The following is a 70,080-nucleotide window of genomic DNA, read 5'->3' as shown; positions in this document are numbered from 1 at the left end:
CCGGGATTCCCTCTGGCCTTCCTTGAGGCTCTCAGAGGGAGAATCTCATTGACTTTGCAGGTTGAGGACACTGCAGATTGTCATCTCTACTCTCTTCCACACCCTTTTTTCACCACTGCGCCCATTTCAGGACTTTGGTGGGCTCCACGGGGTGTTTCTGGCACCATTGTGACACCCACCTTCAACATTGGGCTCTGATCCAACCCCACTGATCCTCCATGGCAATGCAGTCTTTTTCTTCCCTCTTTTCCCTACTTTAGGCCAACGATTCTTAATGAAGGCCTGCATTCAAATTGTTAATAATTTAGGTTTCTGGGTCTCAGGCCAGACATTAAATCAGAATATCTGGGACCTGCATTTTGTAAACACTCTCTCCCAAGGCAATTAAGAAGCATGCTTACATTTGTGAACCGCTGGTCAAGAGTCGCTCCTGATTCTTCTATGGTTCTTTGGTGTCCAGGCACCAAGTTCCCTTTACTGTTCAGCACCCCCATAGTTCCTGGGGGTCCCTCCCTAATCAAGTTTTTAAATGTCACTACCCCATAGGCTGATTAATTGCTCCCATTTAGGGAAGGGGAACACTGACTTCTTACTAACTAAAGATTTGAAAGAGAACAAAAATGTTCTCAGTCCGGACTGCTTAGGTTCAATTCTTTACTACTAACCTACTATGTAACCTTAGGCAAGTAAGGCCTGTTCCCTCATTTGAAAAGCAGGAATAAGAGTACCTTCAAGGGTCGTTGTTATGAAGATTTTTACTTATACAGCAATGCTATGTACCATGCACTATTCTCACCACCTTGCATACATTAACTCACTGGTTAAGTACTTAAAAACAGTATTTTGACACATAACAAACATTCAGTATGTGTTATTTATCATCAGTATCCTTTTCCTGCTCAACAATCAGGCCTAGACTTTTAGAGCTGAAAGAGACCTGGTTCATTCACCCAATTCTTGAATTCTACAGAGGAGAAGACAGGCCTAGGCTGGCTCACCCAGGAGAACATAGATCTGGAACTCTTCCTATTGCTGTGGTGGGCCTTGTAGGCCGTGCCCCCTTGGGTCTCAGTATCTGGCATCTGCCTATGGGTAGACTTCAGGGCCACATTCAGAAGGAAAGTGCCCCTAGCTCCTCAGTGGGCAGATGTCAGGTTGAAGAGGCCTTGTACCCACACAGGCACATCTCGGGCTTCTACAGAAGGCTGCACGCCTCCCACTATGCAGCTCCTAGAGTCACCTTCTCCACCGCCACCTATCACTGACACCCACCAGAGCAAGTCTCTTCTTTCTAGTCTCTTGAAATCTGGGGCAGGATAGAAAAGCCAATGGCCAGTGGGATGTCAGAAGTGTTCCATTCCCTCTTAATCGGCTTATGTTTCAAGATCTTGGCCTCAGAGCCATGGCTGAGCCACAGCTCCCAACTTGGGCCACAGTGATGCCAAGGTAGATCTTGGAGTGGCCTTATCCCCCCAGATTTCCATCAGCTCTTGCAATTTTTTGAGATTCCTTATATCTTTTAAGAAGAGCTATGTAAGTGCTACTTCATGCTACAACCCATGTACACGCACACACCCCTTGTAACCAGGTTCCACCCCCTTAGTCCTGGCTTCCATGACTTATACTTACAGATTTTTCCTAACAGGGCCTCTGAAGCCATTGGCCAAACTGCTTCTCTTGGCTTAACCAGGAGTTCATCTGGGTCAGATTTTCTCTCAAAACACACATGGTCTCTTTAGCTATCAACCACATCAGATGAGGTTTGGCCCATGGCATAGGGCAGTGCTGCATTCCCAGCCACACCCAACCCCTGTGCCATCTAACCTCCACTCTTGTTTCTCAAAGTACTAAGGTGACCACCCCAGACCCTCCCTTTCTTGGGACCACTGGGGGCTTCATCGCCCCCGGCTCCATCATCAGAGATCTCAGGGCCCATTCTTTTGGATCCCATCTCTCACTATTGGAGTTTTCTTCTGGGGTCACCTTTTCTTCCCAGAGAACACCAAGCCAGACCTCCAATGAGAAGACTCCATTGTAGGGGGTAGGGGTGAGGGTAGTGGGAGAAGTGTTCCTCTTCCAGTGATAGAATACAGGGCCAGGAATATGGGATCATATTTCTCCCCTGCTCGGGACTTCCTGCTCAGCCCTTCTCTGGCTCTACCCCCATCCTGTGTTCCTAAGTGCCAGGCCTGTGTAGTCTCCTTCTTCCAACTGCCCCCCATCCAGGGATTTCATTCAAAGTCCCATCCCTACCTATCCTGGTTATGCAGACACTTAGCTTAAGAGGAGACAGGACACCTAGGTGGCTCAGTCAGTTCAGCATCTGACTTTGGCTCAGGTCATGATCTCAAGGTTCATGAGCTCAAGCCCCACATTGGGCTCTGTTCTGACAGCGCAGAGTCTGCTTCAGATCCTCTGTACCCCTCTATCTCTGCCCCTCCCCCACTCATGCGCGCGCGCACGCTCTCTCTCTCTCGCTCTCTCTCTCTCTCTCGCTCGCTCAAAAATAAACATAAAGAAAAAAGAGGAGTGCTCAACAATACCTCTGGGCAAGAGGCCTCTTAAAAGTCAATGTCAGAATATTCTTTCCTGGAGCCACATAGCAAGGACCGTTAGGGTGGGCAGAGGGTAGGCCTCATTACATTTGGACTATAGCTGATACCTGCTGGTGCGCCTTCACTTTCTCCTCCTTCCTGGAAAAGCTGCTCTGGCTTCTAGGTTGGTGGAGTCCTACACGGGACCCTACCTCATGGGAGCTCTCTGGGCAGGAATTCCCAGGACTGGCTCTTTCTAGCCAAATGGGGAGGGGTAGTGCCCAGAGTCCCACTTTCCCCCAAAACTAATTCCTTACAAGTTGTAAAGAAGGCTTCAACCTCTCCTTCCCCACCTCTTCTTCCATTACCAGCACCAACACCACCATTGAAACTCCTTGAGAAAACTCCAGCAAACTGGCCCAAGTTAGTATGTTGTTAACCCTGATGCTCAGTCTTTTTATTAGATCAAGTTTGTTCTTCCCTATCCCCACTCTCTCATTCATTCACAGACGCCCGGGACACTGGGGGCCCTGGGGAAGCAAAGACTGTAGGAAGGTGGACACTGTCTCCTTAATCATGTTCCTGGCTGCTCTAAGATTAGAAAGTAATTGAAGATGTCTGCCTTAATGTCTTCCTTTCCTCCTTTTTCTGTATGCATAGCTAGTTACTTTCCTGTTATTATCTAAATATACAGAGTAGTCTGTGTCATTTTATTAATCTTCCTGTGTAAGCCGCAGTAAAGACTGCAAGCCCAGTCACCATCCTTCATTACCATTCATTCAGAAAATATCTACTGAGCCCGGATTAGGTGCCCGGCATTGTTTCAACCACCTCCTCAGCCTGGTCTCCTCCTTATATCCCACCCCCCATGAAAAGCTCATCACAATTGCCTGGAAAGTCATATATCCTTTGATTAATTCTGTTTTATTAACCTAAGGAGAAATAAAGCTTTTCTCAACCTCTCAAATTCTAATTATTTTTTTACAGTGGATTAACTGGGACTTATTTTGAAACTGCTCACCTAGTCCTAACAGAATCAGAAATCAGTTTTTAAAGGGTCGATCTTTGCTCATACTTTAAAGACAGATGCTACCAACTGTAAAAGAAAAAGGTCGTCCTGAGTGGCTAATGGGGGAGGGGGGGGGAGAAAAAATGTCCTACGGTAGGTAGGTCGGAGCTAACAGCTCCTGCTTTCTAGCTGATGAAAAGTCAAACCAGGAAATGGGTTTAGAAATACACAGCGAATGGGTAGAAATTAGGATGCAAAGAGATCTTTGTAGAGAGGGGTTTCTTTCAGGGGCTTGGTTGGACTTGCTGATGAGAGCTTTTGCAACTGAAGTTGACTTAGAAATCGTATGTGTGTGGGCTTTACAAACCTACACATAACACCTATGCTTTTTTAACCAGAATAGTCAAAAACACACGTATTTTCACACTGTTTGGTGGAAACTCTGGCGGGCTATGGAAGGGTGCTGGGGTCACTTCTCGTTTTATTTACCCCCCTTGGTAGGAGCTGGGGGCATCTTTCCCACCCCCACCTTGCGCAGCACAGAATGTCACATCCTCCTGGAGAGCAGCGCTCAGGCCCAAGTTCCTTTTCTGGGCTTTCTCAGCAGGAAAGTGCTCTCCCTCCTCCTCTCTTAGGCTCTCCCTCCAGTGGGAGTGGCGGCATGGGGGTGTAGCTTTGTGCTCAGGTTTGGGCTCAGGGACTCGAGCCCTGTGGGAGTAGGGACATCTGACTTCCTGGGCTTGGGTTCCTTGAGAGCCTCATTTGCTTCCTCACACCCTGTCCCCTTCACACCAGGGCTGTTTTATTGTTTTATAACCTTCTTTAGAGTTTCAGTTGCCAAAGATTCCGATGGGGCTATTCTCCAGTTTCTCACTTTACCAAACCCCAAGTCTTGCTGTTTTAAGCAGTTTGGTCACTTGCAAAGGCTCCCCTTTCAGATCTAAGCAAATTATAGAAACCTCTAGGCATGTGGCTACCTTCACCTTTCTCACTGAGTCCATCCACAACAATACAGATCCAAGTGTTAACTCCAACTGCCCCCCACAAGCCCACCCAGCCTCTCCCTCACCACCCTTTTTCTGTTGAAGTTTGAACAAAATCTCAAATAACTTCTGGTATAAACAAGTAAGAGGTAACCTTTGATTTTCCTCTTTATTTACCACATCTAGAGCTAGAAAATGATTGAAATAAAGGAGCTGATGGTACTCACAGTGAATGCAGCCAAAGAATCATAAGACATGCCCACCAACCAGTCTTTTCGAAATAGCCCTATCTCCCAACTTAAAGAGACTTCTCTGAAAAGATGCTATTTGAAAAGCCCAGGGTATTGATATGAATATGACCCCCCTTGCATCCTGAATATTTGGAACTATTTAAGTGTGAGAGAACAGTTTCAGTGAACCTTTATTTAGTGAATAAAAGTTTAAAGCCGAAGGTTATTTATGGTTGTGCAGAGATGAGACCTGAGTGGCTATTTACGAGCACGTGATTCCAATAAACTTTGTTTTATGGCTTGAGAGTTGACAAGCCAAAATATAATTCCCACCATAAATTAGGTTAAGAGCATACAAGTGCAGATGCTTGGTTCTTGGAGCAGCGATAGGGAAGTGAGAGGCTCCAGCTAGCGCCAGGCTCAGAAGGAGACAGTTCGACTCCCAGTTCCCCTGCCCACTGGGAGAAAAAAACAGTAAGTCACTTACTACTTTTTCCAGGACAACTCCAGGGGTGGGGGATTTCTCTGCCTTGTCTTTTCTGCCTGGGGTGAGGAGAAGTCCCATCGAAATTAATGTTCATTTTAGCCTAAACCTAAATTAACAAATAGAATGGGACTCCTGGGCTCTTTCCCTCCCTTCGGGACATAGAAAGTTAGGAACTGAGGGCTCCTACCTCACAAAAGGGACTTACTGTCTCTCTCTTCCTCATAATGGAGCATCTGCTTCAGACGGGAATGAAACTGTGGTAGTCTAGGTGGAGAGAGTGGCGGGGGGGAGGGAGAGAGAGAGAAAGGATAAGGATGGAGATGGCTTTGCCTCTGAGATTTCACAGGGAAGACTGCCATCATAGAAGGGATGAAAACTTAAAGCTGGACACCAGCCCCTGTGAGGATCACCGCTTTGCTTTGTGGGCTCTCCAGAAGCAATACTGACAAAATACTGTCCGGTCCATAGAGCTGCATAACAATCTAAAGCATTGCCATTTACCTTCAAACCCATCGATTTTCCTCCTCCTTCGTTATCATTTGAATCCTCATTTCCCTTGGAAATTGCTCTTTGTTTTGAATTGGAGCAGGAGTGGGAAGGCAAGTCCCAGTCATGCCTGGTCCTTCTTTGGGAAGGAGAAGACAGGTTTGGGGGGCGCTAGTTGGGGCTGAGGAATTTGAAACTAATCTGAAACTGGCAAAAGGGGTTGAATTGCTCCCAGCGCGAGGCAGACAGGGCGCTGGGGCAGGGGACAGATGCAGCGGCTGCCCCCTCCCCAGTGGACTTGCGCCCACCCGGCTGATTGTGCAGAAGGAAAAACACAAAGGCCCATTTTCTCCTCGCTTCCCGTTTTCCCACTGGGGAAACCCTGTTACAGGCAGCCCGAGTCTGGCCAAGCAACCAGTAAGGTTTTGCCCAAGGGTGCATGGAGTGGGGGAGGTGTTGGGGACCATACTCTGCTACTCCCCGGGTCTGCCCTTGAGGACTGCGGTCTCCCGCTCGGCTCCGCGGAGAACTTGGCGCAGTTCCTGGGGGCGGCACCCGAAGCAGGGAGGTCTGGGTATTGGTGGGGTGTCTGGGCCTTGTCATTTTTCTGTGTATCCTCTACGTCTGCTTCATTATCCTGTGGAATTTAAGTGACCCCCGTTTTCATTGCAACAGGTTCGGGACCATGAGAGGCTGCGGCTGTAAGTACCTTCCCGTTTCTTCCGAAATGCGAAGAGGCGGTATTGATAACTGGGGAGGTGTCGGCAGAAGGGCCGCGCCAGAAGAGTGGGCGGGTGGAAGAAGGGCCCTGACTGCCCTGGCCTGGCGGTGCAAGGGAAGCTCTCTCCGGGGTTGGAGGCTCTAAGTTGATTGAGCTCCTGGATGGATTTTCTGGGGCCTAGTTCACAGTCACCTATCCAAGAGAGCACACCGCAGGCTCTCACCCTTGTCTCCTTGGGCCTCTCTGGACCTTCTGGGCCTCCCCGGGCCTCCCCAGCTCGCACAGGTGCAGCTCCGCAGCAGCCTATGCTTCTGTTAGGAGCTTGCAGCTAATTAGCAGCCCGCTCCATTAACAAGTTGCGGCGAGCATCGCTTTCTGCTCGAACCAACCTGCTAAACACCAAAGCAATGCGATTCTCTTCCGCCCCCCCAGCCTAGCTTAACCCGTTCCAGCCTGGCGCAGTCTTCTCTTGTCTTCTTTTGTTTTTAATAAAAAGACGAAGGAAAGAAAGAAAAACGTAACCCTCTACGGCTGCCGGTGTGTGCAGTTGGCCCGCTTCCGGGAAGGAAGGGCTGCGAATTCTGAGCTGTAAGTGGAAATCCCTCCTCGCCCCTCCCCCGGCCACAGCTCCAGACGTTTGGGCTGTGGGCTGGGGACACGGGCTGAGCAAGGAGGGAGAGATACGAAGCTTCTGGTTCACTTCTGTTTCTCTGTAACTGCAATTCGAGAATTTTCGCGCCAGAGCCGCTAGTGTCGCAAGCAAACGTGGTTTTGGTGGTGGTAGTGGTGGTAGAGTTGCGGTGGGGGCAGAGATTCTTGGGGTCCTGGGCTCAGAACTTTGGATCTTTCTGAGTTGCATGTGCCGCGGAGACAGGTACATTTCTGAGGAGGCCTGTGGGGTCTCCAGGAAGACTATCCCATTTAAGTTGATGGTAGTGGCAGGAGAACCGAGGAAAAGATAGTGACCCTTCCCTTACTGCAAAATGGAGATGACTTTATTTTAATGGGAGATGGAATGAAGGAAGGCGGTAGGAGCCAGGCACCCATGCTCTCTGGTGAGACACCCTCTCTTCAGGGTGGAAGAAACTGGTGCTTGGCTCTGGGCCAGGTTTCTTTGCCTTCCAGGATGGGCAGACTAGTTGACTTCCTGGGGGCTGTGTTCACCCCCAGGAGTGGAGATACCGCCCAGTTCATAATTCCTCTCTATTAATCAGGCTGGCTTAAGTGAAACCGACTCTGGGCTCCAGGCTGGAAAATCTGGTGTCCCCAGGACACCCTGGTTTTGCCCCCTTCCTGCTGCTGCCCCTGCTCTGGGTGCTTATCTCTGCCAGGGCTCTTCGCTTGCAAACCCATTCGGCACCCTGTAGCTGAACGCAGCACAAAAAGCCCGAGAGATCAAAAGCATTTGTATGGGCAGTTGAGCGGGAGGTGAATATTTAACGCTTTTGTTCATCAATAACTCGTTGGCTTTGACCTGTCTGAACAAGTGGAGCAATAAGGTGAAATGCAGGTCACAGCGTCTAACAAATATGAAAATGTGTACCCTCACCCGGGTCCCCACCCGGCCCAGCAGGCTCCCCCAGTTTGTCTGGATAAAGCCTAGGCCCAGTGTCCCCAGGCAGGTGGGTATGTGGGAGCACTCGGCATTAGGGGAAGTTGGGGGGAACCACCCCCTTCAACAAGGAAATTTGGCTTGGGGCAGCCTCAGACTCTGGTTAGAATTGGCACCCAGGAAATCCCTACAAAATAGCCACAGCACTGGAACCAAAGGATGGGGGGTGGGGTGGGGAGCATGCAAAGTGCAGAGTAGAAGCAGGCAGCCAATTTTGCCAGGCTGAGAGGCAGAAAGGCGTTTCTCTGCTCTACCCCACCAGATGAAGGCTGAGGCTGAAACTAATTTTTGAATCACAAGGAGGAAATTAAAACAATCAAAAAAATTTTTTTCTAGCACCTCTGGCCTATGCTCACAGATCCAAAAGCCGGACTTGAGCCCGGGGCATCCTTCTGCCCCTGAAATCCATCCCGGCCCTGAGTGAGTCTGTGTTCTTGGTGCCCTAAACCGAGGGGTGAGCCCTAGACAGCGCTGAGGCACTGGGGCGGGCGGGTGCAACTCATGAACTTTTGTACTCTTGTGTGCTGCTGTCGGCAAAGCAAAAATAATGAAACTTTGTGATATGTTTGTAAATGATTTCGAATGACCCCTCGCCCTGCCCTTCACCATTAGCACGCCGACCCCAGCCCAGGGCAGCTTGGTGCCTGCAAGCAGTGCCTGCCGCAGGGTCTGCAGCTCAGGACGGAGAGGCCAGCCCGGCACAGGGCCCAGGAAGGTAAATGCAAGACCTCTTGGGGAACTAGCTTTGTCAGCCAACCTGGCTTGCCCCTGCACTGGGAAGAAGAATGGGCAGAGGATATTCTCCTCTTGCATCTTTTCTCCTGCCACTAAGGGCATTTGCTCCTTTCTGGAAAATACCACTTGATAAGGGGGAGGGGGTGGATCTAGAGAGGAGGGTAATAAAGCCCCCATTTCTGGGATGGATTATTTTTTCTTCTTTTCTTTCTTTCTTAAGAAGAGTGTCCTGTCTCCTTGGCTGCTCGGTAACTCCGGCCCTGGTGCAAGGATGGGGAACTCGTTGCTGCAAATTGTCACCGAGCTCTTCAAGCTACCTGAATCCTCTCTGAAAGTGCGAGTGGCTGCGTCGGGCCGGTGATGGCTCCGAGGAAGAGGCCGGGGCTGGCAGCGGTCTGGGTACCCACTCTAGGTGAAACCCGGAGGTAGTAACGTTGTCTATATATACCCTGTAGAACCGAATTTGTGTGGTATCCACATAGTCACAGATTCGATTCTAGGGGAATATATGGTCGATGCAAAAACTTCATGTTTCTCCGAAATAGCCATAGTCGGAAGCTGAGGCCAGAGGCAGCCGGGTGCGGGTCAGTTTCCTTTCTGTTTTATTACCTTAGACTCCAGGAAGATGGACTGAGCCTGGTGACACGGGGGGAGCCTTTTCCCCGAAGCCCCTCACGTTTAAACAGAGGTTCCCGTGTAAACCCTTAATTGGTTGCATGAATGCAGGGCCAAAGGGCTAGCTTTTGGGGAACTGGGGAGCAAGGTGGAAAGCCAGGTAGCCCCAGCCCCAACTCTGCCCTCAAGGAGCATGAAGTGAGGTCAGAGGGTGCCCAGTGAGGAGGCTCACAGGTCGTTGACTGCCACGTGGGAAAAGGGAGTGCAGGGTCCTTTGGAGCCTATCTGGGTGAGGTGGGGGTACCATCATCACCTTCCAGGCCCACCCCTCAGCTGTATGAGCTGGGTGGAGGGCGGTCTTGCCATACCTGTAAGACCGACTTTGGCTAAAAGCACTCCATCCTGGGCACTCACAGCAAGCTTGGCAGTTACTCATCGCCTGATTTGATTCGGGCCCGCCAGACTGTTGTAACTTTTGGGTGACCCTGAGGAAGACAAAGCCAGGACTCGGCCTTTGTATGGCAGAGTCCCCGTTCCCGCGGGCGGGAGCCCTGCCTGCCTGGGGTGCTCTGCCCAACTCAGAGGCTGCCTCACCCACCGGCCTTTTGGCATTCTGCAGCCTGACAGAGTTGGGGTTTCACTCCCCCTTGAACTGTACCCATTTTGGGGGGCTGTATTTCAGCGGGGGTGAGTGGAGAGGACACTGGAGGTTAACAAAGTCAGTGGCAGACAAAAGCTGGGATTACCTGCCAGGAATGAGGGTGCAGGGAATTGGAGAACTACACTAACATCTGGCGGGGGCCCTCAAATGTGCCATGGCGAGTCACTTGATTACACGTATGTTATTTAGTTAAATTTGTGAAAATTATGAGATGCTCACCAACCCGGTGATAAACTCGCTTCCTCGCTATTGGCTGGCTTGGTCACATGGCCGCCAACTTTATTCAGTTGACAGCAAGTAGGAGGGCCCTATGGAAGGAGAAAAAAAGACAACACGAGAAAAATTAGTATTTTCTACCTTCTGAAATTAATGGCCATGAGTTCGTATATGGTGAACTCCAAGTATGTGGACCCCAAGTTCCCTCCGTGCGAAGAATATTTGCAGGGCAGCTACCTAGGCGAGCAGGGCGCCGACTACTACAGCGGAGGCGTGCAGGGTGCAGACTTCCAGCCCCCGGGGCTCTACCCACGGCCCGACTTCGGTGAGCAGACCTTCGGAGGCGGCGGGCCCGGGCCCGGCTCGGCGCTACCCACGCGGGGTCACGGGCAAGAACCCGGCGGCCCCGGTGGCCACTACGGAGCCCCAGGAGAGCCGTGCCCCGCGCCCCCGGCGCCGCCGCCCGCGCCTCTGCCCAGCGCCAGGGCCTGCAGCCAGCCGGGCGGCCCCAAGCAGCCGCCCCCCGGGACGGCACTCAAGCAGCCCGCGGTGGTCTACCCATGGATGAAGAAGGTGCACGTGAATTCGGGTAAGGCATGGTCCAGCGACCTCTCAGTCCCCACCCCAGCCTGGAGGCCTGGGCCCCCGAGAGGGGGTGCGAGTGGGTGGGGGCTTGTGGGGCTTCAATGGGCGCCGCAATTACTCTCTCCATAAATTTTTATAGCTGAGGGAGCAGGCCGGGACCATGTGGCTGGCTGCTTGGCTGTGGGCGAAAAAGGGGGTGGAGATGGGGGTGGGGTGGGGGAGGACTCCATTTTCAGAGCGGACGGAACCTGGTAGAGGAGGAGAGGGGGGTTTTCCAAAATGCTAGGGAATTCCGGAGCTCTCGGTGGGCCAGGGAGATGGGAGCACGTAAGGGGATCCCCGCCCCGGAGCCTGGGGGAGTGGGTGGGTGGGAGTGAGCGGGTGCGCTGGGTACAGAGGACGAGAGGGCGGGAGGGAGGAAGGGAGCGGGCTGGGGAGTGCGCTGGGAGGGCCGCGGGCCTCGGGCACGCCAGGAAGTGAGCGGCAGTGGCGAGGGCCCCAAGAGGAGCCGGGCGCTGACCTGACCGTGCTGTCTGTTTTGTCTCGCAGTGAACCCCAACTACACTGGCGGGGAGCCCAAGCGGTCTCGGACGGCCTACACCCGGCAGCAAGTCCTAGAACTGGAAAAAGAATTTCATTTTAACAGGTATCTGACCCGGCGCCGTCGGATTGAAATTGCTCACACCCTGTGTCTCTCTGAGCGCCAGATCAAGATCTGGTTCCAGAACCGGAGGATGAAGTGGAAAAAAGACCACAAGCTGCCCAACACCAAAGGCAGGTCCTCGTCCTCGTCCTCCTCTTCCTCCTCCTCCTGCTCCTCCTCAGCTGCCCCAGGCCAGCATTTGCAGCAGCTGGCCAAGGACCACCACACGGACCTGACGACCTTGTAGAAGTGGGGACCCTGGGCCCATTCCTCCCTGCGCTCCCGGCTGAGCCGAAGCTGCGGGGGCAGGCCAGGCTTGCTGTCACCTCCCTGGGCTCTAAGGTACTGTGGGGTGGACCTGGGATACGCAGGCCGCCCTCGGACTAGGTTAGCATCCTGCCCGAGGGCAGCCCCCTCCCTGAAGCGGGATGGGGGTGGGAGGGGGGCGGGATTCTCTCTCTAAGTATATTATCATATGGCAGGAGCTACTGAGAACATAAACCTTGGCGAGTCATTAAACTTATGAAAATCTCTGCTGTTGGATTTTGAATTTGCAAATGAAGGTTGGATGCTTTATCCCAGTGTGAATTTGAACATCCTCCCCCACCCCACCCCTCCAGGGATCTTGGTGGCTTAATAAAGTGGGGGAGTTGAGGCAGCAGGTTGGCCATCCCTGTGCTAGGTGCTTTCAGTGGAAACAGGAAAGCTGGGCCAGGATTTCTGAACTTTCTGGGTTATCTGTATAATTTCCGGTGTGAAAAAAATATTTTGCTCCCGGTGGCCCCATGCCCAAAGAAATGAGTCTAAGAAGGAAGTGGAAATGGGTTGGGTTATTTTATGTTTAGATTATATTTGCTTAAATATTTATTTGTTGGGGGATGGGGGACAGAAATAACTGACATCTTAATGCCAAAAATCTTAAGAAGGTGAAAGGGGCTGAGTTTCAGGGAGAAGAATCAGAGATGTGTGGACTAACTTCTGGCTCTAACCGGCATTTTGAACTCCACCCCTCCCCACTCCCCGGAAATGTGTGTAGGGGGCCCTTAACCCTTTTAGAGGGAAGCAAAGGGTCCACTCAAAGTTGAGTTCTTGAAAATATATTTCCACATGTGCTTTTTTCAGCACTGTGCTTACAACTAGTTCTGGGTGATTAAAGGAAAGGGAAAAGAGAAAGAAACAAATGGTCCAACATTTTCCTTCTGGGGAAAGAAAACAACACCTCTATGTTCTGGGTCATTAGATAGTGACTGAATTTTCTATTCCAACTGGATTCCAAATGCTGGATTCCAAATAACCCATGTAGCAGTATTTTATAGGAATTGGTGTACGGCCTATATGGGAGAGGGGGTGTGTGGTGGGGAGAAAGTGGGAAGGTGGGGAAATCTTGCTGTAAAAAAGAAAGAGAACACTAATTGAATCTAGAAGCCCACAAAAGTTGGTCTTAGGGTTTTTTTCCCTGAAGTTTTTTTATTTTTTAAACAAGTGTAAGGAAGTTTTTCTCAACCCATTGATTAGAAGCAGAGATTGTAAAAGTATAAAAGTTTTAGGCCCTCCTCCTTGCCTTAAGAATAGTGGTTTCATAACAATCACTCTCAAACAACAGAGGAGTGATGTTCTTTAGTCATTTTTCTTATGCCTTGCCTGAGGATTCAAGGCTCATTTTTCTAAAATGCTGACCCTTAAGGCTAAGGGGTGGGGGGGGGGGAAGAGTCAAAGGGAATGGCCAGAGTTCATATACTCAAATGAAACAGACTTTGGAAGTTTAAACCCCAAAGCTGTGGGCTCCAAAAAGAAACCCCTGGTTGTAGCTACCAAAAAGTGACAAAAGAGGGGAGGGAAAAAGGATGAGCTTGAAAGAGAGATTAAGAATTGGAGCTATTTTTTTTTCAGTGCTTCAGAATGCTTTATAAAGTTCAGAGATAATTTTTTAAATATATTTAAGTGGAGGGAGAAAAAAAAAGACTTTTTCTGCACGCATGTTCTTTGGTGTCTCCTGAGAGCTGAGAGCAGGTATTCACTGGAGTCCCTAGGCTGAAATTCCACTTCTCTAAAGTATCTTCCAAGCCTTGGTCTTTTGTATTAGACCCTGGGGACAGCTCTTTGTTCCTCCTTGGGGTGAGCCTGGCTCTCAGACTTGCACATGGCAATACTTGAATATCGCCACGTCGGGATATTAAAGATGGATATTCCTGCATTATTCGCATCATTGTTTCTATGACAAAAAGCAAAGAGTTCATACATAGTCAAGACGTCTTTTTTCTGACGCCCTCACGTTGAGAAGCTGAAAAGGTATTTTACTGAAGTTCGGCTAAATTACAGAATCAGGTTCATCCAGAGGACAAATTTTCTATTCGATTAGCTGTATTTCAGCCGGGAGGACTGACCTCTAAACCCTTAACCTTTTGGACTCTAACTACCCTTCTCTTCTTTTTTTCCCCCTCTAATGGGGAGAGCAGTCTTTGGATGTAGCATTTGAAAAGAGCCGCTATCGTTAGAGGCAAGTTGGAAAGTTGCTAAGATTCTTTCCTAAAGCCCAAATCTGTGAATATATTGAACCTTCTCCTTGGGAGGGGGGAAAAGTATATATTTTCACGACACCCAACTACATATATATTATAAAGATTATTATATAGATTTCCCCATTCCCAGAAGTTCAGGTTATCTACCCCAGCTTCAGACCAAATGCCAAAACTGCTTCACTGACTTCACCCATGTCCCAGAGGAAAGCCAAGAGGCATGTTTTGATGAAGAAAACCCACCTTCTTCTCAAACATAGCTTCACTACTTTGAAAAGTAACTTAATCAGAGAAACAACTTCTTTGTTTATAAGTCTCAGTTCTCCTCAGTTTCCAGGGATTGTCTTTTGAAATGTTAATGGAGCTTGGATGGCCCAGGGGGCAGTCCTCAACCCTGTGGTCCCAATCGGACCCCAGCGTCCATTTGGGCCCACAGGAGTGGGGCAGGGGAGAAGCAGCAGCACCCCCCCCTCCCTTCTCAAAACCACCTAGGGCAGGGAAGGAAATGAGTTTCCATCTGGGAACATACTCTGGAGAAACCTAGATGTGGAAAGGCTCAGTGCCCATTTGCTTTCATTTGTTTCCAGTTTGTTCCCCCAAATATGAGCCAGAAGTGTTTGTTTTGGTGTTGTTTTTTTTTTTTTAAGCTGTGTTGGGGTCGTGACTGGGGAGGAGTGAAGTGTTTACCGAGGACATTGCTCCTCAGACTCCCATCTCACTTTGTCCATTGCAGCCTTTTGTTGGGAGATGACATTGTCTGTCAGCCCCATGGTGTCTGTTCACACAGGATGCTTTTTTAATAGAATTGACCAATGTTCTGCTGCCACTGATTAAAGTATTATTTATACTAATTGTTGCCTGTAGTTTTGATGTAATTCATTGATCTATATTTGAAATAATAAAAGGTGTAGCGAAACTTCCATCCTGTTTGGTGCCTCCAAAGAAGCATTCTTCATTAAGTCTTCTAAAAGCTAACATTCAATATAAACAATTTATTATTTTCTGCATTGTGCCTGACATGTGAAGGTTAAAGTGTGTAAGGGTTAGCAAATCTGTCATTAACCTCTCCCCCACACATACACAGTCCCAATTTGGCCACCATGTTTTGTGAGCATTGGGAAGCCTAACGTTGCATTCAGGCTGCAGGGCGTTATTTTTTGGAAGAAAAAATAAGTAACTTCCCAGGCTAGAAGGAGGCTCCAGGTTGGCCCCGGTTAGCTCCAGACACCTCCAATCTCTCTTTGTCTTGTGGTGGGTGAGAGACCTCCCTGCCCCCCAACTCTGGGAGAGTGCTGGGTTCTGGACCAAGCTGAGACTGGCCAGTGGCTGCTGGGACCAAACCCCTCTGGTCTCCAATCTTGGACTCCTACTTTCCTTGTGCTATTTAGTCCCACTGGGGCCTCCAGCACCTGCCCCTCCTTCCCCCAGAGCCCCCTCTGCCCTCCAGACGACAATAAACACTCCCCACCATAAAAAGTGGCGTGCGCTATTTTTTTTTTTTTCTGCAAAGGCTTTTTCTCGTCTTTGCCTTGCCTTGGAGAGTGGGCCAAGACAGGAGTCCCAAAATAGCTGGGGGGGGGGGATTGCTCGCGACAGGAAATGAGCAGAATGCATAAAATCAGACATGTGTCCTTAATATATGGAAGGGCTCGCCTCAGACGCGTGGACATGTGTATTTATAAGTGCGCAGACAGAAGTTTAAATATTCAGACACATTTTATGATTGTCCTCTGCCCGTCTTCTGGTTAATGGCTCCTCCTGTGCCCACCAATACATCAATACCGTTGTGTGTATTGAATCACGGGCAGGGACGAGGAGGAAGCGAGTCCATAGCCGAGCCCGCTTGAGTACAGTACAGTAAATCGGGACCCTCGGCAGAAGGCGCTTCCCGCCCGCCCGCCATGTTGGGGAGCCCTCCCTGCCCCCCGCGCCTGGCTGGGCGGCCGGGGCTCGCCGGCAGCCGGGGGAGGGCCTTTCATAACCCGGAGAATTTTCAAAGTGCGAGGAAGATGATAAGAATAGATTTCTACAAGTCCCGACCACGTGATTGGCGAAATAATTAATTCAGCACGTCCCTTAAGAAACACGGAGTCGTCATTAATCTGCCACGCAAAGGGCTCTCTCCGACTTGGAAAGTGCAGGGATCCCAAGAATATCACCCGCCGAGGGGGGCTGCGCGGCGCCCCCAGCCCTCCACCCTCGGCCCCCAGTGGCGGGCGCGGGAGCGCGGCCAGCAGGTAAATATTTTGGCGACTTTTATTTCTTCGGATTTAAATCCTTAATGAACTTAGCTGTCAGGGCCGCTGACAAATAGTTCCCTTTGCTTCCTGATTTGGAACCGCGCGCCGGCGAGAAGTTGTTAGTGGCTTGGATGGTGACCTTTGGTTCAGCAAAGCTTTGCACTTATGAAAAATTACTGAGAGCGGCCGAGTGTGTGTATGTGAGCGAGAGAGAGGGTGTGTGTGAGCATGTGGGGGTGGGCGAGGGGGCGAGGGGCGAGGGTGCGCGCGGGCTGCTCCGAAACAACAGGAGTTGTTTAAAAAAAAAAAAAAAAAAAAAAAAACCCGCCCGGCTGGGGGACGCGCCTGGCGCACGCGGGCCGAGGTTGCCCGGTCGCCTGTGTCTACCGGGAACAATGGTCGCTGTCACGGCATCTGCTGCCTATTCTTAAACCGGTGAGAAAAGGCCCCGGCCCTCTTTTCAAGCGAGGGTCGTAAATTTTTCTTTGCGTCATAATAGAAGGCTATAAAATCGAGTTGAAATTTTACCCCAGGCAGGTTTTAACCAACAGATAATGATTTCCGAGTTGCTTCTCCCACTCCCCTCCTTTCCCACCCCAGCTCTGCTGTTTCGGCCACCCCAGCAAGGAGTTTTCTCCTTCTTCCTCTTTATTTTTGTATTTTTAATTTGGGGGAAGATGGAAAATAAAGGCGCGGGTTAGAAGTCCCTGCCGGCAGGGTGGGAGACCCTGGGGCGAAGGGGAGCCTGGGGCAGGGATGTGCGAGAGAGGCCAGGGAGAGGTGCAAAAGCTGTCTGTCCGGCTGCCTCCCATTTCAGCCTTTCTTCTCCCACACTCCAAGGAGATTCGAGGTCCCACTCGCCACTACGCTGCCACCCCACCCCACCCTCAGCTTGCCGGGGTCTGGGTCGGGGCGGCAGCGGGCATTCTCCTCCTTCAGCTTGAAACCCAGCGCCGGTGCCGGGGAGGAGAGCCTCTTTATTCGCCTCCTTCCCTGTCGTTGGCTTTGAGGATGATTTCCGCTAGCTGGGGCTGGCTGCGTTGGTAGTTGTTGTGGGATTGTGTGTATGTTTTGATTTCTGTTTTGGTGTGTGTATATTTCCCCGTCAGGACAGAGACAAAGTTTCCTCCGTTATGAATTATACATTCAAACAATAATACATTAATTCAATTATTCAAAGATGACAAATGTTTATGTGCTTTGCAAGTGACTCCGACGCAGATTCCGGGCGCTTTCTTTGAGCTGCTTGCGTTTTTCTCAATGAGAATTGGCTCCCCTCCCACCCCAACCCCACCCACCCCAACCCACCACACCATCCCCTGGTAGGCCCAGAGAAGGAACCCACAAAAAGCCTCCCCAGCCCCGCTGGCAGCCCGGCAGCCAACAGCCTCCCAAGTCCTGGGCTTGGCGGGCACCGGCCCGGGCTATTTTATCAGTGTGACAATTGCCCGGGTTGATGTGATAAATCATCGTAAGTAATTCCTGAAAGGGTGCGAGGCTGTTGGGGGCCGGGCGAGGACTGTAAATCTTTCCGGTTTATTGCTCTATGAACATATGCTCCGATTGAAGAAGGCTTAGATCCTTTCCTGGAGACAAATTCCCGCAAAGCGGCCCCCCTCTTTGGCAGGAGATTAACACTTGCTGCGGGCCCGTTGCTCGGCCCCTGGCGGGAGGCTAGGGGGCGGGATACTCCGGTGGGGGCGAACTGGGGGCACCCACGGTCCGGCTCCAAGAGGCGTCCCGAGTGGGCCTCCAGCCAGGCCCGTCCAGGTGAACAAAAGGAGGAGCTCCCTCACAGGTCTAAAGGGCTCTGAGCAGCCTGTGACCTGTCTTCCGGGACTTCCTGTGCCTCTGCAATGGGGATGAGGAGGACTTTACCCCCTTCTCCCCGGCTCTTCTGGGGCTGCTGAGCACATTCACATTCGCCTTCGTCGCTCGGAGACCTCGCCGGCGGCGACAGGGCATCTGCTCCGTGCCCGATGCCGTTGGGAAGCAGAACTGGCCATAAAAACCAGACTTCGGGGATGGGGTGGAGACTTCCGCGTGGTGCGGGATTCTGGGGAGCGGGTCGGGCTGGGAGACGACCTTGGGGACTCGCGGCAGGCCGGGACCTGGAAGCCGGTCGCTCACCCTGGCTGGGAGCTTAACTCTTTCTCACACGCAGAATTGTTACCGTAAATTCCGCCTGACCACTCGGAGAGTGCTGGGAACAGGTCCCGATGTAATATTTCTAAAATAGAAGCTCCCAGGACTCCCAGATAAGCCCGGCTAGGGCTGATTTCTCAGCCACCTCGCCTTCTTGGAGGCGCCGCAGGAAGCGGGAAGCCGCGGCCTGGCAGTCGCCGGGCCTGCGGATTCCGTGAGCCCTGCCCAGGTTTGGAGGCGCGCGCTCTCGGCAGACAGCAGCTCGGCGCCTTGGCGGCTCCACGCCGCGCGGAACCCGAGTGGAGCGCGCAAGACGCAGAGCAGGGACACCGCTACGGGTCCGGTCGGCTGCTTATGCGCCCTTTCTGGCTCTGGGGAGTGGCGGCTCCTCTGCCGAGTCTGCGGAACGAGCCAGAGCCCCAGCGGGGTGGGGGTGGGGGTGGGGGTGGGGGTGGGGTTTCCCCGAGGTGACCGGCCCCGGTCTGGGAGCTGGAGTCACCCACCTTAGGGCTGGAGCCTGCGCTGTGCCACAACTAATTGCCTCGACCGGGGAGGGGGCGAGCAGCCCGTCCGCCTAGGCGGAGCCTGGCCCGGGTGCGTGCGGATGAGAGGTATCGGGCTCGACTGGGGAGCTAAGGGAACCCTGGGCCTCCGAAGCTCCATAGGCACCTCCCGAGACGCCTCTGAAAGGCAGCCTCTAAAATTTCCAGTCCGCGGGCTGGTCCGGTGGAAGGCTGGGCCAGGGTCAGAGGTCGTGGGGGGTGAGACTCTCAGCGCCCCTCATGCCACTGCCGGTGGCCGGACTGGGGCTGGGTTGGACTCGAGCTGCGAGATGAGGGCTTTCTTTCCGCTCCATACCCACTCATGCCTGCTCCGGGGAAAGGGCCCGGATCCCACGCTTCCCGCCCCTCCTCCTAGCCCCCAGGCCTGGCTGCGCTCCGGGGCTGGATGGCGTGAAAGTTTCAGCCTCAATCAGTACAATCTTCCCTTGGGGTCACGTGAACAAATATGCTCGCATTTGAAGGCAGCGTCTGTATTTCCCGACCATGAGGGGGTTTCCGGGGCTCTCTCCAAATCCAGAAAGGGCCACATTCCGAAAGCAAAACAAACCCCGAGCTCTGGGGGGTCTGGGAGGGCTGGGCAGGAACCCAGGAGTGGGTGGGGGCGCGGGTGGCCGCCGCTCTGGGCCTGGGAGCGGACAGGCGGGCGGGTGGACCGACGGGCGCGCATCGCAGGCGAAGCCAGCTCGGGGACTGCGAACTCGTTCCTCCTGCGTTTATTGGTAGTTGAACCTCAGCCTGGTTCCGTTCTACCGGGAATTCCGTGTGCTCGGGTATATGGCCGCGTCTGCGAGCGCGCAAGACCAGGGTTGGGACAGTGTTGTCTGCAGACAAAGGGGGAAGGCTAGCTCTGCCCCCCACTGGCGCCCACTCTGAGGCCGAGGACACCAGGTTTATGATAAATTGGGATCCAGGTAAGCAATTGCATGACAAAATGGAAATCTTTGGGCACCGGGCTGCTTGCTGCCCTGAGCGGGATACTAAATATGATTTATTTTGTGTAATCTGTGATCTTGATTATTGCCAATTGGTGAGGCAGTCCGCGTAGACCTAGATACACTTCTACATATACATTGAGGACGGTGATTAATCGTAAGGAGGTGCGCTTTGTGGGGATGCTCCCCGCCTACCCAAAGGTTAGGAGGACACACTAGCTTGCCAGGCTTGGGGGGTGGCTGATGGCATGGTGGGGGGGATGTGGCAGTTTCAGGAGAGGGTCGGTGAAGGGGTTGGGGGCTAGAGGAACTATTTTGGGGGTAAATGTGCAGTTATGAAAATGGGCTGGGAAATGAAATGAATAAAAAGAAACTTTTTTTACACTGTCACTGCCAAAGTAAGATGGAGCGTCATATTAATTCTGTGTCTTGGGCTGCCTGGCCGGGCATAGGCAGGTTGATTTATATGTATTTAAAATAAACTCTGTGACCAGCCAGCTCCCTGCATTGTTCTGGGAACTAGCTCCATATACGCACGCCTTTATCTCTTGCTGTTGGCTTAATATTTTTTTCCTTTAGAGGTTAAAGTGCTTCTCCAGCTTCTCCCCCAAATTCATGAGAACCCCCAAACTACTCAGAAGAGTTTGAGAGGCTCCTCCAGTACATGCTCCCTCAGTAATCTGGGTTTTGACTTCCAGAGTGGCAGAGAAAAAAGGTTTAGGGCTCCTGGGTTCTTCTCCCCAAAGAACCCAGGATGAAAGCTAAATCATTATTTTGGCTCCTGCTTCCCATCCATCCTTTTGTTTATGGGATCCTGTGGCTCCTGGCTGGAGGAGGACAGGACAATTCATCCTGGATTTTTCCGGGGCCAAAGCCCAAGTAAGCAGCTCCATGAGTCCGAAGGAGCGGCTCCAGGCTCATGGGAGCGTCACACAGCCGGGCCAGACTGGGCCTCTGTGGGGAAGGGTCCCAGAAAGCAAGGAGCAGTCCCTTCACCTACGATGGGACAGGCCCCAGCTGGAGAGGGACCGACTTCCAAGAGGACATCGCCATCAAAGGAGAGCAGTAAAGCTGTTTTGTCAATCGCCTGCTCTTGGCTCCATCAGAACTTAAAGTCACTGGACATTTTTCTTCGCCTGCTGCCTTGGAGCAGCGCGCCTGCCAACTTAGTCAGCTGAATCCAATTACCGCGAGCAGCATTTCATTTGGCCCCGTGGAGCACTCACTTATAACTTCCCCGAAAATTTCAATAATCCGCACCAAGGCTCCCTATCCTAAAGACTTTTCCCGGGGATGCTGGTGGGGGCTGGGGTATAGGGCCCGGCCTGCCGCGGACCAGCTCTCCGTTGACAGCTCCCAGATGGGTCTCCCTCCCGCTACCCCAGTTTCTGGCTGTGGAAAGGGTACTTGAGCTGGTGGCCCAGAGCCAGCAGGGTTAAGCCCGCGATTCTGGTCAAGCAGGAGGCTGAAGTTGGGCTTGTGCTGGAGGGTGGGTGGGCTGAGCAGGGAGCTCGAGAGAAGGCAATGGGGACTCTGGGTGGCCTAACGTTGGCCACCTTGGGGTCCTCTTTTCTTTTCCCTTCCCAAGCCTCCTGAGCCTAGAGCACAGGGTGCACAGGGCATCCCAGAATGCCCAGGAGCAAACTTACCCTGATCATCCACGGCTGGAAAAACAAAATCTAGCTACAGGCATCGTGGGATCAGCCCTGGTGGTCTTTCAATTTAGCCCTCTTCTGAGGGGGAAGATCCTACTTTTAAAGAACCCCCTTTTTTAAAAAAAATAATAAAACATAGTCAAGCGGCGAAAGTTGATGCCTGTTCACGTGAACGTATCATATAAAGTAGCTTCCGGCTCGCTGATCAGGTCTGAGTACCTGCGTACATCGCACACCCACTGCACAGCCCTCAAGGCGGGCCTAGCGGCCTGGGCCCCCTGGGCCCAGACCGGCTGGGAAGCTGAAGCCTGGGCTCGATATTAGGAGCCCTACTGGGCTGGGATCTCTCCGAGGCGCTTCCGTTGGGTGTTCATTAAGGGGTGAGTTATTGCTGTCTAAGCCAAAGGTCACTTCAAAGGCTTATGGCTGTGCGCTCTGGTCTTTAGAAGGGACTGGAATGCTTTGTGTGGGGCTTTCTCCTGCCCGGTTTAGTGTTTGCAAACTACTGAGTCGACAAATTGCACAGGGCAGATGCAAGAGGGGGGATTGTGTCTCTCCTTTCACCTGACCTGCATGGGCACCCGCTAAGTGCCCGTAGTGGTGGGCAGCTTGGTCTGTTGGGTGGAAGGGATGTGTGTTTCTTAGATTGTTTGCAGCCTAATCCCGACCCAGGAGTGGGCAGCCCAGGCCAGGATTGTGGTGGGTACCGACTGGAATAAAATAAATTCAGAGGAACCATGCAAGATACAAAGTACAAATCAGGAAATAGCGCCCAGCTCCCTTTCCACTGGGGCTGAGTAGGGCAGCCATTGACTAGGACCCACCCAGGCCCATCTTTTTCAGGTGCCCTATGCTGTAGCCTCCCGCCCACGCCAATTTTGTACAGTCCTTCTCTTTTACTCCTAGGAGGTTTGGGCTCAGCCTGGGAGACTAAGGCACCTGGAGCACTAAGAGCTTGGCTGAAGCAGGGGGAGAGGACAGAGTCCCCTTGTGCCTTTGACCCACTTGGCTCACCCGTTGCTTGAGGGTCTGGCACTTCCCTCTGGTCTGAGCTCCTCCTTCCCCCATCCAGCCAAAGATTTTGGTGTTAAAGGCCACTCACTCCCTAGAAGCCAATCAAGTCTCCCTTTCTGCCAGGGAGAAGGTGCCTGGAATGGCTTCGGGCAACATATACAATAGTCACATTGATTATGACACCCTTAAAGGGGAAAGCCTCTCAACATGTGTGCGTTAGAAGCGGCTGCCACTGAGAGTTTTCCATTTTGTTCCAGATCCGCCTCAACAGAATATCAAAAGGACCCTGAAGAACCTAAAAAGAGTTACAGACAAAATTCAAGAGCTTGCGCGGGCACACACACACACACACACACACACACACACTGTGGTGAGTAGTGTGATTTAAAAAAATAATTTCCACTACATTTCCATCTGTCCTGCAACTCAAGGTAGCCATCTCAGGATTCATACATCAAGACATAAAACAAAGGGCGGCTTTGAAGTGGATCACCTCCGTGTGAACTGCTGCCCGTTACATGATAACCGATCATCGGCCTTCAAATTTATGGCGCTTTAATGGGGTGAGCCCAGTGCCTTAAATGGAGGGTGTATTACGTATTGAGTTATCTGGGCTAAATAAGAATGATTTAGAAGGCGCGTCCAGGGCTTCCCATAGGGTAGAGGAGGCTCAGGCTGAGAGATCGAGAGAACTCGGGCAGAGAGCGAGCCCAGCTCTGCAGCAAATATATCACCACTGAGCAAACCCGAAAAGGAGTGGTTTCGGAATCCCCCAATAGTAAAGCCAACAGGGAGTGAAGAATCGTTGCTATGTTCCAGTGAATTAACGGAGGTGCCCAGCACAAGTCTTGTCTGCCAGAAAGAGATGTGTGGGTTTCCGAGGCCCTGGTTTAGGAAAAACAAAAACAAAAACAAGGAGAGGAGCCAACTACAACCTTAGAAACATTTGAGAGCAACAGAAGCAACCGGCACATCATCGCCTCCCCCTTCTCTTTCAACTTGCCCCGACTCTACCGGCCCATAATTTACTGCGACTGCCGCGCTAGTCACAGCCCAGCGACTGCCGCCCCCTCCTTCCCCGAGCCCCTCGGTCTTTCACGGCCCCGGCGGGAGAGCGAGCGCCGGGCCGGCCTCTGAGCATCCAGCGAGCTTCCCGGCTTCCCCAGGCAGCGGCGGGCAGCGGGTCTTCGGCCCCGGCGGAGCTGCGCGCGTCCGGTCCTACGTCTGGCCGTGCAGCGGAGCTGTTCGGAGAGACCGGCACCGGCCACTTTATATAATCCCCCAGCTCGCGGGGCGCGGGGCCGGGAAAAGTGCGGAGTAGGGAATTCTTTTGCCGCTCTTCCTCCTACGCGGAGCCTGTTTTCCACTTCTGAAAAGTGCCGGGCCTTGGGAAGTGTTTTTCTTTTCATTCCTTACTGAAGCGTTTACTGCCGCCGTGCTTACAGTCATAAATTTTGTTACAAACCACAATGACAGGTGCATTGATATGCACCGTGAGAGCTCCAGCTGCTTAATAACCCCGTCCCCTGGCCGCTGTGAGCGCCTTTTATTTATTCGGTATCATATTAGGTATTGATCCCGGGCAGAATTAAGTGCAGTGAGCAAGTATCAGGGTTCGGCTGTTTCAGAGGCGCGGCGAGTGTGGCGGTCCAGCGCGGCCCAGGCGGCCCATTCCTTCCGTGTGGCTAGGAATCCTTTGGCCCTGCATTCCCAGCCTGCGGTTGGGCCTCCAAGCTGAGTTGGGCAACTTCCCGGGACCGCAAGGAAGGTCGAGTCAGACCCTGTGTAGTGCCGTTACTCTAGAAGGGGCCAGGCTTGGTGCCGGCGGGGTTCTGGGGAGCCTGCCCTGGCCGGTGCCCTGGGGGTTGAGGGGAGGAGGAGGAATGAGAGAAAAGGGCAGCTGAGGACTTCGAAGACTGCCCCTCCCCCCCGACACGGGCTAGTCTTCACCCCAAGGCATTTGGGTCCCCGAGCAAAAATGAGCAGAGATACCAAAGGGCCAGGAAAGAAAGCCTTTAAAGGGGGGGGGGGGTCGAAAAGATGAGCCACTGAACAGTTGACCATTGTCCAAGTGATTTATGACCCATTCCTGCTTTTTAGGTTCAAGCAGAGTTCACAAGGAGTAGGGATTTCTAGAAAGAAATAAGCTTTTTTATTTTTTTTAAACCAGTTTTGTAACAATATTCTCAGGTTCTGTTTTAGGAGAGGTGGCTTTTTGGGGGCATTATACTGTGGAGGTGGGGGGAGTCTGCAAAGCCCTTCCTGGTGAGGAGAAGGCTACTACCCTTGCTTCTGGGGCAAATAGACATTGGAGTGGTGGGTCATCACTGAGTGGGCCTTGAAATCCCTTAAGACAATGAAAACAGAGGCAGAACAGACGCTGTGGTTATTCATGAAGCTGCCAAATATTTACACTTTTAAGGCCCAGGACACAGCTTTTCCTAAGAATATACCATAGGAAAAATATATATGTAAAGCCATCTGTTTCAAAAACCTGGTCAGTTCCTAAAGAAGCTATTTTAATGTGACTGGTCCACCTATCAAGATAACCTTGGTCAACCTGGGAGGCAAGAGGGAAAGTATTTTTGCTTCCACACTTGTAAATGAAATGACAGAAGCAGCAGTGACTTCTGGTGGGTTGAGTGTCAAATGTGGCCATTCCGATATCCAGAGGGCCCAAGGTTTAAGACTGGAAGTAGGATCCCAGAAAAGTCCAGAAACAGCTAAACCAGTCCTTTGGCTTGGGGGCAAACATATATAAATGTTAGACAGAGGATGAGGCTGTAACTTTCCATTTGATATTCAGGAACTTTAATAGTCAGAATGACATAGAAATTGAATGAAAGAAAGATTAACATCAGCTTTGCTAGGTAGATATCTTAACCGCATACATTTCAGAACAATAATAGAAACAATTCCTAAAACATAACATCCTAGTATTCTATTATCCCATTGAAAAGGGTCTGTGTCTTATCAAGATAAATGCCATATTCACTTATTCTTTGTAACAAAATGGGCAACAATACTACCAAACAAAGGCTAATATAAAGGATTTTAAAAATTGGGTTAGGCTGTTTGGTGAAAGTGGAGGGGAAATGAGTGAATGGCAGAGTGGTTTTGATACCAGTGGTCAAATCCTTTAGGCCACGTAAGTTGTCTAGACAATGTGGTCCATCATGATGACCATGATGGAAGCCCAGGGAGTTTTGAGGAAGGAAAGGTGCCTGAAAGAGGAGATCAAGAATTAAGACCAGGGAGCTGACCTATGAGTTTTCTTTATCAAGCACACAAAAGTGGTTGAATGCTATTAGTTATACTTTAACTCCTTAGGAGCCTTTCACGAGATGGGGGTGGAGTGGTTGACAAGGAAAACTTCCATCAAGAGTCAGAGGACACAAAAGGGAAGAATTTTTCTTAGTTTTTTTTTTTTCTTCTTCTAATTCTGGGTCCATTCATCATGCCATGAGAGGTTCTCTCATTGGTTGTAGAGTGGGTGGAGGTGGGGTGCAGTGTATGATCCAGAGCAGAGGTCAATAATAATATCTGTTCACACAATTAGATGCAGGATAAAAATGATAAAGTTGTAACATGAAGCATTCTGCATTTACCCATGCTCCATGCATTTCAAATTCTAAATCTCTTTACCAAGTTTCTAGTGGTATCCACTTAAAAGTAGTGGAGGACAAAGTAAAAAGTCTAGAAAAATGTAGATGAAAGAGAAGAAACATCTTTCTAACCTCAAAATAAGTTTGGGAGTCTTTAAGTGTTCTTGGTTTTTATCTCCTGGTAGATTTCACAGTGCTGACACACAGAGTTAACTGGGTGGATTCTCATCCCGGCACCAGAAAGTGGACTGTCTGGTCTCCATGAAAGATGCTGTGATTTTGAAACCAGGTGGGGGAGATACTTTTCTTCTTCTCCTCCTTCTCCTCCTTCTTCTCCTTCTCCTTCTCCTTCCTCCTCGTCCTCCTTCTTTTGAGAGTTCTGGCTGTTCTGAACTTTCTTTTTTCATCAAAACTGTGGGATGACCCAAAGATTGATTGATAGGTCCATTTATTCACTCATTCAATAAGCATTTATTACACTTACTACATGTAGGGCACTGGGCTGGGTGTTAGGAATATATAGATGAATAAGACACAGGGAGCTCAAAGTCCAGTGGGAGAATCAGCCATTAAAATGTATGAGTCCATAAGTGCTTTCCTATGCCATATCAAAAGCTATTTGACAATCTTGAAGAAAGAAAACATTATCTGGGTGGGGGTGGGGGAAGCCCCTTCTCTTGGATGGAGTTGAGCTAAAGAGTGGGAGTGGTCTTTTCATGTTTATAAGAAATTCCTTCTGACTTTTTCAAAGGTTCAAATAAGTTGAACTTCATAAAATCTCAGCTCCTTCCACTCTGAACTGGGTGGGCAGCAGAGAGCCTGGGCTAGCTAGTCCTTATACATCGACTGTCCTGTCAGTTACAGTCTCTCTGGGGCCTTTCGCTTTTCTTCTCCACAGGTCACCTGGTGCCTGCGGCTACCCCAGCCCTCTCGGGATTCGGCAGACAGTGGAGGTGGTGGTGAAGGAGACAGTGGTGGTCAATGTTATTTGAGCAGGGTCAACAGACCCTGGAACTTCCTGAGTGCACGATGCAGAAGGCTGCTTACTATGAAAACCCAGGACTCTTCGGAGGCTACGGCTACAGCAAAGCCACTGACACTTATGGCTACGGCACTCCCCATCAGCCTTACCCACCCCCTGCCGCTGCCAACTCCCTGGACACTGATTACACGGGCTCCGCCTGTTCCATCCAGAGTTCCGCACCTCTGAGAGCCCCAGCCCACAAAGGAGCTGAACTTAACGGCAGCTGTATGCGTCCTGGCACTGGGAACAGCCAGGGTGGGGGGGGTGGCAGCCAGCCTCCCGGCCTGAACTCAGAGCAGCAGCCACCACAACCCCCTCCTCCGCCACCAACCCTGCCCCCATCCTCGCCCACCAATCCCGGAGGTGGAGCGCCTGCCAAGAAGGCCAAGGGTGGGCCCAATGCTTCTGGCTCTTCAGCCACCATCAGCAAGCAGATCTTCCCCTGGATGAAAGAGTCCCGACAGAACTCCAAGCAGAAGAACGGCTGTGCCGCTGCAGGTAGCTCTCTGAGGGGGCTCATCCCGGGCTAAGTCTCCTCCCCCTCCCCCCCCCCCCCCCCCCGCACTGAGCCCCAGAGGCTAGCTCAGGCTCATCTAGGAATCAAGAGACTGGGGGCTAGAAGCGCAACTTTGGAGGCCACATGTCTAAATTCCTACTCATGCAGAAATGTCCTTTCTTTGTAGTGTCCCTGATTGGACCCATGCCCTTACAGCGACAGGGTGTTCCATTCCGGGCTGTTGGTGCCATTGCTGGACAAGTCCCATAGTTATTAATAGATAGCTCTTCCATATATTGACTTAACATTTGTTTTCCTGGGTGGCTGGTCATAACTTGGCTCCTTCTACCATCCAATAGCTCTTCGAAACTTGTGATTCCCCAAGCCTGGGTTTTTAGGTATCTTACATCACACGAATCCCGTTCCCTTAAATTAATAAGAACTAAAGTCTGTGAAGGGCTATGTTAAGAACCATGGTAAGCGCTTTACAAGCACTATCTAATTTTCCAAAGAACCGTTTGAGGTAGGTATAGCCCCATTTTACAGATAAAGGGTTAGACAGTTGCGCAAGATCACAAAACCACAGAATGGGCACTCGAATCCAACCGGAGCCTGCAAGACAGCCAGACTCTACTTGGTCCACGCCAGCCCAGTTCTCCCCATCCCAGCAAATCCATAATGGGGAGGGGCATATCTTAAGGGAAGGGGATATGCTCTAAAACAGGAGCAGCCTTGGATTTCTCTCCCTGAAAAGGGAGACCCCAGAGTTGGGAAGATCTTCTGTGGGTCTATTCAGGGTGGGCAGAAGAAGATGGGCAGGGCCAGGAGCTCTGAGGCCTACTGCCTCTCTCTGTTTAGCCTGCCTGGTCCCTAAAATTTTCTGGTCTCGTGTCGTTTGATGCAGTTTATCTTCAGATAGATGAATATGCTTCCAGGTCCAGGGCCAGTTTGAGGCATGGGATGTAACTACCTTGTTATCAAATCTCTGGTTTGCCTGCAACTCTCTGGGGCTGCTGCTCTTGGGGGAAAGTGCCTTCCAGCCGGTAAGCTCCTTCTCCTGCCCCTCCCTCCCAGCTGCAAGTCCAGGCCCCTCCCTCCCAGGAGAAATCCATTTGTGTAACCAAGGAGGGAGTGGACAAGCTGCGGAGAGGTGGCAGGGGTACTGGAAACCAGTGTTCAGACTGCTGCTCCTAGCACTGCAATACTCAGAATGCACCCAGGCTGGTCTTGAAACCCCTGAAACTCTGGAGAAGTATTTTTATGGCTTATCACTTCCCTGGGTTTGGGTGCAGCTGAGCTGGGGTGAGGTGCCATGATCTCATTCCATGCTTCCTGGGGTGCCTTGCCCAGGAGCCAGCCCCTAAGCAAGGCAAGCTGGGGCTGCCTTCCTCCCCCAGCCCGGCAGAGGCTGGGAAGAGTATTCAGAGAAGTCTGTTCCTTCTTTAATGGGGGTTGGAAGAGGGGGTAGGCCCTACCAGCTGCTACTAGTTTCTCATTAAACTCCTCCACAGCCTTAGCCTTAGGGACAGGATGATGGACTAGGCTGAAGGGGAGGGGGTGGCAGAGTGAATCGGACCTCAGAAGGCAGATGTGTGTGTGTGTGTGTGTGTGTGGTGGGGGCGGGGGGGGGGGCTGGAGTTCAGGTGCAACTCATAGGTATGGCTGGGGCCTGTGAAGTCCCGATTGGAATCTTACGTCTCAGACGCCCCTCCCTCATTCCAGCCAGCATTAAGATGGGAGGAGAGGGGGAGGAAGAGGAGGGATCCAGGGAAGCACCCCGCTTTGGCCCTGGATGTCCTCCCCATCCCCCGCTCCCGCTCAGCGTCCCCTCTGTCTCCCTTCCTGCTCAGGAGAGAGCTGCGAGGATAAGAGCCCGCCGGGCCCAGCGTCCAAGCGGGTGCGCACGGCCTACACGAGTGCGCAGCTGGTGGAGTTGGAGAAGGAATTCCACTTCAACCGCTACTTGTGCCGGCCACGGCGCGTGGAGATGGCCAACCTGCTGAACCTCACGGAGCGCCAGATCAAGATCTGGTTCCAGAACCGGCGCATGAAGTACAAGAAGGACCAGAAGGCCAAGGGCATCCTGCACTCGCCAGCCGGTCAGTCCCCGGAGCGCAGCCCGCCTCTGGGCAGCGCCGCCGGCCACGTGGCCTACTCGGGCCAGCTGCCGCCCGTGCCCGGCCTGGCCTACGACGCGCCCTCGCCGCCCGCCTTCGCCAAATCTCAGCCCAACATGTACGGCCTGGCCGCCTACACGGCGCCGCTCAGCAGCTGCCTGCCACAGCAGAAGCGCTACGCGGCGCCCGAGTTCGAGCCCCACCCCATGGCCAGCAACGGCGGCGGCTTCGCCAGCGCCAACCTGCAGGGCAGCCCGGTGTACGTGGGGGGCAATTTCGTCGACTCCATGGCGCCCGCGTCCGGGCCCGTCTTCAACCTGGGCCACCTCTCGCATCCGTCTTCGGCCAGCGTGGACTACAGCTGCGCCGCTCAGATTCCCGGCAACCACCACCATGGACCGTGCGACCCTCATCCCACCTACACAGATCTCTCGGCCCACCACTCGTCTCAGGGACGCCTGCCCGAGGCCCCCAAACTGACGCATCTGTAGCGGCCGCCACCGGCCCGAACTCGCGGCGCAATTACCTCTCTTGCTTTGGTGGCGGGGGTGGCGGGCGGGGCCCGCGGGGCAGCTCTGTGACCCCCTCCCCCCCCCCCCCCGCTCTGGCCCGGTTGCCGCCTCCTGGGTCTCGGGCCAACAGCGGCCGAGGCGCAGGCGACTGGGCCTCCCCTCCAGGAGCTCCCTCCTTTGGGTGACTCGCCATAAATCAGCCGCAAGGATTGTCCTCTGTAACCCTGACAGTGCCATATACTGCGGACCGAGGGACTCTAATCTGGTAATGGTGTCCCGAAGGTAAGTCTGAGATCCACCGGCGGCGCGCTCTGCAGAGGGACCAGAGCCCGGACAGCCCCGGGCCTGGCCCGCGTCTAGCTTAGTTGCGGAGACCTTAATTTATATGCTCCTTCCCGTCCCGTAAGGATTGCATCGGACTCAACGACCGTATTTATTATTTGAAGCGAGTCATTTCGTTTCCCTGATTATTTATCCTCGTCTTAATGTATTTATGTGTATATTTGTAGAATTCTCCAGCCGAGCTTAGGAACGCGCTCCCAGGCCGCGGGGGCCACGTCTCACCTCTTTAGTCCCCTTGCTCTGAACTAGTTGAGAGAGTAGTTTTGAACAGTTGTAACCGTGGCTGGTGTTTGTAGTTGTAAAGGATTAAGACCGCAAATTGTCCTTCATGGGTATAGAGTCAGGCGGCCCCGTGGCGTGGCACGACACCCGTTACTCATTTCTCAACAGCCGCAGCCCTCACCACTCGACACAGTTTATTGATTTCAAATTGTCTGGTACTATTTGAACAAATATTTAGAATAAAAAAAATTTCTCAGTCGGAAGTGTATCTGTGTTAATCAAGCACACTGGGAAGTAGATCGCTCTGCCTTTTATCTTTTGCACAATCCCAGCAGAAGGCCCCCGAATAGGCTGACTCTTTGATATATCTATTTTTCATTTATTTGGAATCTGGTATACGAATTGGTTCTGGGGATACTTGATTACATTGCAGCTATTGACATTGGTGGGGGGTGGAAATCTGAGGATGCAAACCCAGAAATGCCCCGGGGACGGGGTGGGGGGGGGATAATCTGGATAGGGCTTTGTGCTGTGCCTGCTATGCTATTTCCACCACCTTCTTTTTAGACATAAATCGACTTTTTAAGGTTGCATTTACACTGGGGAGGCCAGCTCTCACGTTTCTGCGCTAATAAAAAATAAACTTTGAAAGAAAACTGACAATCAAAGAAAAGACACAAGAGAAGTTGTAAGAAGAACTGAGCTCTGAAAAAGCTAAGGTGCACAAAAAGAAACGATCATTTGGAGACACGCACCTAAGCTTTTTCTCTAGGAAATGCTGTCAGGACTTTTTCCTTTATGATGGTTGGTGGTTCATTTCTCAAGTAAACAAACGTTCCCCACGATGTAAAGTAATAAAAGTTTAATTAATGGAACACAACAAGTATAAACACCTTGTTTATTCCGGTTTCTTTGTACAACACGGGCAAAAATGTCTTCAAGGATTTATATCCACTTTGTAAATATTAGCCTGGCTTCGGCTAGGGGTGGATAATGTCCACCCGCTTCTCTAGGAGGAGACACTTGGAAAGCGCCTTCAGATAAGGTTCAAGTCTTTTGTATTTCAGCAAAGTCAGCCCACGCATCTCTATTCGGTTTGACAAATAATACAGCTCCTACTACATCCCCCCCGTGACACGAGGTGAAATTCCCATTGTGTGGAAATAATTTAACTTCTAATCTTCTGGTGGAACAACAATCGTTTCTATTTGGATGTTTGTGTTTCGCTAAATAATGATAGCTCAAATAATATCTAGTTCCCTTGTTCCTTTGTTTTTAAAATGGCATGTTAGATCGGGGGTGGTAGGGATTATCCTTTTGCAAAATTTCACTTTATCTGAGGTTTAGAGTATACATGTTGTACAAGTGTATCAACAGAATAAATGACTTCAACTGAAGGGATATTTTACCCATTTGCAAGGTTTAAAATTGTTTTCTATGAAACTTGCATCCATAGGCAGAATTTCTAATTGTCTTGTAAGAAATTATTTTTTAAGCTATTAGGGAAGTCAAAGAAGAGCTTGCTGCCTTGCAGGGATTACAACAACCTTTCTTAACTGGCTAAATATTAAATAGATGAATTATCAGGCTGTTTAGATTCAGCCCGGTTTTCCCTCATCTCCTCTTCCTACCATAAATAATAATAAAAATACATAATGCATTATGGCTCCAGGCGTTTTCCAGCGCGGTGTGTTACCGCAGGAGTATCTGCTGAGTCTGCGGGTGTCTGCAAGGCCCCAAGTGTCATCTGCGGCTTAGGTCTCATGGATTAGACTTTAAACGGTGTCTAGGCCGGCTGACATCAGCTTCCTCTCACACTGATGCTCCAGAGAGGTGCGGGGTCGGGGGCTCCCTTCCGGGCAGTTACCCGGAGGCACCCCTCTCTAACGGGGTGGGGGAGTTCGCTTGGGACAAATTGACTTTCTCTCACCTTTGGTGACAGGTTTCCTCGAGGCTTCCTAGAATGGCTTGGATTCTTTCCTGCCCTCGGCGTGTCATGTGATGGGCACACTCCGCCGCTCCTGGCGCGGGGAGGAGGGCGCGGTGGCGAGTCTGGGGAGGCGCTTCCCGCGCGGCCGCCGGCCAGGGCGAGAGGAGGGCCTGCAGCACAGCCATTTAAAACTTCATAAATTATAAACAAGCCGCCTTGGCCTTCGCCATAAATTCTGCTCCTTTTGAGCCCGCAATTAGTGTTAGGAAGCACCGGAGTCTAAACACAACCAAACGCCCTCTGAAGGCCCAACTGCCCAAGGTTGCAAACCTTTATTTATTTCCCAGTACCACCCCCCTCTGCACCCCGAGGTCTGCGCATACAGTCGCCTCCTCCCCCGCCAGCGGTACACTCGGTTGGGTTCCCGCTCGGCGAGGGAAGGTCACAATAGCTGCTCTATCGGCGGAGGCGCCCGCCTCCTCCCTCCCGGGCCTCGGGAAAGCATAAAGAAGAGCGTGGGGGAGGGGAGCACCGGCTGGGCAATGGCGCTCTGGGCCCAGGCCTCTCCTTCCCGGGGAAGTGGGGGGGAGTGTGTGACCTGGAGCGGGAAGGGGCAAGCTGGCAGGAGACGGAAACGTCCACCCCAGCCCGTGACTTTCGCCCGAGACGGCCGCGTGGGGTACAACGGGGGAGCGCACAAGGCCTCGACTGTCCGGCGCTAGGTTGAGGGCGCCGAGCAAGCCGGGCTTCCAGGAGCGGCTGCGCCTTTGTGTGCGCAGCTTCCCCAAGGGCTCCGCGTCGGGAAAGGCCTCACAATGGCACCGTTGGGCCTACGCCTGGAGGTGGGGAAGAGCCGGGCCTCGCTTTGGGCATCGGTCTCTGGGAGGTTTACCCCCTTTGCTGCTCCAGAGGGGGACGTGGCTCTCTGGCTCAGGCCTTGACCAGCTTGGCTTTTTTTTTTTTTTTTCCCTATAGAGGCGGCGGGGAGCGCTGGGGGAGGGGAGGGATCAGCGAGGTTGTGGGGGATCATCCTGAGGCCTGAAGAAAGGGTCCATGGATGGGGGTGGCAGCGGTTTGGGAGCCCCTGGTTGTTCTGTCCAGGCAATCAAATGTTAATTAAAGCTGGGTAGAGAGGAGGCTGCAAAAATGGCCCGCAGTAGAATGGGAGGTGGGAGTGGGAAAAGATTTAGCCATAAGGAGACCTTGCCGTGGCTACCAGGAGAAACTCAGGCCCAGCCAGGAGTGGGGTAAGAAGACCCAACTGAGCTAGCCAGGGGTACGGGGGATGTGGCAGAGGAAAGGTCTGAAGAGCAGTCCTGGCCCCTGGAAAGGCGGTAAGAAAGGGCGATTAAGTAAATGTTCTGCCTCCTGGCTTTCAGACCTCAGCCTCATCCTGGGTCCTGACAGAGAAAAATCCGCCTCTGATGGAATCATTAAGTTAACCATCCATTTGTACCATTTCTTTGTACAGGCTTTCAAATGAGAGAGAATGATAGAATATAGAGTGAGTACTTTCCCCCTGGTGCAGCCCCAAGCCTAGTCCCTATCACAGACACATCAGCCAAATCGGTTTCCCAGGCCCCAGAGGCTGCTAACCTTGCGGAACAGGATTTTTTGGATTTCTATCTGTAAGGAGTATTAAAAGACAGTAATTACCTATACTAGCTTCCCATTTCTTCTCTCTCCCCCATTCTGTACAAGCCAACCCACCTTGAGTGAAGTGCATCTTCTCAGTCATAAGTCTTGGGAGCCTAGGCTCTCCATCTGTTGAGGTTTGTTCATTAGGGAGAGACAAGGGGATGTGTGTGGGTGTATGTTTGAATAACAAAGAAGAAACCCAACATTCTAATGAAAAGTGTTCCTCTGCTTGACCTGGAGGAGCCAGAAGCTTGTTTACACTGTCAGTGTTCAAGGGACAGTCACAGGCCTGTTTGCTTTTATCCTGAGGATTAGTTGAAACTTTCTCTCCCAGTAAAGAACTGGTTAATCCCAGTTACAGATCCAGGAAGGTCCTCTTCATCTGGGAGTTCTTGGTGTTACTTCGGTCCTTCTTTCAGAAACTGTAAGGGAAAAAAAGGGGGGGAATGAAGAGAAGTTTGTGAGTATTAAATAAAAATAAAAAAGAGGGGCAGGAGGCCCCAGTTCCCACAGGCCTACAGCCTCACCACTTTAGGGCACTGTGCCTTCCCAGAGAGGATATAGCTACCGGTGAGCAGACTTCTCCCTAGACACTTTGGACACAGTTGAGACACAGTTGAGACTGAGTCACCAGCCATACCCTCCACCATCTCTGAGCACTGGCTCACTCTTGCAGAGGGCCCGGATGGAGAGGAAAAACGACTGGGTACGTGAATCCTCTGTACTTACAGCATTGTTGGTACTGGTGGTGGTGAAGATCATCACAGAGGGTGAAATTTTAGTTTTCACTGTTCCCCTCTCTTCTGGTGCAGCTACACATGCCCTTATCCTTGGGGCCCAAAGTTGGTACCAAATGGATTTACACACCTGGCCCAAAGTCCACGCCTAAACACCTCCCTCAGGTCTCATAACCACCTTGGCAAGTTGGAATGGTACAAGGGGAATTCAAGGACCCACTTTCAGGCCAGGGGCAGCCTGAAGCACAGTGAACAAAAGTTTCCTTCCACACATGAAGAAGAGGAAATGTAAATGGATGTCCAATCATTTGCAGTAGCAGAAGCAGGTGAAAGGTCCCTAGGAGATTTGCAAGGTGGGCAATAGTAGGTAAATCCTCTTGTCCTAGATCCTGTGGCAAAATATCTTGACTGGTTCCTATGGTAGTCTGGATCAATTTATGGAAGAATAATATCTGGAAAATAATGAAAATGGGATGTTTACATCAGTAAGAGTCCAAGGAGGAGACTTTAAATTAGGATTTGTGGAGAACAGATGAAGTGTTTTTACTGGGAAAGCAGGCCTAAAGTCAGGCCAAGAGGACCTGTTGGGCCACGGCCTTTCCGAAAGAGGGGAGAAGAGCCTAGAGCTGCCTTGGGAGGAGACCAGGGAGAAGGCCTTTTGATGGCTCTATTGTTCCAAGCGCTTGCCCTACAAATACCACATCCCTCCCCGTCTCTTCCGCAAGGGCAGAGCGGGAAACTGGGTCGGTCGGTTGGGCCGAGCTCGAAGTAGCGACAGCGCTGGCACCAACCTCTCGGCCCCTTCTGCGGCCCCTTGGGGCGGCAACGGCGCGCCATTCCCGTCGCAGGCCCAAAACACACAAAGGAAGCCCCCACCCGTCCTCAGATGTGGGGACACTCTGGGGAGGAGGCTGGCGTGGACCCCGAGTCTGAGCACCTCCCTCCCCCGCGGGGAACAATAGCCGCCGCCTCCCCGGGGCGGCCGGGCGGTCGCGCGGCACAAAGGCCGGCTCCGGGCCGCGCCACCATGTGACGCGCGCGCTCGTTCCGCGCTCTCCGGCCTGCAGCCGGGCGCAGTCAGCAGAGAGCCGGAGCGGCCAGGCTGCCTCAATCCACCTGGCACACTTTCCGAAAGACAAACGGTGAGTTAATCACCCAACCGGCTGGCGGCCGCGTCCCCTCTCGCCGGCGACGAGGCCTGGGGAGGGGTGGGGCGGGGGGGGGGGCTTGGGTGAAGGATTTCTCAGTGTGTGTCGAGGGTGGGGGGGGGGGGTGGCGGGAGAGGTTAGTCCTATTAAGAATTCATCAATCACCCGGTGTGCACTTTTCACTCGACAGCGGTTCCTCCTACTTCAGAGCAAGTCTGGGCCAGCTGGGAGCCGACCAGAAACCGCAAGCAGAGGAGACACAGGCACCCGGGGTGAGCGCTCACGGAGGGCGCGACCCGCTGCCCCAAGCTCTGCGGCGCGAGGCCGGACACCCCCCCCCCCCACACTCCCGGTACTCCCGGCCGCCTGCCGGCCCCGCCTCCGGACCCCTTGCAGCCCACGGCTCTCCTAAGGGGCGGCCCCCGCGCCCGCCCCAGACGCACGGAGACTGTATACCCTGCACCCCCTGCTCCCCGCCCCCCGTCACACCCTTAGCGCAGCTGTACCCCTGGAAAGGGAAGAGGAAAATCCCAGGTTTTGCAGACACTATGTAAGAGTCTTAAAAAAAAAAAAGAAAAAAAAAGATTCCCAGGGGACTAGAATTCAGGGATGGGGCAGAGCTAGTTTAGTTCTCTTATTTACCTGCAGGAGTAATTTATTTGGAAGGAAGCAAGGGTATCCCTGTTAAACTTGGAACTAAACCTGAATGCCATATAAAAAGAACAATTAAAATATACGTAAAATGCCAACCATAATGATATGCCTCTCCTCTCTTTTCAAGTGTGAAGGAAGGACTGGAGTATTTTTACTTCAGCTCTTTTGGGGTTCATTTTAGAAATACCAGAAAGGGATAGACTGAAAACTGTGAGCGTTGGTGGAGGGAGAGAGAAGGAGGTCATTAGCATTAGAGCTGTTTGCAGCAGGAGGTCATGGGTAAAGTGGGTGGTGAAGCGTTCTTATGGTGGTGCTTGTAGTCCTCGGTAAGTTCTAAGAAAGTTTCAGGCTACCCCCTCTTTTACCCTCTTTTTGAGTGACATCAGCTGAGAAATTTCTGACGTTAGTTAAAAGTTGTTGCCTTAGCCTATAGGAAGAGCCCCTGAAAGACAAAATCCCAGCTCCTCCCTCCCTGTCTTCTCTCTCAGCATCCTCTCAGGTGGAAATTAACTTGCTTTGGAGAGATGTTCTACTATCATTTTACTTTAGATAGATAGAAGCTGTAGCATTAAGTCTTGCACAGTGTCCTGAATTCTTTAAGCAATTAAAATACTGGTCCTCTTGTCCTTGGGTCAGGGTCTCTCTCTCTCCTTGCCTTTCAGCAATACCTGCTGAACAGCTCCTGTGTGCACTGTGTTGGGCTCTGAGATCTAAAAATGGGTCACTAATAGTGAATGCCTTTTGATCTACTGGGGAAGAAAAAGAATCCTAAAACTGTGACAGACGCTAGAACAGAAGTATGGCCTAAAGGTTCCTGGAATAAAGAGAAGGAGCCACTAACACAAGTGTAGTGTCAGAAAAGGCTTCTCAGAGGAGGTGAATTTTGATTCCTGAAGTATGAGCTTTTTAGGTCTAGGAAGGAGGGACATACTCGGTGGAAAGAGCAGCACACGCAAGCAGGGAGGGAAGAAAGAACACGGTCTAGACCTGGAACAAAGAGAGTTTGGAGTAGAGCATCTGGCTGGCAAAAGAGGTTGTATGAGGTCCGTGGAAAGGAGTCTGGAATTAATCTGCAGGCAGTGAGAAGCCACTGAAGTTTTTAAACTGGGACATGACGTTATCTATTTGGAAAGCTTGCTCTTTGGGAGGGATGCTGTGTCTGACTGGAGGAGGGATAGGAGGCAAGAAGGAAAGAAGAAGGGGAAGCTGCTGCAATAATCCAGCCTAGGGAGGAACTAAGGTAACGAGGATGAAGAGGGAAGACATTTAGGAGGACAAATTCACAGGACTTGCTGACAGTTGGACAAGTGAAAGAGGAGTTATGGATGTTAATCCCTAGGCTTCTATTTAGAGGCCCTGATTGGGTAGCCAGGTCATTCACCAAAATGAATACAGGAAGGGGAAAAAGAAGATTTTGCAGGGGGAAACTAAGGACTTCTGTTTTAGGTCTACACTGTATTTTCTGTTTTGCTGATACATTGTATGACCCTAAACAATACACTTAATCTTTCTGGCCTTCAGTTTCATCTTCAGTGAAACAGTCAATAGATATCTACCTCATAAGCTTATCAGTAAAGTTGCGTGTGTGTGTGTGTGTGTGTGTGTGTGTGTGAGAGAGAGAGTGGGTGTGTGTGTGTGTGTTATCTTCACCAGGTATCTTCACCAGGTCTAAATGAGAATCACAGGCAAAGCTAAAACCGAGGGAAAACATCCTCTTACCCACACCATGCTGATCAATAACTTAGATCCTGGATGTCCAGTGAGAAATAAGTCTCAGGAAAATTAAAAACAACACCTACTGCTTCCCAGATATTGAATACAGGCTAATGCTTAGGACTAGGTCAGATCATATTGCTAATTAGAGGTCCTCTGCTTCCGGAGGGTACTCTCCAGGGACACATGCAGAAATGTGGTCTTGGTATCAGACCACTAAGGAGGAGGCCTCTTAGCAGATGTCGGAAAGCTTTTTTATATCATGTGTCTTTCAGGGAATGCTTGAAGCCACCCACTCTCTCTGAATCTCCTTAGGCTTCCTCGGGGCACAGGGCAGTACAGGAAAGAGTGCTGAACGTCTGACCTTGGCCATTTACATTGGGTGGGATAACGACCAACAGTTTATCTTTTCTGTGTCGCCATTACTATTTGTAAACTAGAATTATGAAAGGATCAAACAAGATAAAAAAGAATGGCATTTTTGGAGATGCTATAAGGATAAGTAAAAGGTATTATTCTTTATTTATCAGACTGGCAAAAATAAAAACTTTTACTATCCCACTGACTTGGCACGGGTATGAGGTAACAGGAATTCTCATATGTTGCTGGCAGAAGCATAAAGTGATTCACATCTAAGGAGAGCAATATGGCAATCTGCGTCAAGATTGCCAGTGCACATACTTTTGACTAAGTAATTCCATGTCTGGGGATTTTTCTAATAGGTTAAAAACTTGAACATGTGTTTGTAATGGGAAAACAATGAATAATAAGCGAAATATCCATTAATAGGGGATTAGTTAAATAAATTGTGGTAGGTGTGTACAGCAGAACGGCATGAAGTTGTAAAAATAAGCCAGGAAGTTCTGTATGCATTTATAGGAAATGATCTTCAAGATACAACAGGGGAAAAAACATGGTGCGAGAGAGTCTGTCTGGTACACCATCATTTAAGCAAAAAAAAACAAAAAAAAAAAAACAAAAACGTGGGGGGATTTATAGATAGATAGAAACGTATAAGGTATCTCTGGAAAGACATGTAAGAAACTCTTAACTGGTGCGTATGTTGAAGGAGAACTAGGTGATGGGAGAAAGATGCTCACTGCATACCACTGTGTACCCTTTGAATCTTGAACCATGTAAATTTCAATGTATACCCTATTTAAAAAATAAAGGAGAAAAAGATTAGTACAAGTGTAACCGACCTGGGTATACCTGTGTTCACACGGTCCTAAATTTGTACTATCCAGTTACATTAATGGAAAGACACCTCTGGTTTTGATCCCCCAGGGGTCAAGCTCAGCAGGAAATGAGGGGATCCTTAACCCTTGCGTGGTGGAGGGGGTGGGGACCCAGATCCATCTCTGCCTTCTCTAGGAGTAGCTCAAGGTTGGGCCTCAGAAGTCTGGAGCACCAGTTCAGCAAATTGCAAAGGGAGGCCAGCAAGCCTCCCAGGCAGTCACACTGCCTGTGTGGCCTCCCAGAAACAAGGGTGTCTCCTTCAACACTGCTCTGCTTGCTCAGCATTGACCCTGCCACAGTGCAAAGGAGGGGCTGTTTTACTCTTTCCTCTTCGTACACTGTGGACAGGCAGCAGACTGTAGACAGTCGGGAGACCCAAGTTAGTTCCCTCATTTTTTGCAGGGTAGTTTTGTCTTTTTTTTTTTTTTTAATGTTTATTTATTTTTGAGAGAGAGAGAGAGACAGAGCAGGAGTGGGGGAGGGGCAGAGAGCAAGGGAGACAGAATCCAAAGCAGGCTTCAGGCTCTGAGCTGTCAGCACAGAGACCGATGCGGGGCTTGAACTCACAGACTGCAAGATCATGTCCTGAGCCAAAGTCGGATGCCCAGCCGACTGAGCCACCCAGGTACCCCGATAGTTTTGTCTTTTAACCACTGAGTAAAGTTACTTCCTCTCTGAAATGAGGGGTTCAATGTCACTCATCTCTAAGGGGCCTTCTTGCACTGACATTTTATGACATCTTGATCTTTAATCAAAGGAAGAGTTACAGCTTAGGCCAAGGGACATTTCATTCCCTCTGGCTCCCCGGAGCTCAGATGTTCATTCCAGACAATTTGGGAGAGGTGGAAGGAAAGAAGAGTTGGCTCCGCCCTCTTGAGACTCCTATTCCTACTCCTCCTTCCTTCTTTCCATTACCTCAGAACTACTCTACATTTTCTCTAAAGAGACTGGGAGAGACAAACGCCTTTCACTTCCTACCTTACTGGCATCCCTAAAGCCAAGTTAGGAAGGTGACAAGGAGCGGAAGCCAGGTCTCTGCAAAGCACTATTTTATCAGCAAAACTTGGGAAAGTTCTACTGACTACTACTTAAGGATATTTTATAAAACTTCACCCCAACTAGACTTAGGCTGCCAAACCAAAATGTGAGAGCCATTTCACATTCTCTGCCCCTACCACCCAAGAGGCTTCTGGGCACTGTTCAGGTATAATGTTCCCGCTAGCCATGAGCTCTCATGATGCTAGCCAAGGGCCCCTCCCACCGAATTACCCCTCTCTTCCCACATTGCCCACCTCAATTTCTGAGAGGCAGAAATTCTCAAAATATGGTTCCCAAGAACCCTGCTTGAGAATCACTCAAGAGGCTTATCACAACTCCTACTGGAGTCAGGCATAGTAGATAAAAATCTCTTGGGTGGGCTCAGGAACCTGCACTTTTAAAGAGGCTTCTATGCTGATTTCCACCCACATGAATTGGTTTTGGGAGCCGTTATCTAAAGATATCTTTTATCCGATATTAGTCATGGTAAAAACACACCATTCTGTCCATTTTTATTTCTGTCCAACAAACATTTCTTGTATGTTTACTGTGTGCCAGGCAAGGGCTTGACCCATGAGCCTTTCATTCACAAAGCTCTCAGGGAAAGGCACAGCACTCCAAACTGTTTTCCTCAAGGAGGGTCCTGTTATCAGGCTTCTGATAGGTTTAGAATTCCTGTCCTTCACCCCCACTTCCATCATGGGATGTCTGAAGGCTTCTGCAGAGAACTACAAATCTTGCTTCAGAGAAAAGCCCAGAATCCACCCCCCCATCCCCCCCCCCACTTTTCACCCCAACAAGCAAGAGCCCTTCTACCCTTTGGGGCTGTGGAGCCAAAAGTCTGCATGTGCTCAAAGCGTCTCCAAGGGGTAACATGAAGAGGCTGGTGGAGAGGGGTTGCAAGAGGCTTCTTAGGAACAACTGTAAACATACAGAAGACCAGAGTGTCACCCTCCCTCACTTCTGTCTTCTGTCTGCAGGAGAAAAAAAAGTTTGTTGTTTGAATGAGAGACAAAGGTTGTCATGGGGGGTGGGGTTTCAGGGTGGCTGCCCTGGTTAGCAGTATGGGAGAGATTTCAAAGCATTCCTACATCAAACACAACCTGGCAATCAGGCCCCTCTGCTGTCACCTCCTGCTGAGAACTCACAGCACCCGGACCTGGCAGGGCAAGTGACCCTTGGGAATTCATGACTTGAACAAGCAATAAAATTAGTAAGACATTTCTCCCATACTCTGTGAACATCTAGGAGACAAACTTTAAAGTTACTCAAAATATCCTATGTTCACATCTTTCTGCATATAGCTCCTCCAATAATATCTTCCAATCTCTCCTTAGAGAACTATAGATTCACATTCTTCTGGAGTAGATTTATAGCATAGTCGAGACCTGTGCCCAGAAATGAATCCCTTGTTCCTTTGGTTTGAGAGTATCTTTTTTTGTGCAGCCTAGACCTCCCCTAACAAAATGTTCTTACACAGTAGGTCCTTGGGAAATGATGAATCTGAGTCTGAGATGACCAGAGTCTCGGCTCCAATATGAATAAGTCAAGGACCAGTCCAGGAGTTGAGATGGCAGCTCTTGGCCCCAAGGTGTAGGATATGCCAAAGCCTGAGAGGTTAAAGGGAGTGGAGAGAAGGACGAACAGAATGTAGCTCTCTGTACGCAATGATCATTGAACTGCAATTGGGTCTGAACGAATATTGAACACCCTCCTCCCGGCAACTCTCACTCATAGTTCTGAAAACAATACAATTTTAAGAAAAAAATCTCATTCTCTTTTAGGACATTTTCTTCCACCAGCGAAAGTTCAATCTCCAAAATTTTGCTTCAGAGAAACAGTGTAGACAGCTCACGGGTGGATCAAAGTCAATGCTTAATTGTGACAGGAAGGACCCAACCTTTGCCCCAAGTGCTTAGCAGCAGAAGCCTGGTCTCTGTTGCAATGAAGTTTGCCAAGGCACCTAGGCTGCCTGTTTTCCCTGAAACCTTAGAGCAAAGGCCCTTAGTGTGATAGGTTTTGGTCAGATCTGCCGGGCAATTAGGCTTAGTTTTCTGTCCTACATCCTGAGTTGCAGCCTGCAGGATGCCTTCTCCAGAGAGGTTTAGAAGGCCATCTTCCTTCTTGACCTGCTGGGGCTTCTGGGCCTAGGAGTTGTGATTAACCGAAAACCTTTCGAGAGAAAGACTGATTTAGACAGAGGTGTGCATGCTAGGTCACTATCCTGGTAAAAACTGGCTCTTAAAGTCTAGCCAGGGGTGCATGAGGTGTTATGTGAACTCAGCAGCATCTGGGTCGCTGATATTTTTGTATGGCCATCAGAGTTGGGGACAGCAAAAAAATGTTTCTACATATAAGTCTCAGCTAGGTCTGAAGAGCTCTACCATTCCCTGTCCAGAGAGCTAGAAAAGAGACTCTATTTTTCTCTTTCAAAGAACTATTTAGGACTTTTGTCATCTGATTGGCTAAAGGAAAAGACTGAAGTAGCAACATCAAGTTTGAAGGGCCATCTTCAGCACAGGATTCCATTTCCCAACCAAATCCCAGAACTCCAGCAGTGCCGCAACACCAGAACTATTAGCTTTGTGCTCACTCCTAGCTGGGTACCCTCCACCTCCTCCCTCCCCACCTTGGCTCAACTTCAGCCTCACCAGGGTAACACTTCCGGTGTGGCTCTGTTTATTCACAGGTTCACATCCCTGTAAGGAACTGGCTCCCCGGACTGTGATGGCTCCTATTTTCCTGGCTTCCTCAGAGTGGAATTTTAGGCAAGGGCTCAATCGCTCTTGCATGACAAGTGGATCAGTGAAACAATAATAAAACCTCCGTCACCATAACTAAGAGGCTATAATAGATCAAATTCTCAAGGGCACTTGAATAAGTCAAGAGTAGACCGTATTCACACAGTTTTAGGAAGCCACCCTCTCTCATGACTGCTGTGTGTAAATAACATTTATTTATATAGTTTTGCTATTTTCCTGCAGCCCCAAAGAAATGTTCAAGGAAGTTGAAAAGTTTGTCCATGTAAAGCCGGTCTTTGTAACCTTTCTAGTCTTCATTTCCTGTGCCAGTTGCACTTTTATTTCCCGTCTCTCCACGCTCAGTAAACAAAACCGTATTATCAAGGGAAAGACGTGAGCCCATTAACATTGTGAGCCCTCAGATTTCACTCGCAAGAGACGACGCAGCACTTATCTGATGGAACAGAAGCTTTAATTGCTTCAAGGTACAAGCCCGTCCAAACCTCTGAGATCTGACGGCTCCCTGGGAAGCCTCTGCACCCTCCAGCCAAGCGCCCCAGCCAGAGCGTGCGCAGCCCGGGTGCGGGAGCCAGCCTCCCGGAGAGGAGCACGAGCGTTCAACCACAAGCGCAGATGCTGTATTTGGATAACCCAGTTATGGGGGAAGCCTGGTAAACTTCTCCGCAAGGCAGAAACCTTATCTTTTGTCCCAATCAAAACCTGGCGCTCCAACACTCGCCCCCACCTTGACTCCACAAACGGTAAGAGCGGAAACTGAAGGGACTCTGCCGAAGTAACGTGAAAATCTAGTCTAAACGTGAAGATCTGACGCCGCCCCAGGTACACAGCGCCTAGGGCACAACATTCAGTCCGGTGAATCGGAGGCAGGCTGAAAGCAAGGGAAAAGTAAACACGTCCTCTAGGTTTAGGGGAAGGGTAACACCGGTGCCAGGAAAACCGAAAGCGCATAGGGCTCTGAACAGTGACCACGGGTCGAACTCCAAGCTCCCTTTTAACCCCTTCCCCACCTCAGTGCCCACTATCCGCACCCGAGGGATCAGCCACCCACCGATCCAGAAGAACAAGCGTCTCGCCCTCTATCCTCTCGTCCTCACCCGAGCGGCTAGTCTTGCCTTTCTCCTCCCGCTTCGTCCAGTGCCCGTCCCGGGGGGCAGGCGTCCGGCGCTCTCGCCCCGCCCTTCTCCACGCCGCCCCGGGGCCGCGGCCGCTCTCCCCGCGGCCCGGGGGCGCTGGACGGCGGCCACCCGCAGGTTTGGCAAAGTTGGCGGCGGGGCAGGCGCGTGGAGCAGCGCGCCAGTCGGGACCCCGGCCGTGCGGGGCAGGCGCCCATTGGCCGGCCAGCGCCACGTGGCCACCCCCGCTGCTATATTAGGCCACTATTTACCTCCGGCCCGCTCGCCATGGCTCGGCGAAGGCAGTTCGGGTAGAGAGGAAAGGCGGAACGGCGCAGCCCGCGGCGGTCCTGCCCGGCCCCGCGCTCGGGCCCCCGCTCAGGCGGGTGGGCCGGAACCATGAGCTCCTACCTGGAGTACGTGTCGTGCGGCAGCGGCGGGGGCGGCGGCGACGCGCTCAGCTTCGCGCCCAAGTTCTGCCGCGCCGACGCCCGGCCCGTGGCCCTGCAGCCCGCCTTCCCCTTGGGCAGCGGCGACGGCGCCTTCGTCAGCTGCCTGCCCCTGGCCGCCGCCCGACCTGCGCCTTTGCCCCCGGCCACCCCCGCGCCACCCCCCGCGCCGCCCTCGGCCGCGCCCTCCTACGCGCCGTGCACCCTGGAGGGCGCCTACGAGCCGGGCGCCGCACCTGCCGCGGCAGGGGGCGCGGACTACGGCTTCCTGGGGCCGGGGCCGGCGTACGACTTCCCGTGCGCGCTCGGGCGGCCGGCCGACGACGGCGGGGCGCACGTCCACTACGCCACCTCAGCCGTCTTCTCGGGCAGTGGCTCGTTTCTCCTCAGCGGCCAGGTGGATTACGCGGCCTTCGGCGAGCCCGGCCCCTTGACGGCGTGTCTGAAAGAGCCAGCCGACGGCCACCCTGGGACCTTCCAGACCGCGTCCCCGGCCCCTGGCGCCTACCCCAAGTCTGCGTCGCCGGCCTCCGGCCTCCCCGCCGCCTTCAGCACCTTCGAGTGGATGAAAGTGAAGAGGAACGCCCCTAAGAAAAGTAAGTATCTGGGCCTTGGACGGACGCGACTGGGGTTGGGATCGGAGCCTCCTCCGCAGAATTGTGCTGGGAGCGCGTTGCAGCTGCCCCTCTGGACGGCGATTTAGGATTTAGGAAGGAAATGCGTCCCGCAGCGCTGTTAAAGTAGGCGCATTCCATTGAGCGTGCCCCAAGTACACGCTCCGAAAATGTGCCAGGCATTGAGGAAATTTCGGGAAGGCGCTCTCCGTGGGGCGTTTCTTCTGGCACAACTTGCGTCTACAAAGACCCAGGAGAGCTGAGCTGTGATTTTGATTCTCACCGGCCCCGCTGCTCGCCCGCGTTCTATGTCCGCGTCCTCTCACCCCACCGATGCCCTGTCTTTATGTTGCAGGCAAACTCGCCGAGTATGGAGCCGCTAGCCCCTCCAGCGCGATCCGCACGAATTTCAGCACCAAGCAACTGACAGAACTGGAGAAGGAGTTTCATTTCAATAAGTACTTAACTCGAGCCCGACGCATCGAGATAGCCAACTCCTTGCAGCTGAATGATACGCAAGTCAAAATCTGGTTCCAGAACCGCAGGATGAAACAGAAGAAAAGAGAACGAGAAGGGCTTCTCCCCTCGGCCACCCCTGTGGCTTCCCTCCAACTCCCCCTCTCAGGAACGAGCACCACCAAGTCTGACAAGAGCCCAGGGAGCCCTTCTCAGGCCCAAGAGCCCTCATGAGGTTTAGTCTCGGGGCTGAGAAACCTTGGCCTGCAGAAGTCATAGGTCACCTCACCCCTGTCTAGACTTACTAGCTCAGTTTGGGATAGAGGTTTCACTTGGGAAACGAAGTATCCTAGTCGGCTTCTGAGTTCTAGGCTGTAGGTGTACAGATATCAATTTGAGGTCTCTTAAGCCACTCGTTTGTGTTTTATTTGTGTCTTATCAGGGAAAAGGTGCCCAGCTGCCAGCCCAGCCCTGCTGCTATGTCGCCTAACTTAGTCATATGCAATTCTTGGGTGCCGAGTGGCAGAGTTGCTGATCTCTGACAACCCCTGATGTACTCAGAAGAACATCTACCCAAAGTTTTCCAGATTTTAATTTAAAGGACGGGCTACATGTATTCAGCTTGAGATGACCAAAGCTAGTTAGGGCCTCCTTGATGTAGCTAAGCTGCTTCAAAGATGATCTTCACATTTGCACTCCAGTTTTGTTGTTTTTTCTTTAAAAAGCAGTTTCTACCTCTTCATGTGCCTGAGTGAAGATACAATCGCTGTTTAGTTAGTAGCTGAACAAATCCACAGGGTGGGTGAAGATTCGAACCTGAACTACACCTTGACACCAACTACTCAGACTTGAATGTAAATATATACAGTATGTATATTTTTTAAAATGTTTGCTTGCAATGAACTTCTACATGGCATTGAATGTCATAGCATGTAAAGAGTTCGAACTTTTTTTTTGTAATAAAAATTACAGAATCTGCTACTCTCTGTCTTTCCTTACGCTCCTTTCATTTCCATGATTTTTCTTTTTTTTTTTTTTTTTTTTTAAATTTTTTTTTTTTCAACTTTTTTTTAATTTATTTTTGGGACAGAGAGAGACAGAGCATGAACGGGGGAGGGGCAGAGAGAGAGGGAGACACAGAATCGGAAACAGGCTCCAGGCTCTGAGCCATCAGCCCAGAGCCCGACGCGGGGCTCGAACTCACGGACCGTGAGATCGTGACCTGGCTGAAGTCGGACGCTTAACCGACTGCGCCACCCAGGCGCCCCTCCATGATTTTTCTTAAAAGCTAATGGGGTTTCTTCAATTTGGAATTTCTTGATTCTGCTCTGGGAAATTTTTGACTGTAATAACTTTAAAAAGTAACAAACACATTTTTTATAGGTTGTTTACACAAACAAGTAACGGACGATTATCTGAGCAGTTTAAGGGTGAAAAAAAACTACTCTGCCAAATATTCAAGTAACTAAGGAGGTACTATACTTTAAGTGCCTGAGTTTTATGGTGAATACAGAGACTGCACATTAACTCAAAGGTGTCCACTGTGGGAATGTCGTAAAGCCAAGAAGACACTGCAGAATGACCTCCTTATTCTTTTACCTCTTGCTCTCAGGCAAGGAAAAGGCAACCTGAAGATTTTTTTTTTTTATTTTAAAAAAAAAATTTTTTTTTCCCACGTTTATTTATTTTTGGGACAGAGAGAGACAGAGCATGAACGGGGGAGGAGCAGAGAGAGAGGGAGACACAGAATGGGAAACAGGCTCCAGGCTCTGAGCCATCAGCCCAGAGCCCGACGCGGGGCTCGAACTCATGGACCGTGAGATCGTGACCTGGCTGAAGTCGGACGCTTAACCGACTGCGCCACCCAGGCGCCCCCAACCTGAAGATTTTGTTAGTTGGTTTGCATTCTCTGAGAAAGGCAGCTGCATATCAAAAAGTTCTCAATGGCTGAATTCCCATTTCCAAAGTCAGGAATTACAAAGGAAGCTGGCAGAGACTTTCCACTTCCTGTAACCCAGACTAAGCATCTGGCCTACTAAGACAGCACAGAGGTGTCTCCGTTTTTAAAGGTGAAATATTTTCAAATAATTCTTTGAAAGAAGCACAAAATTTGAAAGTTGGCAAGAGGGCGGGTATGTGATAAACTTGTTTTCACCCAAACTCCTAGCTTCTAACCCTGAAAGCACTCATGGTTGACTAGGCTTTTATGTAACCTTACAGAAATATTATGTGAAAAAATGCAACAGTCATACACAAAGCCAAGTGGATACTTGAGACAATTGTCAGGGCAGGTCCTCACTTTATGAATAGTTACAGCTGTATCTTTAAAATCTCTCTATAGTTCAACCAAAAAGCATAAAGGCCCAGATAATCCAGATAAGAACTTTTAAGCTCTCCTTTTACCCAGATTTCTAAATTCTAATGTAGTGCTTTTTTTTTTAATGTTTTATTTATTTTTGAGAGAGAGAGAGAGAGAGAGAGCGAGCGAGCACAAGCGGGGGAGGGGCAGAGAGAGAAGGCGACCAGAGGATCCGAAGAGGGCTCTGAGCTGACAGCAGCAAGCCTGGATGTAGGGCTCAAACTCATGAACTGTGACATCATGACCTGAGCCAAATTCGGACGCTCAACCGACTGAGCCACCCAGGCGCCCCTAGCGTCACGCTTTAAATCCAATAATTCAGAAGTCTAACAGTTGTGGGTGATTACTATCCCTGTAAAACTGTGATGCCATTGTCTTAGGAGATTGAAGTTACACTTAAATTCTTGTCTTTTGCACCCACGGTTTAGTGGAGTTGAAGAGATCACGTAGAACTCAGGTCTGTCAATATTATTCTTTTTTTTGTTTTTCACAGTTTCACCCTCTTTTTTAAAGGTTTTTATTTAAATTTCTGCTCGTTAACATACAGTATGATAGTAGTTTCAGATTGTTGATATTATTCTTGTGTTTCACCATCTGCCCTCCATTGACTTGATGCTAATCAGATCTTGTTTGAAAAACAGCCCCATCTCACCCTTCCACTCCCAGCTTTGTAGCTATTTGAAAGGACTTGTTACAGGAGCTGTGATCTCCTTGCTCCAGCCACCTCAGGGCTTCCCCTGCAGCGGTCTTTGACAAGACAATGTTTCCTTTTTGATAAGCATTAAATGTATACCTAAACAACAACAACAACAACAACAGTAAAATACCAACACGCTTGGTCATTTCCTTAATCTACCACGGTTTTCTCTGAGAAAATAAAGCTTTTCCTTTTGAAGCTGTAGCTAGCACTTAACCCTGATGGATGTCTTCCTTGATAAAGGTGGCTGTTTTGACATATGTATAATGTTGTTCTATGAATCAGACCAATATTAGCTATTTTTTGACCAACCCCAGGGATCTTTAAAAGCTTTCTTAATGCAGATCACTATATAGCTATATTCAGTATTAGGGAGAGTCCTGGCTGGAGATGGGATGAACTAGGTGACCTCTGGAGGTACCCTCCAGCAATGAAAATGATACAGAAACAGTTCAAAGATTTCTGCATATTTCAACGTTTATTTATTTTGGGACAGAGAGAGACAGAGCATGAACGGGGGAGGGGCAGAGAGAGAGGGAGACACAGAATCGGAAACAGGCTCCAGGCTCTGAGCCATCAGCCCAGAGCCCGACGCGGGGCTCGAACTCACGGACCGCGAGATCGTGACCTGGCTGAAGTCGGACGCTTAACCGACTGCGCCACCCAGGCGCCCCATTTCTGCATATTTTATTTTAGGCCTAACATTGGAAAAAAGTTCAGCTCTAAGAAAGTAAATGCAGTCCATGGGAATACAGTGATACTGTGTTTGTACAGGAAAAGTGGATTGAAAAAAAATTTTTAATGTTTATTTTTGAGAGAGAGAGAGAGAGAGAGAGAGAGAGAGAGAAATAGAGCACAAGAGCAGGGGAGGGGCAGAGAGAGGGAGACACAGAACTGGAAGCAGGCTCCAGGCTCTGAGCTGTCAGCACAGAGCCCCATGTGGGGCTCGAATCCACGAACCGTGAGATCATGACCTGAGCCGAAGTCAGACGCTTAACCAACTGAGCCACCCACACGTCCCTGGGAAAAGTGGGTTTTAGAGTTTGTTAAATATATCTTGTCAGTGGAGGTACCCAACCCTTGTGAATTGTTTATAGAACATTTCCCCTTCCCATTATTCAGAGCCTTGCATTATTTTGAGTCAGATCGTCCATGGAGTATGATGGTAGCTATGCACACTGTGAAACTGCTAGAACAATCCCATCTCTATTTTATAAAAATTCAAACTAAATATGCTAATGTACCCACCAGTGTTCCATTACGAGAATGAATACACAGTGGACCGTTCCGGCTGTTGTATAATTTACTGTTCAATGTTCTTTTGTCTTCACAGAATGACCATGTGTCTGTCTGTTTTTCTGGATTCAGGATAGTTAGGAATGAGGAAGAAGAAATAAAGCATTTAATAATACTTAAAATTCCATTACTTGAGTACTAGCAAACAAAGGGCTTGCTAATGTAAAAACCTAAAGCAATGTCACCGAAATCCTCAAAAGATTAATTGTATGTGAGTCTTCTGTCCCAGTCTTATATACGGTGAGGCCTGGGACCAGACAAGGTTATGTCCGATTATCATCAGAAAAGAGGGGCAGACTCAGGGAGACCTACAGTAGCTCTGTAGTTCTTAATTATTTCTTATGGCCTAACAAATGCTCTATATTTGCTGAATATTGAATTTAAAAACCTCAGGACCTAATCAGGTTCAGAGAGATATTTAGTCTGACCACAGACCTCTCAACAAGAAAAATGCCGATTGTTAAAACTGTATTTGTGGTTTTAAAGTGAAATCATACTGGACATAGCTCACAAATAATGATAAATCTCCATCTAAATAGAAATCTAGTTTTTCATGGTTTTGACCTCTAAAGCATATTTCCAGAGCATGAACATGCAACAAACATACAAAATAGTTCTATTTGACATCTCACTTATAACTGCTTCTGAAGGTATAATTGTTATGCAGAAATATAAATTCAATAGAAACTTTCAATTCAATAGCAAACTAAGAGGAAAGAATTCCTAAATATTGGCATAAAAGGAAAGTCAATTGCTTAGGTTGTAAAGACTTCAGCATTATCTCTTCCACTTCTACTAGTCTTATTGATATAATTTAATACATACAAAGGGTGGCCAAAGACTGGTGGTCATTTGGACTCGGAAATAGCTCATACAGCAGGTTACTGACCCTTTTGAGGCATTTCTAGAGAATGCTAGACTATAGCACCTTCTTATATTCCACTCTTCCACTATATTCCCTTCTTAGGGGTTTTGTTGAAACTAAACTACAATTTGGGGGAATATCTTTAAGAAAAAAAAATTACGAATACAAAATTGCTAGGGTATCTTTCAGGACCTGAAAGGGCCCAAGTTAGTGAAGCTCAAGTTTTTTTCTTTCTTTTTTAATTTTAATATTCTTTTTTTTTTTTTTTTTTTTTTTTTTTTTTTTAGTTTTTTAATGTTCATTTATTTTGAGAGAGAGACAGAGAGTGAGCAGGGGAGGGACAGACACAGAATCCGAAGTGGGCTCCGGGCTCCGAACTATTAGCAGAGAGCCTGACACGGGGCTTGAACCTACCAACGGTGAGATCATGACCTGAGCCAAAGTCGGACGCTTAACCAACTGAGCCACGCAGGCACCCCTTAAGATTCTATCTTTAAGTAATCTCTACACCCAATGTGGGGCTTGAGCTCACAACCGGAGATCAAGAGTCGCATGGTCTACTGACTGAGAGCCCAGGCGCCCAAAGTTTCTTTGGGTTCATGGTCAATCCCTATCTTCCCCTTCCGGAAAAGGTTGCTCCATTCCTAGTATCCAGGATTGTTTGCAAGATGATAGCAGTGATTGCTTCTCTCCAACATCTTGGAAACAGAAGGTCTGTTTTCTCCTCTTGAAGTACATCAAGTAGTGGCAGATAATGCAGACAAGAATAGGTTGGGGCTTTGTCCTCCATGCTGAGTATCTCAATCTCACTCTGCTCTTCTGGGCTACTGGCTGGCTGAACTATTTCACTGTCTTGGAAGGAGAGCTCTGTCTCATCCAGGAGGCTCTTTTCTGTTGTATTTCCTTCTCAGTGTTATAAACAGAAGAGAAATACAGAACTAGATATGACACAGCTACACAGTTGGCTTCTAAGCATTTCCCAGAAGGATGGAATCACTGAAGCTTAGGTAAAGGACTGGGAAAAAAACAGAACATTATTCTTCAGGGAGGAGATGCAGATTTTAGCACCAGTTGTGTTTTCTTTCTTTCTTTCTTTCTTTCTTTCTTTCTTTCTTTCTTTCATTTAAACCTTTTCCTTTCTTTTTGTTTTCTATTTATCTATTTTTTTTAATTTAATTTATTTTTAAAAATTTACATTCAAGTTAGTTAGCATATGGTGCAACAATGATTTCAGGAGTAGATTCCTTAATGCCCCTTACCCAGTTAGCTCATCTCCCCTCCCACAACCCCTCCAGTAACCCTCAGTTTGTTCTCCATATTTATGAGTCTCTTCTGTTTTGTCCCCCTCCCTGTTTTTATATTTTTTTTGCTTCCCTTCCCTTATGTTCATCTGTTTTGTATCTTAAAGTCCTCATATGAGTGAAATCATATATTTGTCCTTCTCTGACTAATTTCACTTAGCATAGTACCCTCCAGTTCCATCCACGTAGTTGCAAATGGCAAGGTTTCATTCTTTTTGATTGCCGAGTAATACTCCATTGTATATATATGCCACTTCTTCTTTATCAGTTCATCCATCAATGGACATTTGGGCTCTTTCCATACTTTGGTTATTATTGATAGTGCTGCTATAATCATTGGGGTGCATGTGTCCTTTTGAAACAGCATACATGTATCCCTTGGATAAATGCCTAGTAGGGCAATTGCTGGATCATAGAGTAGTTCTATTTTTAATTTTTTGAGGAATCTCCATACGGTTTTCCAGAGTGGCTGCACCAGTTTGTATTCCCACCAGCAGTGCCAAAGAGATCCTCTTTCTCCGCATCATTGCCAATATCTGTTGTTGCCTGAGTTGTTAATATTCACCATTCTGACAGGTGTGAGGTGGTATCTCACTGTGGTTTTGATTTGTATTTCCCTGATGATGAGTGATGTTGAGCATTTTTTCATGTGTCAGTTGGTCATCTGGATGTCATCTTTGGAGAAGTGTCTATTCATGTCTTTTGCTCATTTCTTCACTGGATTATTTGTTTTTTGGGTGTTGGGTTTGATAAATTCTTTATAGATTTTGGATACTAACCTTTTATCTGATGTGTCATTTGCAAACAGCTTCTCCCATTCTGTCGGTTGCCTTTTAGTTTTGCTGATTGTTTCCTTTGCTGTGCAGAAGCTCTTTATTTTGATGAGGTCCCAATAGTTCATTTTTGCTTTTGTTTTCCTTGCCTCTGGAGACGTGTTGAGTAAGAAGTTGCTGTGGCCAAGGTCAAAGAAGTTTTTGCCTGCTTTTTCCTCGAGGATTTTGATGGCTTTCTGTCTTACAGTTAGGTCTTTCATCCATTTTGAGGTTTTTTTTTTTTATATGGTGTAAGAAAGTGGTCCAGTTTCATTTATCTGCGTGTCGCTGTCCAGTTTTCCCAGCACCACTTGCTGAAGAGACTGTCTTTATTCCATTGGATATTCTTTCCTGCTTTGTCAAAGATTAGTTCACTATACATTTGTGGGTCCATTTCTGGGTTTTCTATTCTGTTCCATTGATCTGAGTATCTGTTCTTGTGCCAGTACCATACCGTCTTGATGATTACAGCTTTGTAATACAGCTTGAAGTCTGGGATTGTGATGCCTCCTGCTTTGGTTTTCTTTTTCAAGATTGCTTTGGCTAGTCAGTGTCTTTTCTGTTTCCATACAAATTTTAGGATTGTTTGTTCTAGCTCTGTGAAGAATGCTGGTGTTATTTTCATAGGTATTGCCTTGAATATGTAGATTATTGTGGGTAGTATTGACATTTTAACAATATTTGTTCTTCCTATCCGGGAGCATGGAATGTTTTTTCATTTTTTGATGTCTTCTGCACTTTCTCTCATAAGCTTTCTATAGTTTTCAGCGTATAGATTTTTCACCTCTTTGGTTAGATTTATTCCTAGATATTTTATGCGTTTTGGTGCAATTGTAAATGGGATCGATTGCTTGATTTTTCTTTCTATTGCTTCATTATTGGTATACAAGAATGCAACCAATTTCTGTGCATTGATTTTATATCCTGCGACTGCTGAATTCATGGATCAGTTCTAGCAGTTTTTTGGTGAAATCTTTTGGGTTTTCCATATAGAGTATCATGTCATCTGCAAAGAGTGAAAGTTTGACCTCTTCCTGGCCGATTTGGATGCCTTTTATTTCTTTGTGTTGTCTGATTGCTGAGGCAAAGACTTCCGATACTACGTTGAATAACAGTGGTGAGACATCCCTGTCTTGTTCCTGACCTTAGGGGGGAAGCTCTCAGTTTTTCCCCGTTGAGGATGATATTAGCATTGCGTCTTTCATATATGGCTTTTATGATCTCAAGGTGTGGTTTTTCTATCCCTACTTTCTTGAGGGCTTTTATCAAGAAAGGATGCTGTATTTTGTCAAATGCTTTCTCTGCATCTATTGAGAGGATCCTATGGTTCTTGTCCTTTCTTTTATTGATGTAATGAATCACATTGATTGTTTTGCAGGTATTAAACCAGCCTTGCATCCCAGGTATAAATATCACTTGGTCGTGGTGAATAATTTTTTTTTAATGTATTGTTGGATCTGGTTGGCTAATATCTTGTTGAGGATTTTTACATCCATGTTCATCAGGGAAATTGGTCTATAGTTCTCCTTTTTAGTGGAGTCTTTGTCTGGTTTTGGAATCAAGGTAATGCTGGCTTCATTAGTTTTTCCTTCCATTTTTATTTTTTGGTATAGCTTCAAGAGAATAGGTGTTAACTCTTCCTTAATTGTGTGGTAGAATTCCCCTGGAAAGCCGTCTGGCCCCGGACTCTTGTTTTTTGGGACATTTTTGATTACTAATTCGATTTCTTTACTGGTTATGGGTAGCTCCAGTTGTGTTTTCTAATTGAAAGGGAACATAATTTCCCTGGTCTCAGTTTCTTCTATAAAACAGAGGGGTTGGTCTGGGTGATCAAGTTTCCACATCACCCTATTATTCTGCTGGATTCCTTATCTTGCTGGTTATTACTGAAAAGTTTATTTAGCAGCAATGTAGCTGTGTAAGATTAGCATCAACAAGAAGCTTTTACATTTTCATCTACTTGTGTGTGTGTATGTGAACCAGATGATGTTTCTCATTGGTCTTAACTGGAGCAAAAGAGCTAACAATGGTGATAGTTACCCCCAAAGTTACAACTTCCCTTTGAACAGATAAATTAGGGTCTAATAAAGTTTTCAAATGTATGTCAGTGCTTCAAGTTAGGATTCTCAATCTCCTTATTCTTAATACTTCAAAGTAGACAGCTTTCAGAGCAGAGAAATAATTTGGAATTTCTCCTCCTTTAAGATATGTGGGATTCCAAAGTAAATACTCTGTTCTGTTCAGGAAAAGAGATACAAATATCCAACTTGCTCCTGCTTTCCATTAGTCACCAAGCCCTACTTATTCTTCCTTCAAAATGTCTCATGCCTTCTTTCCTTCTCCATTGGTTCAGGCTTTATCATCTCTCAATCAGCTACGCAATGGATGCCCTGCTGACCTCCTTGCCTCCGGTCTCCTTTCTAGCCAATCCGTTTTAAAGCCCTGTCTTCATGTTGTCCATTTTAAATTCTTGGTAGCTCTTGGTTGCCAGTGGGAAAAACTCAAATGTTTTAACCTGAGACCTAAGTCTCTCAATGTCTGTGTCCATTCATGTTAATCTCACACCTGACATAGAAACTTTACCCTAATTAATGTTATCTCTTCATTCTTTGCCCCAAGGAAATTTATGCTTTTTCTGCCTCTGCACCTTTTCCTATGCCATTCCTTTCTCTTCTGCCTTTCTGCCTATCCAAGGTCATCCTTTATGGCACAGCTGGAATCTCATCACTGTGACATCTGTTTGCACCACCCAAACTTAAAGTGAACTCCTCTGAGCTTCTGTAGCATTTGTTTGTATTACTCATTCAGCACTTACAATATCCTGCTGTATTGTAAGATCGCTTTCTCTCTCTCTTTCCCTCTCCCTCCCTACCGCTGTCTCCCTCATCCCCCTTCTCCATTAGTTTTCTCTCCATTGTTATATATTTTATCTCTCACTGAATACCTGTTACATAATAGTGATTCTGTATTAGTTGCTGAATGTTGAATGCAGTTTTATTACATCATCACATACAGTGCACCTCTTCTGCCAGGAATATTATAAACAATTTGTTAAGTATTCCTTTTCTTTCTTTCTTTCATTTATTTATTTTTTTTAAAAGCAATCTCTGTGCTCAATGTGAGACTCAAACTCAGGATCCTGAGATCAAGAGTCACATGCTCTACTGACTGAGCCAGGCCGGAACCTTGTGCTAAGTATTCTTTCTTTCTTTTTTTTTTTTCCAAAGTTTATTTATTTATTTTGTGAGAGAGAGAGAGAAAGAGAGAGTGCACAAGCATGAGCAGGGGAGGGGCAGAGAGAGACGGAGAGAGAGAATCCCAAGCAAGCTCTGTGCTGACAGGGCTCAATCCCACGATCATGAAATGATGACCCAAGCTGAGATCAAGAGTTGAACGAGTAACCAACCGAGCCACCCAGGTACTCCATTATTCTTTATATTTCATTATTCACAGAAGAACATGAGCTATTCTTGGCCACACAATAAACTACCAAGAGGAGGTGAGGAAGTGAAGGAGGAACTATGAATTTCCCTTCTTGAGCTTCAAGGCACATTTTTTTTTCCAAGTTTTTTTTTTTTAATTCATTTATTTTGAGAGAGGGAGAGTGTGGGAGGGGCAGAGAGAGAAGGAGAGAAAGAAAATCCCACTGTCAGCGCAGAGCCTGAAGCAGGGCTCGAATTCAGAAACTGAGAACATGACCTGAGCTGAAAACAAGAGTCAGACATAACCGACACAGCTACTTAGGGGCCCCAAGGCACATTCTTTCAATTGAATATATTGTAAACCAACAGAGACTGTGAATGTTATCTAAAACTATCCCTTTTATCCTTATAGAATATAATGTATAATGCACTTTGGTTGTTATTTGGGGCTTTGTAATATACTGTATTGCATTCATTACTATAATTACTTGAGTACCTTGTGGGAACTTGAGTACCTTATGGGAATAGAACCATTGGAAGAGGAGTTTTGAAACCAAACGAGGTCTAGTATGGGGTTTCTCAAGAATGGTCTGGAGACAATTAAACATAGTGGTTACAAGAGTGCATCTTGGAGGCAGACAGTCTTGGGAGCAAATCCTAGGATGGATAATGCAATGTCACTTAGCCCTACGTTCCTCCCTTAAAGACAGGAATAATAATATCCTTATTTCATTGACTTGTGAGGATGAACAGAGGTCATTCATGCATATTGCTTCACACAATGTCCGATGCTTAATAAACATTCACGAATTATTAAAACAGGATGGATGGATTATGAGAGTTGTAACAGGAAGCTAAGATGGAAAGACACAGGCTGAGGGAGAGAAATATTCATGTATATATAAAACATATATTTATTGAGCTCTTAGGTGCCAGGCACAGAGAATTAACAACTAGAGTTGAAGAGATATTGAGAAGGGAACACGAATTACGGGGAATCAGGGGCGCCTGAGTGGCTCAATCAGTTGAGCACCCAACTCTTGATCTCGGCTTATGTCAGGGTCTCACAGTTGTGAGACCAAGCCCTGAGTCGGAAACCTGCTTAAGATTCTCTCTCTCTTTCTCTCTCCCCCTCTGCTCTCCCCTCACACTCATTCACTCTCTCTCTCTCTCTCTCTCTCTCTCTCTCAAAAAAAAAAAAAAGAATTATAGGGAATCAGGTTGGAGTGAATAAGTAAAGGTTTAGGGTTATTGATAAAATTAACAAAATATAGGTGGTTCATGATAACAGACTAAAACAAAATGGTAGTTAATGAATACTCGATGAGAGCCATGGCTGAGCACTCACTGAATTAAGATCCCAAGACAGAAGATCCCAGCCTAGGAGAAATAAAGGATGAAAGGGGCATTAGACCATTGACCTTGGCTTCCAATTTACTAGATCATTCCAAACAATGCAAAAAACTTAAGTCCATTATACTCAACTTTTCCCTATCTGAAAGGACATGTGAAATCACATGCATGGCATTTTGAGGGTCGGGCATCATAAATTAGATTGCAGTGATAATTGACATGAGTTTCCTACATTGTGGCACTTCCCCAGGTTTGAATTTATCAACCTTAAAAATAGAGACTCTGGTTGCTGTGTCCTGTTGACATCAAAGTTAAAATAGGATCAACCTATTGATTCTGTTGCTGCAGAAAGAAGAAATTCCTCCCTCTACCTACTCTGGGAGTGGGGAATCATGAATTTTCTTAACTGTGCATAAACCTGTAACTATTTCCATTGTGGGTTTATGAAAGACTGCCCTTAAACTGGAAAAGAAAGAAAGAAAGAAAGAAAGAAGAAAGAAAAGCTTGCTGCAGAGGGGACATTTTAAGGCAAGATTATCCTATGTAAATAGAAAGTATCTTATTTTTCCTAAATGCCTATGACCTAATTGTCGAAATAGTGTTAGTATTCTATTGCTTGTATGAGTAATTACTCTATCATATATAAATGTTTATATCTCCTCTTACATTTGAAACTTGAGCTACGTTTCAAATTCATGAAGTGTTTTGGCTTTACTATAGGGGGCAAGAAAAGAAATTGCTAGCTTATAAAAGAATTGTAGAAAATATAGATTCAAAGTAAATAAATATAACAAGCTACAAAGGACGAGTTAAAAAATATAATATTTCTTTCTTTTTTTTTTTTTTTAACGTTTATTTATTTTTGGGACAGAGAGAGACAGAGCATGAACGGGGGAGGGGCAGAGAGAGAAGGAGACACAGAATCGGAAACAGGCTCCAGGCTCTGAGCCATCAGCCCAGAGCCTGACGCGGGGCTCGAACTCACAGACCGCGAGATCGTGACCTGGCTGAAGTCGGACGCTTAACCGACTGCGCCACCCAGGCGCCCCAAAAAATATAATATTTCTGAGGTGTCTGGGTGGATCAGTTGGTTGAGTGTCTGACTCTTGATTTCTGCTCGGGTCATGATCTCATGGTTGTGAGATCGAGCCCCTTGTCAGGCTCTGTGCTGAGTGTGGATCCTGCTTAAGATTCTCTCTCTCTCTCCTTCTGCCCCTCCCCTGCTTATGCTAGCTCTCTCTCTTTTAAAAAAAAAAGTTTAAAAAATATATAATATTTCTTATTCAGACAAGGATAATATACTATTTGTCCCTAAAAATCTTTAATCGACTTTAAAAACAATTTAAACTTCCTTGGGTTAACCTGCCAAGAAGCCCAGTTTATTCCTCTGTTTTGACGGCAAGTGAAAGCCCACATGCAACCAGAATAATCTATTTTTCTAGTAGCATATGGTTCCTTTGCAAACTTCAAAACCAGCTGTGTTTGTGTCTCTAAAGAAGCTTTGGAATTTGTTACATGGTGATGCTATCCAAGAACTGTCCAAGTCTACTTTTATTGAAAGTTTGTGATTTTTGGCTTGGCCCTGAATGTTTAAAATTATATAGGTTATAAAAAAATGTTAGGGGCGCCTGGGTGGCTCAGTCGGTTAAGTGTCAGACTTCAGCTTGTGTCATGATCTCAGAGCCCGTGAGTTCGAACCTTGCATGGGGCTCTGTGCTGACAGCACAGAGCCTGGAGCCTGCTTCAGATTCTGTGTCTCCCTCTCTCTCTGTTCCTCCCCTGCTCATGTTCTGTCTCCCTCTCTCTCTCTCTCTCTCTCTCTCAACAATTAAGAATAAACATTAAAAAAAAGTTTTAAAAAAGTTATAGATTTCTTAACTAGTCTCATATAAACAACTATTATAAGTTACATATTTTATTATACCAACAAACTGAAAGAACTTCAGTCTGAATGATCAAAGATGAATAAAACTATTGCTTTATACTTGTCCCTAACGTTATATGCATCACAAAGACAAAGGTGAGCTAGCACCAGATTATTTGTAAGTAAAAGTTTCAGATTTTCCAATTCTGTTCCCTTCTAATTTTAGTTGTAAAACACAATTAACATTTTGAACTCAGAACAAATAGAGTTAGCTTAAAGCTTTCTGAGTTAAGATTATGTAGTATTAGGGACACTAATAAAATAAAAAAACACATATGAGTTGCTAAAATGTCCAGACTTTTAAGTATTTTCCCCCCTTAGTGTCAGAAGGCTCTTCTAGAGACTACTCTCTTAGTGAAGAAGAAATAGTTACGTGTTGGGACACCTGGGTAGCTCAGTCGGTTAAGCATCCAACTTCAGCTCAGGTCATGATCTCACCATTCACGAGTTCAAGTCCCACATCAGGCTCTGTGCTGACAGCTCAGAGCCTGGAGCCTGCTTCCAATTCTGTGTCTCCCTTTCTCTCTGCCCCTCCCCTGCTCACACTCTGTCCCTCAAAATAAAAATAAACACTAAAAAAATTTAAAAAAAAAGAAATAGTTACCTGTTAGTTTCATCTGTTTCTCATTTCTTAAATTCAATATTTTTATTTTAAAACTAACATGCACGGTATATCCCCAGTTTTAGAAAATTATTTCTGTGTACTAAGCTATCTCTGCATCTGTTCATCTATCATTCCTCCTGGCTGTGTGTCTACATAGATAGGAATGTCAAAAAAGATGTTCACCTAATGTTGACGATGGTTGTTTCTACACGGCAGGAAAATTTTGTTGATTTTTTCTTTGTAGTACTTTTTTATGTTGCTTAAAATTTTAAAATAATGGATCACTAAATGTAGAGGTAATACAGTCATTACTCTAAAATATATGAAAAAGGGAAAATTGCATTGGACAGTCACAGTCTTTGCATTTATTTTTGCCAGTGGAAGACCCCAGAGGAATTAGGTAATGCATCTCATGTGCCAAATCCTGAATAATTAAATAAAAATGTCTGTCATATACATGGGTGTACACATGAGTCGAATAAATGATAGATAAGGTCTATCATTCATTTCTTCAACAGGGAATTCAGCACTTGGGTGTCACATATGTTCAATTTTCATCCTACCAGTTGGAAACAAGCTCTGAATCATGCTGATAAAAGCAGAATTCGTGATTAGCAGAAGAATAAGAAAAAAATACGTTTAGCTTAAGTAAAATGGAGAACCAAGAAATATGGGAAACGACACTCTATTCTATTGTATGGAACATAGTTTTTATTTTTATTTTTTTATTTTTTATATATATGAAGTTTATTGTCAAATTGGTTTCCATACAACACCCAGTGCTCACCCCAAAAGGTGCCCTCCTCAATACCCATCACCCACCCTCCCCTCCCTCCCACCCCCCATCAACCCTCAGTTTGTTCTCAGTTTTTAACAGTCTCTTATGCTTTGGCTCTCTCCCACTCTAACGTCCTTTTTTTTTTTTTTTTTTTTTTCCTTCCCCTCCCCCATGGGTTCCTGTTAAGTTTCTCAGGATCCACATAAGAGTGAAACCATATGGTATCTGTCTTTCTCTGTATGGCTTATTTCACTTAGCATCACACTCTCCAGTTCCATCCATGTTGCTACAAAAGGCCATATTTCATTCTTTCTCATTGCCACGTAGTACTCCATTGTGTATATAAACCACAATTTCTTTATCCATTCATGAGTTGATGGAAATTTAGGCTCTTTCCATAATTTGGCTATTGTTGAGAGTGCTGTTATAAACATTGGGGTACAAGTGCCCCTATGCATCAGCACTCCTGTATCCCTTGGGTACATTCCTAGCAGTGCTATTGCTGGGTCATAGGGTAGGTCTATTTTTAATTTTCTGAGGAACCTCCACACTGCTTTCCAGAGTGGCTGCACCAATTTGCATTCCCACCAACAGTGCAAGAGGGTGGAACATAGTTTTTAAAGGGAAGTATGGTTGACACACAATGTTGCGTTAGTTTCAGGTGTACAACACAGGGATTGGACAATTTTTAAAAATTTTTTTTAACATTTATTTATTTTTGAGACAGAGAGAGAGAGAGAGAGAGAACATGAACAGGGGAGGGTCAGAGAGAGGGAGACACAGAATGTGAAGCAGGCTCCAGGCTCTGAGCTGTCAGCACAGAGCCCGACGCGGGGCTCGAACCCACAGACCGCGAGATCATGACCTGAGCGGAACTCGGACGCTTAACCGACTGAGCCACCCAGGCGCCCCATGATTGGACAAGTTTATACGTTATGCTGTGCTCACCACGAGCGTAGCTACCATCTGTCACCACACCTTGCTATTATAATACCATCGATTATATTCCCTGTGTTGTGCCTTTTATTCCCTTGACTTATCCATTCCGTAACTGGAAGCCTGTATCTCCCACTCCCCTTCACCCATTTTGCCCATTCCCCAAACCCCCCCAAACTAGACTCCTGGTTATCATTTTTCCATACGTCTAAAGCAAAACTGAGGAAACGTTGCTTTTTATGTGAAAACCAAGTTTCCAAAGACGCGAGCAAACTTTTGATAAGAAGGAGTATTCTTAACTTGCGTTGCATTTTTCCTGGAGAGCGACAACAAAATATCCTTTGGTATCCATCGTCCATTCATGTTGTAGAAAGACTAATGAAATGTCATGGTGGTCTCTGAGGGAGACCCACCAAAAACTCAGGTCCAGTTGAGCCTCTGGGAGACTAGTTCAAGGTCCAATAACTACCGTGAGAAAATGCTAGCTCTTTCACTGGCTTTATTTCGGGTTGGCTTATTTTGTTAGCAACTTGATACCTCTAAGTTTTTGTGAGAAAATTTAAAATGGATACGTATTCCAATCGTATGAGGTGTCTTCATGTGGCCAAAAGTATTAAAATTCTGTGGAGCACCTGCATTGCGGCTGCTAGTGGTCTGGTCATTTTGGCTGACCTTGTGCCTTCTTCTTCTTTCTCCAACAGCTTTCCACTTTTTCGGGGGGTAAAGGAACAGCTGATTGTCCTGCCCACGGCAGCGAAGCCAGCTCTAGGACGGGTGCTGGCTTATATTGAGGGAGGTGTTCCTGGCTGGCTGGAGAGCCTCCTCTGAGCGAAGGTCTGTGAACCTCCTGGAGGAACCACACCTAATCATTTTCCCACCGTTTCAACTAACTTGAGTGGGTCCAATGTGTGCCTCTTAGAACCCTGTGTGATGCACTGCCCTCAAGGAACTTAAAAACTGAGTAGTAAGGGAGATCAGACAAGTCCAAAAATAACTTTAAGTGCCTTATCGGAGCTTCACATGCTTAGGACTGTGTCTACACAGCACAAAACAAAGTGGCAGTCTGGCACGCGTCCCGTCGCTTTAACAAATTTGGCAGCCCATTGGATACATGAGGCTTCAGATCTATCATAAGATCTCTGGAGAAGGGATTCCACAACTTCCACTGGAAACTCATTGTGAGTCGCTTCATAGACTGGCATTAGAGAAATGGAATAGGTTTTTTCCATCCATCTTTTTTGGTTTCCAGGAAGTTTCTCAGCTCAAAGTGGGAATTTTGAACTAAATGATGGCAAAGATCCCATTGCCAATTGCTTCTTGCTTTGTTTCATAGTTCGATTAACTTTAATTCTATTTCTAAATCCTTCTGTCTTCCACTTTGCATTTTGTACACAAAATGTCGCAATGATCTGCATCGGTGTCTGTCTCCTCCAGGAAAGGAGCTGTAGTATTCATCTTCCTAACTCTGGATTCCCTACCTTATCTGTTTAGTGTTACGCTGGTTTTACACACCATAATTACTGAAGAGATTTTTGTATTTTTTTATTTTTAAATGTTTATTTCTTTTGAGAGAAACAGCGCGAGCAGGAGAGGTGCAGACAGAGAGGGGAACAGAGGATCCCAAGCAGGCTCTGCGTTGACAGCAGCGAGCCCGACGTGGGGCTCAAACTCATGAACCATGAGATCATGACCTGAGCTGGTCGACCACTCAACCAACTGAGCCACCCAGGTGCCCCTGAAGAGGTTTTTCTTTTTTTTTTTTTTTTAATTTTTTTTTTTAACCTTTATTTATTTTTGAGACAGAGAGAGACAGAGCATGAACAGGGGAGGGTCAGAGAGAGGGAGACACAGAATCTGAAATAGGCTCCAGGCTCTGAGCGGTCAGCACAGAGCCCGACGCGGGGCTCGAACTCACAGGCTGAGAGATCATGACCTGAGCTGAAGTCGGACGCTTAACCGACTGAGCCACCCAGGCACCCCTGAAGAGGTTTTTCTTTAAAGGAGTTGTCCATGTGTCCCACTCTGGTCCTGTTAGAAGGTTCTTTCGCCCATGCTTGGGTTAAGATGATAAAGTAAGAGAAATTTGTCTCTATATCTTCTTTTTTTGAGGCACTTTCTGCTACTCCTCCATTTACCCGTGCTATCTAGTCAGTTAGCAACAAGCAGTAGCTGGCAATATTCTATCGCAACCAGGTTACATGGGTAGTTGAAATTACACACGAAAGCTTAATGTACCCTTCTTCCTGTTTGCTATATTTCACCATCAAAATAAGTGAGGGGTGCCTGACTGGCTCAATTGGTACAGCATGTGATTCTCAATCTTGGGGTGGTGAGTTCAAGCCCCACGTGTGGTGTAGAGTTTACTTAAGAATAAAATTAAAAAATAAGTGGAATAATGCTTGTTAAAAACGGGTGTCCAGCCTGGGTTTCCCTCTGAATGAGAGAGAAGACTGTTTTAATATGTGTGAAGCTTCTTCTAACGGCAAGAGTGAGGCCCTGAGAGAGTTAAACTCTCGGATGACACAGAAACCAGTGCTGTGAGACAGATTGGATGGGATGAGGCGGTATCCGTGAGGCCATTTAACGGGTTCATTTCAATAGACTACATGAGAGATGATGACGGCTTGAGGCAAGGAAGAAGATGGAAAAACATAAAACAGACACTTTGGAGGAAAAATGGGAAGGAGTTAGTGAGACCAGATATAGACCTTGGAGCTCTAGCAACAGAAACGATTAGAAAATAAGTTTTTTGTTACGGTAAAAGATACATAAATTAAAATCCACCATTGTATGCTCTTTCACGTGAACAATTCGGTGGCATGACGTGCGTTCACATTGTTATGTAGCCATCACCACCATCCATCACCAGAACTGTTTCATCTCCCCAGACTGAAGCTCTGTGCCCATTAAACACGAACTCCCCATTCCCTACCCCACACCCCGCTGCCCCAGCAACCACCATTCCCACTGCTGTCTCCACGAATTTGTCTCTTCCAGATACCTTCCACGCGTGGAGTCATGTGTTATTTGTCCGTTTGCGTCTGGCATATTTAAGTTAGCATGATGTTTCCACAACAGGAACGAATGTTGTTGTGCCTCACCTCTAATACGAGGCATTTAAGATAAAATCGTGTTTTTCAAAATCACACCAAATTATACGTACCCTTAAATTTAAGAAAGCATATCTCTGGGTTTTCTGGTTGCAAATTTTGGATGATTGAAGCTAAACTTTTCTCCCTTTCTGCGTCCGGGTGTGGGTGGGCTGTGCGTCCGCTCACCTACTGGGTATTCATCCGCTCAGGGGCCTTCCAACACCCGGAAACGCTGCATTTTCAGATCTTTCTCAAATGTTCTTTAAACATTTCCCAGCTAACATTCAAATTGTAATTAGGGATTTTTTTTTTATTTTTATTTTTTTTACTAGACCTTAAAAATTCCTACAGACAATCTAGAAAGGGAAATTCAGGAGAGACGATGGGAGACTTTGGCCAGAGCAGGCTTGGGGCTCTCCCAAATCTCACATGCGGATGAGCACCTGGGATGGCTCTAGGGCCCCAGGACAGGCCACTAAAGGTGGCTGGTGCTTTAGGTGGCATGAAGCAAGGAGGGGAGGAGGAGCTTTTCACAACACAGAACTCACAACACACAACTCTGCTCGGGCCAGAAAGAGACTTAGTGATTTTCTGCTCCAGTCCCAAAACATGGGCTTGGAAATCAGAGGATTGGAGTTCGAATTTTGACTCTACTCCTTACTCTTTGCCCTTGGGCAGGCCGTTGGACCTCTCTCTTCTGTGCTTAAGTTACCTTACGGGGAAATGAACAAAATGGTATCTGCCTCATAAGACTGTGGTAAGGATTAAATACAACAATATATAGAAGGTGCTTATATGTTTATAAAGGTAGTGGTTTATTTAAAGCAACAGCAATCACCCGTGACCTCACAGTTTCTGCGTCTTGGGAATTCTGGAGTGGCTTGGCTGGGTTGTTCTGGCTCAGGATGTCTCACGAGGTTACAGCCAGCGGTAACCCGAGGTTACAGCCAGATATCAGCTGCTCTTTTTCTTCTAATTTCAGTTTTCAAAAATACCCAAAGGCTACGTTTATTACAGGGTAATGGACTGCAAAATCTTATTTAATTGCAATGAGCATATTTAGTGGAGTTACAAAAAAGAAAAAAAATACGTAATTCTGTGAACATCCATCAGTTTAAAAGAATCAAAACCACTGTTCTCACTCTCCTTTACCACTCCTTCCATCCTCATTCACTCCGACTTCACAGACCTTGAGAAAGCAGGAGACCCTGGGCCTCTACATTCAGAAGGCCTTAGAGACCCATGGCTCATGGAGTTGGATGTATCTAACATGCTTCAGGGGCGATTCTGATACAGGGCTTTTGGGTGGCTCACCACCAGCAATTTCCAGAACCTTCCTCCTCTGCAGACTGAGAATGCTCAGCAGACAGATTGTGTTGGGGGGGACCCTTGGGCCACAAGCAGTCCCACTGTCTATGAGCTATTCTGGTGCATTCCCTACTTACCCTGAAGACAGTGTGAGCATTTTCTGAGGTGATTAACAGTGGCCTCACACCAACAGTCTTATTTACGATTCTCGAATTGGAAGCTATTTTAATGGAAGAATTTCTCCAGACATTTAAAAGCAATAATTAAAGATAGATAAAACACACGAGTTTGGGAAAAGTTACTTCACTCAAATTCTTCTAGCAGATCCTGGTGCTATTACGTATATGAGTATATTTAATTCAATCTAAGATGATTACTTCAAACTGGATTCTCCTGCTGTCTATATCTGGTTCCTCAGGGATCCTGTGAAAAATCTGAGGAAATTTCTTGCTGATTGGGGAGATATTAAACGGCAACATATGGCCCACACATGTGATTAGTATTCCTCTAAGGAAAAATGTAAAGGATTATATTTAGAACACAGGGTATGTGTTCAGTGGTTCTGGATGACCCGGGGGATTATTAGGTTCTTCTTATGGAATTTTCTATAGTTAAAAGATGAACCCGGAATTCTGACTGTTTGGTGTGGACATGGGAGCTCATCTGTAAGATTTTGCAGGTGTGAGGCCTGCCAAATTTTCAATACCATGTAGTTTCCTGAAAGGTATTTATACTGTTCTTCAGAGATTTTCTGAGTTTAGCATCTCTACCATATATTTTAGAGGAGTCTTCTCACACAGGTGTCTTCTGAAGGAAAAAATTAATAATTCATGAGCAATATGTTATTGGCCCCCAAGTAAAATGGGTTGAGCCTGTACTGGCATTACCCGTTTTGTGCCTACAGTACCTTAAATGAAATAATCCCAGATCTCATTCTTTTTTGTTCTGACGTTTCACCACAAATGTGTTTTACCACATAGTTGATCATGGAGCTAAAGAATGGGACATGATTTCTGATAAAATTCTGACACTCACATCATGGTCCTGGGAGGCAGCAGGCAGATATCAAGATGGCCTGCTGCCTTGGTCCAAGGCCATGGCTAATCTGACCATCTCAGAGGCTCCATAGTCCCTTTTCGGTCTTCTGGTAAAATGTTCTGTATTGTAATATGAACTCCTTGTTTTGTGTGTATCCAACTTCAATCACAAAAATCCTAAAGAACAAAAGGGCTTCCAACCACCTATATGAGGCCTTTCCCCCTGAATATCCTACTATCCACTCAAAATCATATCCCACGCCCAATATGCCCCTCCAGTAAACTGGTTCTCCTTCCTGGTTACTCAAGTCCTGTCAGTTTAATGGTACCACCTTCTCCTCATCTCCAGTCACTCAGGTGAGAATTTTGGGGAAGTACAATTTTGTTCATTCTCTTACACTAATCTCTTTCTAAGTTCCTTTATTCATTTTTCTCTTCAAGCATTTGGATTCATTTTCTACATCCCCCTCCTTTGACATCACATGGGAAGCTCTGATTATAGATATTTTCCATAACTCCGGTGTCCTTCCTGTCCAGTTCAGCCTCAATCCTGTCCAGTGATTCTTCATGAACCATCCCTCTCTCAGTTGTGCCACTGCCCTGGGCTCCAGACATGGACAGCAAGCTTACACTATTTTATCTCAAGGGCGCCTCTAATAGGAATCTATTCATCTGGCCTGATTTCCCACCGTCGCTAAAAAAAACCTTCTACTTCAATCAGGTTAATTTCCTTCTGTCTTTTCCCCTTTTTTTCATATTAAGCTCTTGTTCTGTTTATTTATTTATTTTTCTTCCTGGAATATTTCTCTTCCCACCTTTCAAATCTCCATATTCAGACTTCTGATAATCCTGCCTCCCAGTAGCTTCTTCTTTCTCTGTACTTAAAATCAACAAAAACATGCTTCAGAGTCTGTGTCTTATTCTTTCTCTGCGCCTCCCCCACTTGTGCTCTGTCTCTCAAAGTAAATAAATGTAAAAAAAAAGGGGGGGTGCCTGGGTGGCTCAGTTGGTTAAGCTCTGACTTTGGTTCGGGTCATGATCTCAAGGTTTGTGGGTTTGAGCCCCGCGTCGGGCTCTGGCTGACAGTTCAGAGCCTGGAGCCTGCTTCGGATTCTGTGTCTCATTCTCTCTCTGTCCCCCCACCCCCCAACTCATGCTCTGTCTCTGTCTCTCAAAAATAAATAAATGTAAAAAAAAAAAAGATTTTTTAAAAAATCAACAAAAACAAATCAAAACCACAAAAATGTGTTCATATTCTTTAATCTAGTAACACCATTTCTAGAACTGTATCCTAAGACATTAACACTAATAAAGTAGTGTTCACTCCTGTGTGAACGAAGTTCCTCCTCCCCTCTGACACTATTGATACTATTGAAGAAATGGAAACAAATTATATGTTCAGGGATAGAAATAAATAATTATCATACATCACTCTATGGAATACACAAAATGAATATTATAAATACTATGTAATTATATAAGATTTTAAACAATATGAAGGTAACTGGACAATAGCAAGAGAATATTGTGTGTATATAAACATTTAAAATCAGCCCTTAATATGCAAATTTTAAACAAGTTTGATTATGAAATGGTGAAAGGAGATAAATTAACCCTAAAGACATTACTGACATATGAAAAAAAAACACAATAAAAAGCCGCATCTATTTACCAGTTTCTATGTAAATAAATTTGGATTTTTGTTAAAAAGAATCTAACAGGGGCGCCTGGGTGGCTCAGTCGGTTAAGCGGCCGACTTCGGCTCAGGTCGCGGTCTCGCGGTCCGTGGGTTCGAGCCCCGCGTCGGGCTCTGTGCTGACAGCTCGGAGCCCGGAGCCTGTTTCAGATTCTGTGTCTCCCTCTCTCTGACCCTCCCCCGTTCATGTTCTGTCTCTCTCTGTCTCAA

At 47.9% G+C, this 70,080-nt stretch overlaps 3 protein-coding genes and 1 long non-coding RNA gene across 5 annotated transcripts; 3 read left to right on the top strand and 1 right to left on the bottom strand.

Annotated features, from left to right (window-relative positions):
- The first annotated feature begins 10,442 nt into the window (after positions 1–10,442).
- On the top strand, positions 10,443–11,764 carry HOXD4 (homeobox D4). The gene is made up of 2 exons (XM_047084870.1): positions 10,443–10,878; positions 11,424–11,764. Exons 1-2 carry the CDS (start codon positions 10,443–10,445, stop codon positions 11,762–11,764), a joined length of 777 nt encoding a protein of 258 aa, XP_046940826.1.
- A 15,404-nt stretch (positions 11,765–27,168) lies between these two features.
- Positions 27,169–30,315, top strand: HOXD3 (homeobox D3). Its single transcript, XM_047084866.1, has 2 exons — positions 27,169–27,709; positions 29,558–30,315. The coding sequence occupies exons 1-2, from the start codon at positions 27,169–27,171 to the stop codon at positions 30,313–30,315; spliced, it is 1,299 nt and encodes a 432-aa protein (XP_046940822.1).
- Positions 30,316–32,006: 1,691 nt separating this feature from the next.
- On the bottom strand, positions 32,007–45,367 carry LOC124516418 (uncharacterized). 2 transcript variants are annotated; one of them, XR_006963042.1, is made up of 3 exons: positions 45,283–45,367; positions 35,198–35,657; positions 32,007–34,890 (listed from the first exon to the last, which is right to left on the bottom strand). It is a non-coding gene; the product is annotated as an uncharacterized LOC124516418 (long non-coding RNA). The 2 variants fall into 2 exon arrangements; XR_006963043.1 differs by lacking the exon at positions 45,283–45,367 and adding an exon at positions 44,854–44,975.
- On the top strand, positions 45,271–46,624 carry HOXD1 (homeobox D1). Its single transcript, XM_047085739.1, has 2 exons — positions 45,271–45,916; positions 46,290–46,624. Exons 1-2 carry the CDS (start codon positions 45,271–45,273, stop codon positions 46,622–46,624), a joined length of 981 nt encoding a protein of 326 aa, XP_046941695.1.
- The last annotated feature ends 23,456 nt before the right edge of the window (positions 46,625–70,080 follow it).

The sequence above is a fragment of the Lynx rufus genome, unplaced genomic scaffold (genome assembly GCF_022079265.1).
Source record: "Lynx rufus isolate CCGP_SWC_20201006 ecotype Redwood Valley unplaced genomic scaffold, mLynRuf1.p SCAF_2, whole genome shotgun sequence".
Lineage (NCBI taxonomy): Eukaryota > Metazoa > Chordata > Mammalia > Carnivora > Felidae > Lynx > Lynx rufus.
The sequence above is the reverse complement of the archived record's forward strand: the minus strand, read 5'-3'. Positions and strand labels throughout refer to the sequence as shown.

Excerpts from the sequence above, each read along its gene's own strand:
- HOXD4 (XM_047084870.1), top strand. The coding sequence starts at position 10,443 with ATGGCCATGAGTTCGTATATGGTGAACTCCAAGTATGTGGACCCCAAG. Across the intron at positions 10,879-11,423 it reads GAAGGTGCACGTGAATTCGG|TGAACCCCAACTACACTGGC; the intron begins GTAAGGCATGGT and ends TTTGTCTCGCAG.
- HOXD3 (XM_047084866.1), top strand. The coding sequence starts at position 27,169 with ATGTTATTTGAGCAGGGTCAACAGACCCTGGAACTTCCTGAGTGCACG. Across the intron at positions 27,710-29,557 it reads GAACGGCTGTGCCGCTGCAG|GAGAGAGCTGCGAGGATAAG; the intron begins GTAGCTCTCTGA and ends CTTCCTGCTCAG.
- HOXD1 (XM_047085739.1), top strand. The coding sequence starts at position 45,271 with ATGAGCTCCTACCTGGAGTACGTGTCGTGCGGCAGCGGCGGGGGCGGC. Across the intron at positions 45,917-46,289 it reads GAGGAACGCCCCTAAGAAAA|GCAAACTCGCCGAGTATGGA; the intron begins GTAAGTATCTGG and ends TTTATGTTGCAG.